The 60,254-nt window shown below is 39.6% G+C and overlaps 1 protein-coding gene and 1 long non-coding RNA gene across 2 annotated transcripts; both read left to right on the top strand.

Moving 5' to 3' along the window:
- The first annotated feature begins 8,533 nt into the window (after positions 1–8,533).
- On the top strand, positions 8,534–10,330 carry LOC143126222 (uncharacterized). Its single transcript, XR_012987420.1, has 3 exons — positions 8,534–8,583; positions 10,022–10,131; positions 10,233–10,330. It is a non-coding gene; the product is annotated as an uncharacterized LOC143126222 (long non-coding RNA).
- Positions 10,331–29,529: 19,199 nt separating this feature from the next.
- On the top strand, positions 29,530–52,375 carry LOC143118463 (polyunsaturated fatty acid lipoxygenase ALOX15B-like). The gene is made up of 12 exons (XM_076279520.1): positions 29,530–29,656; positions 30,035–30,104; positions 30,499–30,602; positions 30,725–30,894; positions 35,462–35,605; positions 37,242–37,445; positions 39,879–39,965; positions 40,107–40,279; positions 40,521–40,642; positions 43,606–43,706; positions 51,304–51,474; positions 51,919–52,375. The coding sequence occupies exons 1-12, from the start codon at positions 29,530–29,532 to the stop codon at positions 52,096–52,098; spliced, it is 1,653 nt and encodes a 550-aa protein (XP_076135635.1). The 3' UTR covers positions 52,099–52,375.
- The last annotated feature ends 7,879 nt before the right edge of the window (positions 52,376–60,254 follow it).

The following is a 60,254-nucleotide window of genomic DNA, read 5'->3' as shown; positions in this document are numbered from 1 at the left end:
TGTTTCTTGATGTCTGCAGCTAATAACATAGGCCTATCAATGGGAGCTACTGGGATTTTCAAGTGAAATCTGGATTACATTTAGTTTTTTTTTGTTTGGCAAAACTGACGTGTTGACTATGCTACTGGTCATCTATAATGAACTGACTTTTTAACTAGGTTACATTTGTAACTTAGCCCACTATGTTTTTCTAAATGACAGAGGCTAACTAACTAATCTTACAATACACTTGGATTAAACTCTGAAAGACAATATGCATGAACTTTACTGGATATTTGAGGGAGTTTCTCCATGGACAACTAGAAAGCATGGAGAAAAGGACAGAACAGCTGTTAGAACTGACTTGTGAATGTCGGGAGTGTACCTATATTCCCCGGGTCCTACTGTATGTTCCCCGCTTTGTATGGGACCGGGGAACATAGGACCCTAACCCTAACCGCAAGTAGGGAACATAGGACCCGGGGAACATAGGGATGACCCTGTTACAAAAGTGAACATCCCCCACCCAGAGTGTCATGGTATTTTCTATCAAACATCAGAAAAGTCTTGGGGGCATTCTTATGTTTCCCGGGTCCTATGCTCCCCTCTTGGGGTTAGGGTTAGTATCAGAATTAGGGTCCTATGTTCCCCGGTCCCATACAAAGCGGGAACATAGGACCTGGGGAACATAGGTACGGCAAAGATAATTAATGCGTAGCAAGATGGGTCGTCCTAGTTCATGTCTATGAGGGCAAACTGGAGTTCAGTCAGAGACGGGCTCTGGTTCAGTCCCCACCTGCACAGGGGCGTGTCACTGACGTGACTGACGTTTGAACGCCTCGGTTCCACGCCAGACAGAAGCCGGAGTACAAAACAAACTTGGTGTACACCTGCATTAATGTTGATTTTCTCCCGACTGGAGGGTCATACTGTCACAACATTCTCCTGAAATGGGGAGGAGGGTTTGGAGATCATGATACCGTGTCCAAAATGTGCATCCATTGCTCAGAAAAATAAGGCTTTGACAAATTCTGGGAAATTCTTGGATTCTGCCATAGACCTCAATGTTAAAAAGGTGCGGGGCGTGTAGGCTACTACTGCTACCCTATTTGCATACATTTCCTGGGACAGAAAATGGCCTCTCAGGAAGTATCTTCGTAATCAACCATCTTTGGGTAGGCTCAGAGCCCGTTTACGGAGAGCCGGATCACTCCCTATTAACTCCATTGTACCTGCAATCTGTTGTACTTCCGCTAGGGGCGATCACAAATAAGTGCAAAAACAATGGGGGTCTATGGAGCTAGACGGCTAAATGTGTCTCTTTTCACCTGGTTGTCGTTGAAAAATCGAGATTTGATTGTGGTTTCTGCAAGCTCAATATGGATTATAGGTCAAAAGTTGAATGAACGAGCACTTACGTCCTTTCGATTTCTTACAGGTTGGGTCGTTGTTGCCCACAACACACTAGCTTTCTGCTAATGAAGGACGTCATTGACGCATTTGAAAGGCTTTTACATCAAATAAGTATTTTCTCTGCCCCCTCTTTCGCATGCAACATTCAAATTTCTGGGCAAAAAATTATATCCAGAGAAAAGTGGATTTGAGGGGTACAGCTCCATAGACCTCCATTCATTCTGCACTTATTCGTGAGCGCCCTCATGTGGAACCAGAAAAGGAACTGCAACCAGTTCAGAAACCGGAAGTTTCCCGAGAGTGGCGGTTCTCCCCTTATTAGACATTCTCTGGTAGGCTCCCGTATACAAGGGAGCTGCCATAATGGCGTTACTACGGTGGCGCATTGCATTCACATCACAAAAAAAAAAAAATCAGGTTATCTCAGAATTATGAGATAATTATCTCATAATTACGAATGACATATTATCTCATAATTACGAGATAATTATCTCATAATTACGAGATAATTATCTCGTAATTATGAGATAAGGATAGGATCCGTGCTGAGGATGTAAACAGCCTTTCAATAAAAGCAAGCACATATTTCCTACTTATTTCCTTCTTTGAATGACTTTAAGATTAACATGTATTTAAGTGGCATGAAACATAAGCCTGTCAAATCGCCAACAACCCCAAAGCAAAGAGTATAGAAGCTTCTAAAGGCTACTCTTTGCCCAAAGGCAATACAATGTTGCACGTTGACAGTCCTACCAGTAGGTGGAGGTACTACTACGCATAGGGCTACCTCCATCCACGTTGTCACACGCACGCCTATTGTTTATTTTGTGCAGCTAGGCTACTTGTTCAAGTGGCATTGATGAGTTAAACAGTCACATTTTTCCTACACGTATTATATTGAGAGAAAATAGTCAGTTATAAACAAAGAACTCTTCTTATGTAACCCTTTCGTAAATGGACTGAAGTTGGCTCTAAATATCTACTTTTATTGATTATGCTAACCGTTAGCATCTCTATGGGATTTCTCATATACATTAGCCATAAGCTAACACATTAGTTTCTATTCTGTAACTTGAAATGCTAGTCTACGTGATTGCTCTTAAACAAAACATCAAAGGAAATAACTGAGATGTACTCTGTTGGTCTGCTTAGTTTTACAGTGAATCCTAAGTAAAGGTTTGAAGGGAACTTCAGCTTCAGACTTTCTCTTGGGAAGCTGATAGGTCTATCTTCTCTAATGTTGCTAGCTAGACCATGTCATTGCCACACACAAGTGGGGGCAGTAATTGGAAATGTGTCATAAATCATAATTATCTTGTAATTACGAGATAATTATCTCGTAATTATGAGATATGTCATAATTATGAGATACTATCTCGTAATTATGAGATAATTATCTCATAATTATGAGATAATATCTTGTAATTATGAGAGAACCTGATTTTTTATTTTTTTTTTGTGATGTGAATGCAATGGGCCACCGTACGTTACAAACTATCCCCATGCATTTCTATAGAGGATTTTTTGAGTGCTGTGTCTCTTCATTAGAAAGACTCTGCCGTAAAGGGATATTCCACCATTTGGGGAATTACACTCATTTTCCACCTCCCCTTGAATTAAACAATTGATTTTTACCTTTCTAAAGTTCATCCAGCCGTTCTCTGAGTCTGGCGATACCACTTTTAGCTCCAGCCTAGCATACCGGTAGATCATTGAATCAGATCATAGATATATACACTAGATGTCGCCTTGACTACTGCTGTTCATTGGAACGAATGCGTCAATCGAGACGCCCTCTTGCCGCAGTGATCCACTCCTCTATAATGCATTAGCGTCAATCTGGGCAAAGATCTAGCGAAAATAAAATCACCATAAATCGTCAAAATCTCAAGCAATTATCTAGTTTTTTGGGTTGTTCCAACTGACAGGCATGTATTTATGGTTGAGTCTAGAGAAAACTAAGCTTAAGACGATAATAAAGATACATTTTACCCGTCTAGTCCCATAGACTCCCATTCATTCTGCACTAGCTAGCGGCGGCCCCTAGAGGAACAATGAGTAAACTGCAACCAGGTTCGATACAATGAATGTAAACAGGCTCTTCGTAGACAGGCTCTGGTTGAGGCCACATACCCCTCGTCTCGTTTACTCATGTATTTTGTAATCTCACCAGAAGTTGCTGTAGATCTGTAGAACATACCTCTGCTACTACATAGGCTACGCCAGTCATTACTTTTATAATCATGGGTCAGTGCCATGGGCAAACGAGATTTAGCTAAATTCACAAATGACAAAGCCATGAGAAAGGTGATTTTCTTACGTTTCAACAACAAAGTAGCCGATCTGCCATCATTGTGAGAAGTTCCCAAATTTGTCGCTAATCACTAAAAAGGTTTTCTATCGCTGGGCCAAACGTCGCTAAATAGGTAACACTGACAATATAGGAGAACTAGCTGTGCTTTCGAGATGTCTCGTAAATGTCTCGTAAATCCGCCGCCCGAGTTGGAAAGTGTAAATTACCCAGCTTTCTTGCGGCATTTTGGGCAGGCACGCCCACTTTACCTCGGAGTACTTGAGGGTACCCCGAGGTGGACATACGACCTTACAACAAACATGGCTGCGCCCATAGTTGAGATGAGATGACTTTTTTTGCATATGTACTGTGTTGGTCATGTTAAAGTTGATGTAATGCTCTTACACACTAGATTACATTGCTGCTTCAATCCGGTCACCAATTCATGCATTGCACGGTCTTGCTGTGCCTGCAATACAATGTAACAATTTGTTTTCCAGCCGTTTAGCTAGAGGCTACATGTAGCACAAAACAATAACAATGACTAGCTTCCTGCTAATGCCCCTCGTGGCTCGAGAGAAAGGCGTTCCAATAGCCACTCATTGGTACATGTTGTACGGGTGAGTGTACGATGATTTACGAGACATCTCGAAAGCAGCATAGTTTAGCGCTTCAGATCCCTGTTCCAAGATGGCGGCGGTGTTGACGCATGCTGAGAAGTAGAAGGCGACATCTAGTGTATATCTATGGAATCAGATTAGACCACTAGCATCTCGCCTGCTAGTAGTATCACTCTTAACACTCACTCCGGTAATTTACTATATTTTAATACTTGTCTCTACTCAAGTTACAAAGTGTGATAAGACTAATAGAAAAGGAATTGTGGTATAGTAATACTTCTATAGCTTAGCCTACCATAAATTAGGCTAATACAGCGTAAATCTATTCGGGTGATTTTGTAGTTCTTCAGAGCCCTATTTTTTTACCACCCCTGCTGTCTGTAGACCTACCACGTCGATTACGGACACTGTGATCACGTTTACCACTGCCATCTCCAGCTATGGACAAAGGGTCGAAATATGCTTAGTGGACTGTCGCGCAAAGAGCTACAGTACCTTCACGAGTGCTCATTTGTTTTCCGGTGGAGCGTTAACTGTGTTGTAACGGCATCTTCTGTTATATTCTGCTCCTTAGGCTACATCTTCACTCCGAGTCTCTTGACACTCAATATCTTGTTTGCTCAATAATAAAAATGTTAACACACACATAAATCCTTCTTTATAGTAACGTGCTGATTCACTAGATGCAACACCCAACTGGGTCCGTGTAGACACTTATTACATTAACAAAAGCGGCAGGCTCAAACACACCACCGGAAAACAAACAGGCGTAGCCTAAGCTTACAGTTTTTTGTGCAAGTAGCCCAATGCAAAGACGCACCTCCATTTACATTCACAAACATTTTATTCACCATTTGGTGTATTTCTGCTGCAATTTGTGCAAAACTATTTCAAAAATACTATCACTTCAACGTCAATACAAACATGCACATTTTCTCATTGGCTGTTTGGACTTGAATCGAAGCTCTGGATGTCTGCCATCTAATGGTAGAGAGTAGGCTACAAATGATATTTGACACCATAGGCTACGTGGATCTATCTTCAGTTTTAATCAGTGTTGTTGTTTGTTGCAATTTTGCGATTTTGGTGCCTGTCAAGATTTATTAAATTAGGTGTATCAACATCCATTAACTATCTACCTATCAACATGCATTAAACTATGTCCATCAACATCCATTAAACTTTCTGCTTCTATTTTGTTGCCAATGTTTGTCTCCTGTTGAATGTATAGTCTATTTTACTAAGTGTCCAGTCACATGTATTGTCCCTGTATATTGCTTTTATGTTGCCTTTATGTCCATGTTCTCTTGTCTACTTAATGTCCCTGTTTGATGCTTTTATGGTGCTTTTATGTCTATGTTCTCTTGTCTTGTTGTGCAGTGTCCTTTGGTGACATGAAAGGCGCTTTAAATAAAATGTATTATTATTATTATTAGTAGTAGTAGTAGTAGTAGTAGTACTAGTCTACCTATCAACATCCATTAAACATTATGTCCATCAACATCCATTAAACTATTTGCCTATCAACATGCATTAAACTATCAGTCTATCAACAACTTTTAAACAATCAACATTCATTATACTATGTGTATCAACATCCATTTAACTATTGGTCTATCAACAACTTTTTAACTATTTATATTCAACTTTTAAACAGCCTACTTTTATCAACTTTCATTAAACTATGCAACCAACATGTCTATCCTAGGAACATCTTAGTAACCATCTCTGCATTATCTGTTTTAACTATACATGATATTTTACATAACACTTTCTGCATTTTCATGCACTGGTAATTCCTTGGAATTGAATTTCTATATAGTTATTATTATATTATTATTATAATTTAAGAAAATAAACAACAGAGGAAATGCCAGCCACTAACGCTTACCAAAATATTCTGAATAGGACAGTCGGCAGGACGAGCTTTCTTACAAAACAGCTCTGGCTTAAGACCAAGACTCCAAGACAAGCAGAGAGGATGAGTGGCCTTGCTTTTAAAAGCACAGGTACACCTACGCACAAGAGCACACCTGCAGGGAAATACACAAATTAAAAACACCTGCAGGGAAACACACAAGGAAATGGCCTGAGGGGAGGAGGAAAAACCCAGTCAACTGAATCAGGGGATTTTAACTTCCTTATGGTTATCATGCCAATGGTCATAAGTCATTCTGATATATTTTTTTTAAATATATGCAATGTGCTATTTGTTCATTTTTGGCTATGTGCCTACATAACCTTTACTTTTTCCTCCTTCTGTAAAAATATTATTATTATTATTATGACCGCCGCGCAGCGAAGCGGCGGTCATATAGGTTTAGTCAGATTTTTTTCTTTTTTTTTTTTTCTTTTTCGAATGCCCAAATTTCCGTCAATGAGTCCCGGGACACTGAAAGACCGGGGTACACGAAACTTGGTGGGCATGTAACCCCACATGGATAGCATGGAACCATCGTTTTTCGTTTTGATCTGTAGCCCCCCCGCTGGACTGGACCCCCGAAAGGAGGGTAGGGCAGACACAGTTTTCTGTGAATATCTCGAAAACCGTAGGGTTTAGGAGGACCATTTTTTTTATGTTTGTTGATCTCAAGGGGCCATGTCAACCCATTCCATAACCACTTATTTCATGTATAGCGCCACCTAGTTAAACACAAAAAAGTAAAAATGAGGTGTTGTAATTGAAGGTATCTGTGACCTAACATAGTCAAAACTGCACGAAATTGGAAGTGTAGGATCCTTATGACACTCTCTGTATGCACGCCAAATTTTGTGGAATTCCGTTCATGGGGGGCCACACAATAAATTAATTTATGTTACTATACACCAACTGGCCTGTAGGTAGCCCCCCCGCTGGACTGGACCCCCCGAAAGGAGGGTAGGGCAGACACAGTTCTCTGTGAATATCTTGAGAACTGTAGGGCCTAGGATGACCATTTTTTTCCGTATGTTTGCCTCCAGGGGTCATGTTAACCCATTTCATGTGCACACATGTGCACAAACAGATACACACACACACATACACTCTCAAAAATGATGTGTTAAATAATTACACATTTTTTGTGTTATCACAATTTGAACACAATTTGTGTTATTTTGTGTTGTTACTGTGTTATATTACTGGAATATTAGGGGTTTGCACGGCGTGTCATCAGATCTGGACGTTGCCATAGTGGAGGTACTCGCCTCATTAGAAAGCATTAGGCACTGAAGTAAATCCCTAACATCGTCAAGGAAAATGGTTAATTATTGCCGTGTTTTAGGTTGTACCAATAGGTCAGACTGAGAAAAACATCTGGTGTAGGTATCGACTTCCAAAAGTTATTAAAAAACCAGGGAGAAAGGAGAATAATGCCAGAAGTTATCAGAAGAAGGGGGGCGCTTGTGGTTGAACTTGGTACTTCGTCTCCCTCACCCAACTCATATGGATCTGCGCTGCCAATAAACTGTAATTTCTCGAAACATCGCGCCTTTTCTTGTGGTCCAAGTCCTGCCCTATATGCCTTTGCATCTTAGACGCATTTTGATGAGCTTTTCTGTTGTTTAGACACGGCTACAATCACGTAAGATATCCAAAGTGCATAATACTCCATTGTACTTCATTCACCGAGTACCGCCAATATGGCCGCGCGTGCTGGGTTACCATGGTTACCGGCCAGAACGTGACGTCCGTGCAAACCCCTAATTGACCTCTCCAGAATAAGTCCCGCCTCTGTAACTTCCGTATCCATCCAACTTCCGGGCGTGGATTGTCTATGAGAAATAACATGGCGTTTCGAAATATCATACCGGTAAAACATCTGTAGGTAGCGAAGTTGAAAAAGCTGGTGGGCAGATTGGCCTACACACTTCTGCCATATAGTTTCCACTGGATTTTTTGATTGTCGGTGCCGTTTAAGTAGTATACTATAGACTATACTACTTAAACGGCACCGAAAATCAAAAAATCCAGTGGAAACTAGATGGCAGAAGTGTGTAGGCCAATCTGCCCAGCAGCTTTTTCTACTTTGTCACCTACAGAGTTTGACAGGTACAATCTTTCAAAACGCCATGTTATTTCCCATAGACAATCCACGCCCGGAAGTTGGATGGATACGGAAGCTAGGAGGCGGGATATATTCTGGAGAGGTCTATACTGCCAAACACAAAATGTGTTAAATTATTGGCCAATCCCTGGTGTCCTGGATGAGCCGTTACCCTGAGAGGAGAGGTTCTTTTCTCAGCACTGGAAGAAGTTGCAAGTGGCACATAGAGTGGAATTAAATGTCTGAATAAAAGGTAAGGTAGACCCATGTCTTCAGACGTATTTGTTATGTTTATTTTAAAGACTGTTGCAACTTGCAATATTGTAAAGGTTAAATGATAATAAAGTCCAGCATCGATTGTTAGCCAAGTAGCTCTAGCAGCTAACGTTAGGTTATTGATTAGCAATCGTTATGCTAGTCCATGTTAAGTCAATCCTGACCTTACATTAACACACTCTGAAAAACACTGGCATACATGTAGAAACTAAAATATTCTAACGTTACGTCATCTCGTATTACTATGTGGGTAAATCCGCATTTTGGGTAGCTGCTAAAGTTTTAGCTATGGACAGCTAACGTTAGCAAGGTTTGTGGGAACTGGTATGACCTTGTAGTGCTAACAAGGTATGAAATGCTAACGTTATGGCTCAGGATGTCAAAACTACAAACTACTATCTACGTTACAAATTACGATAAGTTACAACACTATCTAACTTACTATAACTACTATAAATCATGATAACCACCGTTATTTATTTAGCAGCTGATTCACTTTTACTTGCATAGATAACGGTGACCGTTTTATTCTGAACAATCGGTGGTTACGTTACAAGCCATAATAGACATAAGGTCAGGTAACGTGAATGTAGTCGTTTTTGTTATAGGCCTATGCAGTTATATCTCTTTTGCTCCAAATAGTCTAGCAAGTTAACGATGATGAATGAACTTAATGCATTTAGAAGCTACCACGCTGCCAAGGGAAAACACATTTGCATTCCGAACGCGACACTAACGTTAGTGAATAGAGTTTGATGAAACGATATTGCATGCAGTTAGTAGACCCAGTGTTGAACTAGCTTCTACATCTATGCACAACGTTATGATGATCTTTTATAGTTTATAGAGTGTGTAGTTTTTTTTTTGGGGGGGTGCAGGTTAAGCAATAATGTGACGCATTAATGAAACAGTAATCAATGCTGCCATTTTGATAATAACCTAAAGTAACATTTCGTTTCTGACCAGTTCGCTAACGTTAGTCACCCAGATTGTGTGTTCTTATTTTGGAAATGCTGAATGATTTAAAAAATAAACAGTATGGAAGTTGAAATAAGTTATGTGTTCACAATATGGTGTGAAATCAAATTTATAATAATCTATTTTGTTGCAGCTACAAGGTTGTGGATTGCTGCTAGACATCCAACGTTGGAGGTTTTTGCAGAGTTTACACGCTTTGTGGACATGCCATATTTGGTGAGTGCATATTGTTTTGGGACAATGAAAATAATGAAAGTTGGATGAATTGTCTTTAATCCCTCTGATATCATTCTAATTTTTCAAATGACCTATTTGTAATAAAAATAGTAAAATAAAGATGAAAATAATGATAGTTGGATGAACTGTCTTTAACCCCTCTGATATCATTCTAATTATTCAAATGACTGTATTTTGTCCATTTATGTACTTTGACACAGAATTTGGAAAGATGTTTCCTGGAAAAGCTGCTGTTCATCCGAAAATGGGAGGGAATGTCCACAAGTGAACCTGCAGCTGCCTTGCCACCAGTTCCTGAGCATGATTGATGGTAGGAGGAATTATCTCTATTAAGCTTTTGTGCTACAGTGAATGAATGCAATTTATTTTAACAAGAAAGTAAGAGTTTACTAAATTTGTTTGTTTTTATAGTTTCATGTTACAGAGCTCTTCATAAGCTTGTCCATCTGCTGCCCCCCACTGCATCAGGCAGGGGCAAAGGGAACACCAAATGCAGTGTGAAGTCAGCTTCGGGCTACATTTTGGATATAAAACCGGTAGGCCCCTCATATAGTAAATGTTTCTTTTGTGTGCTTACAGGACGGAACGCCTATATTGTATGTTTTATGGTGCAATGTTATATCTGGTATAATGTTAAATGAGTATTGTCAATTTGTAAATTGCTTGAAACCCTGCATATGTCTAATGACTTGTTTATGTTCTTGTTCTTTCTTTAAAATAACAGACTGGAACCAGCATTTCCAGTGTGCTGAACAATCCTCCTGCTAGACCAGTAGAACATCCCCAGCCCCACTTGGTGTGCATTGGAGATCCCTCCGCCTCCGCCCAATACATCATTGTTGCAGAAAACGACAAACTTGCCATTCCTCTTAAGGAAAACGGTTTGAGAAGTTATGCACATTTCACCAGAAAGTGAAAATCAAAATGTTTTTCTTAAGGATACTTGTTTTTCCATAACCATTTCCATGCAATTGCTGTCCAGAGAACAGAGGACTTTAAACTAATTAGTATAAGAGATTTAATTGATTTTAGACCAATACATTTGATATTTTTTAACAATGATATTTTTGTAAACCCTCGTTATGAACTTGTGTAATGTTTATGTGTACAATATTTGTAATAAATAATACATAATTTCACATTAGGCTGTCAGGAATTCATCTTTTATTGCACACACTATTTGGTTTAAATAATTTCATAATTGTCTTATCTGCTAAGATCCATAAATATACTAAAAATATAAATAAAACGACAACATGCACTTCATTATGCTGTGATTGAATTGACATTGTTGTTTATTATTGCTATTATCCTTCTAATAGTCTGACCAACATCTTAATTTGCTCCCTGTTAAATGTAAGTATTATATTGTCTTGTATTTGTATGTGGCTTTGGACAAAAGCATAACCATAACCAAATGAAAGTAACAATAACCAAATTGACAAATTGTGTCAACTATTTACACACAGGTGTGTTAAAATATAAACACAGTAACTGTGTTAACCATAACCAAATTGTGTCAACTATAACACACAGGTGTGTTAAAATATCAACACAGTACATGGGTTTAACACAAAAAATAACACAAAATGTGTTGTCCTTACCTAAACACATTGATGTGTTAAAAATGTGTTGTTTCCAACACATCCTTTTTGAGAGTGTACATTCACAGTAATCATACGTATGACACATACTAACACAGTAGACATATGTACGCTTGCATGCACAGGCACATACGCAGGCACACACACAAGCACGCACACACACACACACACTCACACACACACACACCCACACACATAACATAAACATAACACAAACAATCAAGAATTTCTCAGAATTATGAACAGGCAAGATGGAGGTGGGGTTGTATAAAATTAATTTTACATGTGAAATCTATGAACTAATCATGTTTTGGTACTTGTTGTCTAGCAGATACCAGTGAGAATTGAGTGTGGATAATGCAATTTAGTGAGACAGTTAGAATCATATAGGTCTTTCAGCGTGATTTCTTTTTGTGGAAAAAATGTGCTGGACTGGGCGGCGGTCATATTTTGTACCGCTCTGCGGTACATCTAGTTATTATTATTTTAACAGGGTCATGTGTATGCTTGTATATTTCATAATGTAACCATAATAATAAAATGCCAACTTGGCGTGTAACTTGCAATGAGTCGTTAGCTTTGGTTAGCTAATGTACCTAAGAAAATAAAATCCAATTGAAATCAGATGACAAAACTGTGTAAGGAAAAATGTATGCATTTCAGACTTCGTCGTCATAGATTTTTTTCAATATTTCCATGCTATTTTCCCATAGGAAAAAATCACATTTACCCAGATCTCATTATATGACCAAAGATAGCAGCATTTTTGTAGGTGAATACAATATCTAATAACCTCAAGACATAAATATCAATGGAATGTCAATATCTAATAACCTCATGAATGTCATATTCCTTTACAGACAAAACTAACACAATTCAGTTATGCAATCAGTAGTCAGACTGTTTTGGATTATACAAATATCATTCATTTGAACAATTCCAGGACAGATAACACACGTTTCTGCTAGTATGTTCCATGTGATACACAAGCATGCAACCAACCGCATGCATGCCTATACAATCTTCAACCTGATTTCATTGCAGCCACGTTTCCTTGGGATGACAATCAAATTTACGGAGTGCTATCTATCAACTCATAACCAATTATTTGTTGGTTTATATGAAAATGAGAAAACTTCATCTTAATCTACTTCTCTATACATGATGGTGATCATGTGAGTGGGAACAAATTAAAAAGAATCTGCCTAAAGTGTTCACACAAGGAAATGTAACATGATATTTTTCCTTGGTTCTTCCTTGAGTCAGATATCTTGTGAATGCAATGCGTCTTGAAGATCTGCATGCCTACTGTATACCTGAAGACAGTTAACACGTTTCTGGTAGAATGTTCCATGTGATACTGATAGTATATTTTTTACTACCATATTTCTCTTAAGACTCAATCAGAACGATGAAGATCAGGATCCAGGCTTTATTCTTTTCAATGAGGGCCAGTGGCCCTCAAGGGAGAGAGGTACATGTTTGGGTCACCCCATCATTGGTTTCCACCAGATGTTCTCAGTATTTCTCTAACTTCTCTGACTAACAGAGACCATATTTAAAGTAACATACAAAGAGAGGGAGTGACCTACTGGTATGAATATGCAAGGTAAAGGTGTGGTGTATGGGGGATGTGGCCTTTTGGGTGACATCTGGCCAGCTTCTATTGTCTTTTAATTAAAACTACCCCCTTTCCTGGGAAGTCCTTCAGAGGCTTGGACACATGCGGTTCTACAAACATCAACATTTCACACCTGGTGATAGGCAAGGGGCTATAGACAGGCTTTCACTGAATTCAAGGATAAACAAAGGATGCTTGCATACAGACCAAAGACACACACACAGGGTACACATGGGTACAAAATCACAAATGACCATAAGAACTACACAGTATTCAAGTCATAAAGACTTGAATCATTAAACTATTCACATAAAATATTAATACAGAATTATTTCCTTCAATACACAAGCATAAAGCCAACCGTATGCATTCCTATAAAATCTTCAACCTGGGCTCCTTGCAGCCATGTTTCCCTGGGATGATCCTTCAACGACACAGTTAATACAGCACATCTTTTTTTTATTATTATTATTCATTCTTGGAATTTATTCAGAATTGACTCCTCGTTGAAACTGATCAGAGTAGATGCATTCCTGTCTGTGAAGTTGAACTACTATCTCTGGTTTGGTAACTTCAGATTGTAAGAAATCTCACAGTATTTCAGTGAAGGCTATTGCGGAGGCATCATCCCTCATGTGATGTGAAGCCTTCCTTGTGTGTGAAGATGTACACAGGTAAAGACGAGCAAGTTTATCGGTCCAAGCAGTTCTATTGTCTCTATGCCAGTCCTTAACCAAAAAATTACAACATATCTCAATGAACCACAATGACATTAAGGTTCTAGGTGTGTTTGAATTCAGTTCCTTATAGCATTCTTTCTACAATCCACAGTGGATTTAATTTTCTGTTTAAAGTTCAAAGACATCCACTGGGGTGTATAATGAATGTAGAATATGTACAAATATTGGGGACAATGTGCACTATGGCTCCAGGCATCCCAAACTGGTTTACATGACATGCACACAGAATCATTACTGAGAATATGTGGAAAGGTACAGCACATGGCAAATGTGGTAGGAAATATATGTGTAAAAATATTTTTTGTTTTAACCTCCAAGCAGATTCCATTCATGTCCAGAGTTAGGGTGATTTAGAGAAAACGTGAATAGAACACTATTCAGATGCATTACACCTCAATTGCCCTTTTAGAAATGAACAAAATCATGAATGTTACCCTAGGTTGTTGGGAGGCATTTTCTTTCCAAATGGTGTTTGTGGGGTAAGATATGCCACTAGAGCTGGGGTAAGTTGAGCCAGCTAACTTCATCTGTCAAAATTCATCTGACTTAATTAAAGGTACACTATGCAGGATTTTTAGCTTAATGTGCACATGTTTTAGCTTAATTTACCTTCATTTAACAGCTTCAGAGCGATTGGAATGGTTATATGACTTTTTTCGGGTTGAATGGTGGCCGTCTCGCTTCCACCTAGCGCCTGTGAGCGGAAAAACCACCCTTGCAACTGTGGGCCCGCGGGCCGACGGCCTCAGTGTCAGGAAGTATAACGAGTGTAACGAATTGCTTTACTGCATTCAAATACATACACGCCAGGCACCGGCTAGAAAAAGGTAGCGATGGAGTTTCTCAGACATTTGTCATGACAGAGCCAGCGAAAAAGAAGCAAAAACTGAGAAAACAGTAAGGAAATTGCCAATACTGCATAGTTTACCTTTAAATAGGTTATTTTAAAGGTAAACAGAATTAGTGAAACACACTCAGCACACAGTGAGGTGAAGACACACTAATCCCGACGCAGTGAGCTGCCTGAGGGGTTAGGGGTTAGGGGCCTTGCTCAAGGGCACTTCAGCCGTGCCTACTGGTCGGGGTTCGAACCGGCAACCCTCCGGTAACAAGTCCGAATCCCTAACCAGTAGGCCACGGCTGCCCCTATATTTGGCAAATTCCCAGTTAAATGTTATGTTTTTTTTCTACTGTTTGTAGAAATTAAATTATTGTTTGAAGAAAATAAAAATGTTTTACCTGAAATCTTTGTTTTGGCCCAACTTACCTTAAATGTACTGGAGGCTCATCTTACCCCACATATGGGGTGAGCTGTGCCACAAGACCAACCTTTTTGCAGACAGCATATCTCTACCCTTATAAGTTATCAAAGAGTTGTTGGTTACAGAAGTAGTAAAACACTTTATTTTTTGTTTGGTGTGAAGATTACAAAACAAAACCTCTTTGACACATTAGAATGATGAAGAATGTAAAAATGGCTAATCTTACCCCGTTCTCCTGAAATTCAGGAGTGCGTAAATGGCGTTCACTTGTGTTTAGCTTCCACTACAGCCCTGTCAGGAACAGCTTATTGCAGCCTACAGAGGCATTTTATTTTGGTATATGGTTTGTCATGTGTTGAGTGAAGAGTTCATGAAATAGGCCTACTCTACCATGACTAGATGTACCGCAGAGCGGTACAAAATATGACCGCCGCCCAGTCCAGCACATTTTTTCCACAAAAAGAAATCACGCTGAAAAGGCCTATATGATTCTAACTGTCTCACTAAATTGCATTATCCACACTCAATTCTCACTGGTATCTGCTAGACAACAAGTACCAAAACATGATTAGTTCATAGATTTTACATGTAAAATTAATTTTATACAACCATCTTGCCTGTTCATAATTCTGAGAAATTCTTGATTGTTTGTGTTATGTTATGTGTGTGGGTGTGTGTGTGTGTGAGTGTGTGTGTGTGTGTGTGTGTGTGTGTGTGTGTGTGTGTGCGTGCTTGTGTGTGTGCCTGCGTATGTGCCTGTGCATGCAAGTGTACATATGTCTACTGTGTATGTGTCATACGTATGATTACTGTGAATGTGTGTGTGTGTGTGTGTGTGTGTGTGTATCTGTTTGTGCACATGTGTGCACATGAAATGGGTTAACATGACCCCTGGAGGCAAACATACGGAAAAAAATGGTCATCCTAGGCCCTACAGTTTTCAAGATATTCACAGAGAACTGTGTATGCCCTACCCTCCTTTCGGGGGGTCCAGTCCAGCGGGGGGGCTACAGATCAAAACGAAAAATGACGGTTCCATGCTATCCATGTGGGGGTACATGCCCACCAAGTTTTGTGTACCCCGGTCTTTCAGTGTCCCGGGAATCCTTGTTGGTGTATGTCACTAAATGTACACATAAATTATTTTATTGTAAGGCCCCCCATGAACGAAAGTACACAAAACTTGGCATGCATTCGGAGGGTGTCATAATGATCCTACACTTTTAATTTCGTGCAGTTTTGACCTTGTCAGCCAGAGATATTGTGGTGAAAACACCTAATTTTTTGCTTTTTAATTTTTAACTAGGTGGCGCTATACATGAAATAAGTGGTAATGGGATGGGTTGACGTGCCCCCTTAAGACCTACATACATAAAACAGGTGGACCTCCTAGGCCCTACGGTTCTCGAGATATTCACAGAAAACTGTCTCCGGCCACCTACAGGCCAGTTGGTGTATAGTAACATAAATTAATTTATTGTGTGGCCCCCCATGAACGGAATTCCACAAAACTTGGTGTGCATACAGAGGGTGTCATAATGATCCTACACTTCCAATTTCGTGCAGTTTTGACTATGTTAGGTCACAGATACCTTCAATTACAACACTTCATTTTTACTTTTTTGTGTTTAACTAGGTGGCGCTATACATGAAATGAGTGGTTATGGAATGGGTTGACATGGCTCCTTGAGATCAACATACAAAAAAAAAATGGTCCTCCTAAACCCTATGGTTCTCGAGATATTCACAGAAAACTGTGTCTGCCCTACCCTCCTTTCGGGGGGTCCAGTCCAGCGGGGGGGCCACAGATCAAAACGAAAAACGATGGTTCCATGCTATCCAAGTGGGGTTACATGCCCACCAAGTTTCGTGTACCCCGGTCTTTCAGTGTCCTGGGAATCATTGACGGAAATTTGGGCATGCGAAAAAAAAAAAAAATCTGACTAAACCTATATGACGGCCGCTTCGCTGCGCGGCGGTCATAATAATGGGTGTGATTGAAGATTGATGCAGAGTTGTAGACAAATGTAAAAATGATTCAGTATCTTTTTAAAAAAATATCAGAATGACTTATGACCATTGGCATGATAACCATCCTGTATGTAAATGACACTATAAGGAAGTTAAAATCCTCCGATTCATTTGTCATGGTTGACGGAACTTTCCCCCGTCCTAGCCTCAGGCCATTTCCTTGTGTGTTTCCCTGCAGGTGTTCTCTTGTGCGCATGTGTACCTGTGCCTTTAAAAGCAATGCCACTCATCCTCTCTTTGCAGATGCTTGTCTTGGAGTCTTAAGCCTTGTTTTGTGAGAAAGCTCGTCCTGCCGACTCTCCTGTTCAGAATATTTTGGTAAGCATTACTGGCTGGCATTTCCACTGGAGTTTATTTGGCATAATAATAATAATAATAATAATAATAATAATAATAATAATAATAACAACTTATTAGATAGATAGATAGATAGATAGATAGATAGATACTTTATTGATCCCCAAGGGATCAAGTGTAGTATTGTGGTTCCGTTGCTTTCCTCCCATCACCTCCGTCAAAAAGTTGAGAAATGTTCAACTTCTGCTACACCAATGGGCAGCAACGCAAGGAACCAGCCAACCAAATTATGGTGGTTAGCTTCAAGGCATAGTACACACACCCGACTGTCAGGAAAACCCACTGGCATGCATTAACGCAACGCAAGTGTATGAGAGTAGGATAAGAAGGGTCTTCATTGGAAAGATCTGCGATTTACAAATCATTCCTTAATTATTAATTTCCATTTCTTTTCAGAATAACCATGAAGATGTACAAAGTGACAACATGCACAGGAAACAGGGCCTTCGCTGGCACAACAAGCTACATCTCCATCCAATTTCATGGTCCCGAGAAAAAGAGTGAAAAAAAGTTGTTGGAAAAGAAAAATGAGAGCTTTTTCTCTCTTTTTCGCTTTCTGGGCTTTTATAAAGGATCCGTAAGTGCACTCATTTTTAAAGCAATGACATGGTAAACTAAGTACAGATGTTCACTGTGTAGATGCCAGTACACGTTAGTTATGTGAAGATAATAATGCCAAGGAATCCCTTGGGTGGCTGATAAATTATATGACTATCCATTTCTTACACTGAAAAGTGCTAATTACATTGGGAAATTATAGAAAACGTTTTTAGTTGCATCTTTCCCATTCATTTGGCAGTATAAAATGTCATCTTTCAATTGTGCAATCATTAGTCTGTATTTGGGACCCCATTGTGTTTCTGTTTTCCTTCTTCTTCTTCTTCTTCTTATTGGGGGCTGCAGGACCACATTGTGCTTGTATGTTTTCTTATGATTGGGGGCATAACAGCGAAGCTGTCGGATTATTATTATTTGCATACCTCTGGCACTCTGGTGCGCTGACCCGAGGACCTGTGCCGAGATAGATGGACGGTCAGCAGCAACGCCGAGGCTGATGGAGAACCGGGGCAAATGAAACACTTTTTAATGAAACGTAATTTACAAAGACATTGTAAAACACTGAAAGTTAATATTTTGTCACTAGCAACCTACATCTGCCCTCTGTCAAATACAGTTGCATTTACAGCTCTGAACAAAACCGTTCAAGAGTTATTTAAGGAGAAGTCGAACGTGCGTTATGTTTCATTCGTCCCTCCTGGCTGGGACAAACTAGCCTCGTGAGACCATCCTGATCTCGCGAGCTTCAGGGTTTCACTCGCAGATCAGTCTGGATACTTTCCGTTAAAGAAAATTTGGAGCAGTTCACCAAACGAACGTCCAATCAGCGTTGGCTTTGAGGCGGGTTGAGGTGTGATGCAACGAACAACATGACGGCATCCACAGAGATGAGCATAGCTATCGCGCAAGTTTTATTCAAATTAGAAAGTATTCCTGGGTAAACTGTGAAGCTATGAGTCTCAGCCATGCAGCTGGGAGGAATGAACGACACAGACATCCTCCACGGCTCCAAGGGCCTACCGTGAAAACTTGATGGGAATTGTCGTTGATTAGGTTCATAAATGGTAAGTTAAAACATCTTGCGGAGCAAATCCATCTGGCGGAGTCAGGTTAGGGACATGAATGGTACTTGAATGAATGGTACTTCAAGTATGTGTTATTTTAGATAGATTGCTGCTGGGTGATATGTCTTGGTTCATGTCTGTTAACAACTCATTGCCGTCATGGTGATTAGCGTATTTCACGGTTATGGAAATATCATGCACTATGCCATTAATAGCTAGAATAATGCATGTTTCGAATTATATAATGTTTCTATAGTACAAAATGTTATTTCACTCTGTTTTTATGTGGTTAAAGCCACCACACATCCAAATAAAGTGCCCTTCATGACCCACAGGCCGTCAGTCTCCATAGGTTAACATGGCAAAACTCGACCCCCTACCTGATAGCCCCAAATATATTTGCATCTTTCTAAAACTGCTTTTCCATGTCTCACCTGCATAAAATATAGTATAAACACAGATACGTGTGCATTGACTTAGAATAAATGGGGTTTACTGCCTGGTCGGGACAAATGAAATAGGTGTTTCAATCGTCCCCCCATAGACATTTAGCATTATAGGATGTTTTGCATCCATTACAAACAAACATGCAATGTGAACGTCTGGGATTGGGGAGAGCACTAAATGCTCTACTGAATAAGCATGAAGTCAAACCTTTAAATGAAAAACACTCTTTAATAATCAAAAAAATAAACCGCTAATGAAGTAAACTTGTGACCATCAGAAATCGTTTATCACCTGTAACTCTGTGATAACAGGACGTAACAGGATGGCATTTGGCTGAGCAACGGAGGTTAATATGCTCTATGTTTTGTCCAAATGATGTCTGTCTATCATCGTTGCACTCGTAGAAAACCGGAATGTTTCATTCGTCCCCCGTTTCAATCGTCCCGGTTGTACCCTACTGCAAACCAGAGAATTGAGAGCTGGTGGGGAGTGATGAGAAAAGACACGACAGGCTTCTACTGGCGCTCGATTTGCTCACCCAGCTGTCCAGTGCACGTTAGACTATACATATTTCGTGGCCACAAATGACTATTTCATGGGAACGAATTAATATTTCGTGGCCACAAATGACCTATTTCGTGGGAACGAATTAATATTTCGTGGCCACAAATGACCTATTTCGTGGGAACGAATTAATATTTCGTGGCCACAAATTAGTACTTTGTGGGAACGAATTGCTATTTTGTGGCCACAACTTATTATTTTGTAGGAACGAATTGCTATTTTGTGGCCACAACTTATTATTTTTTTTCCCCATGACATATCCGGGGCTCCGTAAAAAGGTAACGATAAAGCACATGGATTTGTTTACAAGTTAGCAAAACGGTTAGCATAAGTTCGGCAGACAATGTGGATGTTACAAGGTAAGAAACACAATTTAAAACGAGTTTCTTGTTTCTCACTTCTCTTTCCGGGACGGTAGTCTCAATGTTGCAAGGTTGGGTTTCCGCCTGGGGACGCTAGGGGCAGCGGGAAAAGTCACCATTTTCACCGGAACAGGTCATTTAACCATCCAAATGATTTCTAAACGGGTTTATTACGTTGAAATAGTTGCCAAGTTCCCCTTTAATTAGATTCCCAAGGCCTTTGGGAATAAAAACAGCCCCATAATAGCACAGCCTCTCCACCATAGTTCTCATTAAGTATGGGGTTCTTTTCAGTATAGTCATTCTTCTATGTACGCCAAACACACCTAAAGTGTTCCTAGCCAAAGAGTGCAATTTTCATGTCATCTGACAATAGACTACACTTCCAGACAAAGTCAAAGTACCATTCGGTAACTCCTGCCGTTTACATTGGTAATTATGACCGCCGCGCAGCGATTTTTTTTTTTCTTTTTTTCTTTTTCGCATGGCCAAATTTTCGTCAAGGATTCCCGGGACACTGAAAGACTGAGGTGCACGAAACTTGGTGGGCATGTAGCCCCACAAGGATAGCATGGAACCATTGTTTATGGTTTTGATCTGTAGCCCCCCCGCTGGACTGGACCCCCCGAAAGGAGGGTAGGCCGGACACAGTTTTCTGTGAATATCTCGAGAACCGTAGGGTTTAGGAGGACCACCTTTTTTTTGTATGTTGATCTTAAGGGGCCATGTCAACTCATCCCATTACCACTCAATTCATGTATAGCGCCACCTAGTTAAAAACTAAAAAGCAAAAAATTAGGTGTTGTAATCACAATATGGTCAACATGGTCAAAACTGCACAAAATTGAAAGTTTATGATCATTATGACACCCTCTGAATGCATGCCAAGTTTCGTGGACTTTAGTTCATGGGGGGGCATACAATAAATTAATTTATGTGTACATTTACACCAACAGAGTTTTCTGTGAATATCTTGAGAACCGTAGGGCCTAGGATGACCAATTTCTTTGCGCATGTTTGCCTCCAGGGGTCATGTTAAACCATTCCATATGCACATATGTGCATAAACAGATATTCACACACACACATACATTCACAATAATCATACGTATGACACATACACACACAGTAGACATATGTACGCATGCATGCACATGCACACACACAGGCACACCCACAAGCACATGCACGCACACACACACACACACACACACACACACACATAAACATGTACACGCACACATGCACACAATTCAAGAATTTCTCAGAATTATGAACAGGCAAGATGGGGGTGGGGTTGTATAAAATGTATTTTACATGTCAAATCTATGAACTAATCATGTTTTGGTTAGTACTTGGCTAAGAAACCTCCTTGGAAGAGTAGGTTCCTGCTGGAAGTGATGTTGGTGGCTGGCCGGTAGGTGGCACTCCCTGTGGCCAAAAGCCACCAAACAAATATCAATCCCAATGTCCTATTGCAGTGACAGGGACACTGTACTGCAGATGTTTTCCTTTGCATGAATGTTAAATTGAGTTCCTGACTCACCATGGTTGTTAAAGATCCCATGGCAATTACTTAAAGAGTACGTGGTTCCCTGATTTGCTGTATTTATGTACACATACACATAAAAACACACACACACACACAAAGACATGTAAACACACACACACATACATGCACACACACGACACGCACAAACACGCACACAAACACATAAACACACACACATGCACCCATACAAACACACCTACATACACAAACACAAGCACGCACCCACACACACAAAAACACACACAAAACACATATACACAAAAACAACCACACACTCTGTGCACACTCAATTACAAACACACAAAAAAGGAACAAAGTAGGAAATGAACACAATTTGAAAAGCGTGACTTATTGTTGTGGAAAAAATGTGCTGGACTGGGCGGCGGTCATATTTTGTACCACTCTGCGGTACATCTAGTTAAATGACTGGACAGGCGTTTACCTAGCATGCCCTCTAAATAAGCTATTAGCAGTGAGGTCACTTTTGATTGTTTGGGGGCCTTGGAGACCCCAAGATGACACCTTTGTCTGTAACTCTCCAATAGTGGTCCTTAATAGTGAATCTTACCATCCTCCATACTGTACATGGGGGTGAAATAACCATGGGTCTTTGTCCAAGCATGTTTTTTACATTTCCAGTTGATTAGAACCTTTTAATCATTGTTTTAACTGTAAATATAGGCAGCCAACGTCACAGTAGGCCTATGCTACAGAACTTGCACCTGCGCCAAAAGTGCAACCTATGTTTAGCCTACATTTTCATTTAGCTATTGTGATCATGGATACATTCAGAGTAGCAGTCGCATTTATGTTGGTGCAAACTCTTTTCGTCTGTTTGCAATTGTGAATACAGTTTAAAAGAGAAAGAGGAAGGGATTTGTTGCTGTTGTTGCTATTTTCGGGATTCTGATTGGCTAACTTGAGCTTCTCGTTACACTGCCACCTACAGGTTTGGCATGCTCTTGAAGGCATATACACGAGTATTGTAAACAAATATTTTTCTGAAAACTGACAGGTGTGCACAATGTTATTTTTGAAAACGGAGAGGGTGAAATGTTGTGTAAACGTGGCCTGAGAAAACATTGGAGAACCCATTTGCAAACTGTTTTTGAAAATTGATGCCCTGATTAAAAAAACAATGCAACTGATCTCAGCTGGTATTCTGTCTATAATGGAGTGGAATGGAAATGGAAAGTGACCTCAAATATTTTAACCGGTAGTGTAGCCTATATACTGTATGTATATTACATTTACATCTATTCATTTGGTAGATGCGTTTATCCAAAGCGACCTAAAGCAATGTATTAATATTTAAGCAACAGATCTACAGGGGTGTACTTTTGGGGCAGCCGTGGCCTACTGGTTAGCACTCTGGACTTGTAACCGGAGGGTTGCCGGTTCGAGCCCCGACCAGTGGGCCACGGCTGAAGTGCCCTTGAGCAAGGCATCTAACCTCTCACTGCTCCCCGAGCGCCGCTGTTGTAGCAGGCAGCTCACTGCGCCGGGATTAGTGTGTGCTTCACCTCACTGTGGGCTGTATTTTGGGTCACCAGCGCATGGCGTAAAGTTCGCTATTCACCCGCGCAAAGTTGAATTCGGTATTTTGCACGTTTATTTTTTAAGCATTGCGCCCAGGGGTGTGGCAATTAACAACCTAGGGAGGGGACTAGCGCATTGTCTAAAAATCGCTATCATACACCACCTAAACCTGGTCAGAAGTCAATGGCGAGTTGTTCATATGCTATTTTAAGAACGCATGTCAACAGTGATATTGGTAGGTGCACGCACCATCCTTCTATCATTCATGAACGCACACCAGCGCACGTGCATGCAAAGCATTACAAATTGCACGATTACAATGGGAAACATAATTAGAACAAAGATATTACGAAATACTGTACATCTCATGATGAGTAGTTATTCGCCATCATTTGCAAATTGGTAATGACGGTTAAAAGTGATTAGGGGAGAGGCGAGAGACACGTATGGAGCACAGCTGAAGACGCACTGTCACGAGATATAAGCAACTCCTCTGCAGGATAAATGTTTAGTAGAGGTCCTGGGAAAGATTTGTATGCACTTCATTTAGCGGAGAATATCTCAACTGTTATAGACTAATATGACCCCATTGAACAACGTGGGATGTGTGCCAAAATCGCTACCCGGGACGAAAGTCCTGAAAATGACCACAATAGGTGACACTATTATCACATTATAGGTGAATGGGACTTTTTTTTTTCCTTAATAGATATTCTCATAAACTTCTACCAGTTTAATCTTCATATTAAGATAAATACTTTTTGTATTACACTTTGTCTTAAAAATAAAATAAAATATGCAAATTAGCCAATATCTCATTAAATATGCGTATATAAACCCTTGAAGCTATAGATTTTCTGAGGTGATCACAATGTTCACAATGACAATGATTGTAAGGTCATAGAAGAGTGTAAGCATTCTGATTTGATATAAAGAAAATGGCTAAAAAACAGTCAACCACATAGCCTACAACTAGCAACAAACAAGAATTGCCAGTTATTTATTAACCTAAACTTTAAAAGCTTACATTTCCTATCTGTTCTAAATATTGCTGTCATCACCACAACTTTTTTTTTCAACAAAAGTTTACTTGGCAGCCATAGTGACCTGAGATCATAGCAGAGCACATGGCTGTCAAGCAAGATGACTTGTGAGATCAAGAAAAGTAAGGCAATCTACTCTTTATTCTTTGTGTTGCTGTGTACACTTACTATGTGTCATAATCATATGAGTTGTAATTTTGTGTATTTAAATAATTATAATGAATTTGTATCAGTTTTATATTTAATTTGGTGTGTATTGTAGCTAGCTAACTACAGTTTGTTAGCTAACTAGCTGCTAGTGTTTTCTTTTATTTTGCAAAATGGGGAAAATGTCATCACAACTTGTGATCACATAGTCTCAGACAAATTGATGAAGTTACAGTTTCTTCATGTCATGAAGTTATTCCTCCCAAATAATAGATAAGTTGGTACATACCAATTACTCATATTTGAAACCTTATTTTACAAAATATCAAATGACCTGGAGAGAGTGAGAGAACGACTTATCCATCCAGTGTCACATAGCTAATACTTCATTGACTGGGCTACAGCAGGAAACATGGTGAGATAGGCTTTAATTAATTCATTTCAATTTACAGTATCTGTGGATTATGGGGGTTAAAAATAGAAAGTGACATGTCATGTTTAAGGCAACTTTTGTTTGAAGTAGGAAATGTTTTATGGTAAAAAAAAATTAAATCTAGCTTTTTTGAGCAACCTAACCGTAGTATATCAATCTTGACGAGTGCATCCTATGCCAGAAGAAGAAGCAATCTGAGTACCTCTCTAGTGGTGAAATTGGCAGGGGTGTTATTGTTTCGCTTGCCAAACAAACAAAGATTAATGACACTCAAACTGCTAGGGTTCTTCAACTGACAGTGTAAGAGCAAGATATCATAAAATACCACACCAAATCCTGCTACAGAACATTACAAAGGGATATGGCTAAGGCTGATTGCACAACCCAACCATTAGAACAATCTGAGCCATCTCAGCAGAGACCTATTAATGATCCAACTGAGCGACGAAGCAAGAGATTTAAGACCAGTGCAACCTGACCCTAGCCAGATGAATTTCGCTCCGCCTAGCTCCACTCATCCATCTGGAACCGATCCATTGAAGTGTTGCTTCAGAAGGCTGGGCCTAATCAAAAAATGTTTGCATATGATTGAATAAGCCACTTGTCCGTCATCTATTGACGTGCTACTTCAACCACTCACATCGAAGTCAACCCGTGACGCTGATAACAGTCTCACAGTCGCTTCTATGTCACATCTATGAAACTCCCACCCTGCGTCCTGATTGGCTGTACCATAAAATCGGTTGCAGAAATCACTCTCAATGGAAGAGGTCCCAGATGGATGTGAGTGAAGCTAGGCGGAGCTAAGCTGAACGAAATTCATCTGGCTAGGGTCAGGTTAACTGACACTGTCATCAGGTGATACAGATGTCTTTGTGTGCCTATTATACCACACAACAGTCAATTGGAGAAATCTTGGCCTCCAAGAGCTCTGGCTCATCCGCAACTCAGGAGTGAACAGATCAATATTACCACTTCATGATATATGCATAGCGCTGGGAGACAAGCTCATACAGTGTCTCCCAGCACTACATGCGCTGACTGGGTGCGATACAACCAGAAAAATATCAACCAAACTTGCAGCTCTGAACACTGTCCGCAAACCAGACAACTCGTCTCTGATCCTCAACTTCAACTGTCCACATCTAACAGAGAGTGCAATACAAATGGCGGAAACATTCTTGGTTAAATGTCTCAAACCATCAACAGACAAGGAGACATTTGATGACCTGCGCATTGCTGCGTTTGATAGTCATGCCCTTAAAGGAATTATCCGGAGTAAAATGCACTTTAGATCGATTTCCGGATGATTGGGGGTACATACGTTGAGTTGACATCAAAATTATGTCATTCGGATGTGTTTTGAGAAAGTTCGATTGTACCGTTTTCAGTCACAACTCGTAGCCTGGAAGTGAGCGGGGCATTTCAATTGCGCCGCTACAAAACGCTATTTTTATACCTCTTCTACAGTTCCAAACAACATAACACTTACGTGGTAGTGAGTAGAGGGTCCCTAAAGCCAAACCGAAGTATCCCGAGGTCTTTATGTGGTCGAATATTTTCCGGAAATGTTGCCATCTTTGCCGCCACCTTCAGGGGAAAGTCCGTAGGAGTCTTATTGCTGTGTAATACGCTCTGGAAATTCACAATTTCGTCGCCGTTTAAAAAAAAAAAACATAGTCCAGTCCATACAACTTCATTTCAATTTCGAAAGAAATACTGGACTGTTTTTTTTTTTTTTTTAAAACGGCGACGAAATTGTGAATTTCCAGAACGTGTTACAACACACTCAGCAATAAGACTCCTACGGACTTTCCCCTGAAGGTGGCGGCAAAGATGGCAACATTTCCGGAAAGGTACTGGCTTGGTGAACCACGTAAGTGTTATGTTGTTTGGAACTGTAGAAGAGGTATAAAAATAGCGTTTTGTAGCGGCGCAATTGAAATGCCCCGCTCACTTCCAGGCTACGAGTTGTGACTGAAAACGGTACAATCGAACTTTATCAAAACACATCCGAATGACATAATTTTGATGTCAACTCAACGTATACCCCCAATCATCCGGAAATCGATCTAAAGTGCATTTTACTCCGGATAATTCCTTTAACTCATTGAATGCCAGGCTGTTTTCGGGAGCTTTGTCCTAGAGTGCCAGCAATCTAGACCATTGTTGATGATTTTTGTACAGCCACATCATATTCTGTGTTATAGCTATGAACACATACAATAGCTCGATTAAAAGGTGAGACTTTAAGCTCTCGGTGGGTGCAAACCGTGTATTTCTACACGCCTCTGTTCCTGAGAAATCCCAAGCTAAACAGTGACTAGTTTTCATCAAAATCGCTGTTTTTTTCTAGAAATGGAGATATAACGTCTTTCATGAAATAAGTGTTGCCTGTTACTTACTTGTGTAAACTTTCCGGGAAATGATCAGCGAGACCTGGCGAGACTGCCACCTTGTGATAGACTCAAGAAAATGGCCTGGTTTTGACCTGACGTGCATGCGTCACTGATTCGACCCAAAGCGGCAACCGAGTTATGATAAAATGTCCAGATAAAATGTCCAGATTGTGCGTTTTCATGAGTTTCACGATCGTCATATATTTAATTTCCATTCATCACAGAGTTCCAAAATCACATATAAGGTGTGTTAGAGTGTCTAGTTTCGTAATTTAAAAAAGAAAACTAAAAACGTAATATTACGTTTTTGGTACTCAACGCATGGGAAGGAAAAACGTAATATTACGTTTTTGGCACTCAATGAGTTAAGATGGACTTTGAGAGGACCGCTTGCACCTCAACTAATGCAAGAAAACATACTGTATACAAAGAGCCTAACAGCAGCTTTGGGTCCAAGCACCATTTACAGATGCCACCTCGATCTTAAATGCAGATGCTTATGGTTTTGTAAGTAAGGGAAGTTTATTAGTCCCTGAGATTGTAATCTCAAAACCTGAAGGTTTGCCAGATCCCTGCTCGTGTGGCAAGTGTACACACAAGAATGGCTGTCCCTGTCGGGTAGCTGGTATACATTGCTGCAAGTACTGCAAATGTAAGGGAGGCAATAGTTGTAAAAATCCTATCACTGAATAAGTTCTCATTATAATCACCATACCTGGAATCTGTTGAGAAAAAGTTGAAAGTTTTACCTTGCAACACAGGGAATAAACTTGAAGAGTTTATGTACGCATATTTAATGAGATATTGGCTAATTTGCATATTTTATTTTATTTTTAAGACAAAGTGTAATACAAAAAGTATTTCTCTTATTATGAAGATTAAACTGGTAGAAGTTTATGAGAATATCTATAAAGGGAAAAAAAGTCCCATTCACCTATAATGTGATAATAGTGTCACCTATTGTGGTCATTTTCAGGACTTTCGTCTCGGGTAGCGATTTTGGCACACATCCCACGTTGTTCAATGGGGTCATATTAGTCTATAACAGTTGAGATATTCTCCGCTAAATGAAGTGCATACAAATCTTTCCCAGGACCTAGACTAGTTGTTTTATTCAGTCATTTGAGCAACGTTAGGGTAAGTGTTGCTTTTTCCAGCCTATGTTTTCCGTGGTAACCCATTGTCAGTCAATAGTGAAAGTAACTGCATATAACTGTCTTGTCGTTGACTGACTCCTTGGTGAAGTTAGTTTCACTTTGCCAATGAGTTCAAATAGACGAGTGCAAATGCGTGAAGGCTATGCTAGGTTTTAGTAAAGCATGTTTTAAGAATGACTACGGTCTCGCAAGCAGCCTCCTTCAAATGCGCCTTTGAATGCCAAAATACCGATACATTTATTTGACATATCGCGCGTTGCGCCGTTGAAGGGAATGACAGATGTCATTCTCATTGGTTTAAAATGATGTTACGCCCCAAACACACCCATATGACTGATTAAAAGACCTAGGAACACCTTGTTACGCCATGCGCTCCACTTTTGATAGCGAAACCCCTCCCAATGTGAACTGGATATCCTACTAAATTTGAATAGACTTTTGACGAGTGACGATGCACTTTAGAATGTCATGATAGGGCCCTGCGTGTTCACTGTGTGCTGTTTGTGTTTCACTAATTCATGGATTGGGTTAAATGCAAAGACCAAATTTCCCTCACGGGATCAAAAGAGTATACTTATACTTACAGTATACATACTTATACTTATACTTATACAGCTACAGCAATAGAATAACATTGACGCTATTAAGCTTTTAACATTTAAGCATTTAGTGCCCTTTCTGGTTGATTTAAAACAAACAAACTTTATATAGTGTCTTAAAATCGCATATGCATATTTTCATATGTCTTTACAGAGGTTGGAATTTAAGGTACAATGTAAAGAGGCCGTGGGGGAGCTCGTACTTGTCCAACTCCATTCCGAGACATCTATGGAGCTTTTCAACCACTGGTTTTGTGATAAGATCTTGGTTACAACACCTGAAGGCGATACAATTCTGTTTCCATGCTACCGCTGGCTGGCCCCTAATGAGAAGCTTGTATTAAGACCTGCCAAAGGTAGGCACTAGGGATAGACTTAACAATTACTGTTGTACTTGAGAATTCATTACTGAATCCATTGCTAATGTCTTGCAAATGTACTACACACACACACACACACACACACACACACACACACACACACACACACAGTTTTGTATACTGCAGTTCAGACAAATTCCTGTTACGCATATTCCTGGCATGCATATTCAAATTACTCAATTTGATTGTTAATACAGTATTCATTTGAGGATGATGCCAAAAGTAGCTTTTCTCAAAACATGGCTAAACATTTGTAAAATGCTGCATAGTTTTGCTTTGGGTTATATTACCATAAACATGTAAGACGTATTCAGGTTGTCAATTAACAGTGTTCTTAATACATTTCCATTTCAGCTTTGCTTGTTTCCCCGGACAACAAAACCGAAAGGCAGGAGCTGCTAAAAAAACAACAGGACACATATAGGTTTGTGGACAGCACACAGGGTTAGATTCAGCTAAATTAAATATTTTTTCAACTGACTGTATACTGTTCTCACAGGTGGCGTGCGTACAATGATTTGCCGCATGAGGCCCCCCACTTTATTGATTTTGATTCTTCCTATGCACTGCCTGCTGAACTCCAGTTCTCTTTCACAAAGAATTCAGAGTTTAGCTTCACAGCAGTAATACAGTAAGTACCTAAGTAATTAAACAAAACAAAAAAGCAATGGTTGCTATTCAAAATATAATTAACTTCTATGCTAATATGGAGAAGGTCCCAGCAAACACACCAGCATGTATTTTGCCTTTTTAAACTTTTTTTTTTTTTTTACCATTTATTGTTATTAATGAAATGTCTACCAATGATTTGTCTTTAGGATATTTCGTTTGAAGCTAATAGGACTAACTAATTCCAGAGGTTTGTGGGATAGCATGGAAAAACTGAAAGCAATCCTTTGTGGAAGGAGAAACAAAACCTTGGGTACTCATCTTAAACAAGATCTCATTGTCAATGAGCTGTTCATAATTTCTGTAGTTAAAAACAAAGTACCGGCTGACCTGTACATCAGAGCATATGTTTTTCTGACTTGCCATCCTTTGCAGAATATGTTAGGGAGCACTGGAAAGAAGACTGGTTCTTTGGCTACCAGTTCCTGAATGGCATCAACCCCATGGTGATCAAGTGCTGCGAAAAGCTGCCCAGAAACTTCCCCGTCACAGAGGAGATGGTCAGAGGCCTTCTTGGAAAAAGCACCTTAGAGGCAGAAATAAAAGTAGGCATTACAGTCATTCAATAGTCTAGCAGTAGAAGTCATCAATGGATTCACTTTTATTCACTTTTTTTACTCATTCAATTAACTGATGCTTACGGAGCCCAGGAGGTGTCATTGCAAGATATTTTTTGGTATATATCCAGAAAATGTGCGCTCATTTTACTAAATTGTGTGCACATTTTACTAAATCGTGCGCACGTTTTACTAAATCGTGCTCACATTTTACTAAATTGTGCTAGCCTGGGTGCCATTCCGAACTTAGTCCCGCCCACAACATTTGAGGTCGGGAAGTTCGGTCTGGCATTGCTCCATTGTGGAGCAAGTATGTCCGCCCTAGATCGGGCGGACCAATCAAATCGACCTTTACGATGATGGACAGGTGAGCAACAGCGCCTGGTCTATCACGTCATCTGAGCACGCTTAGATAAGGCTTATGTTTGAAACAAAAACGCTGTGGCTAGAAGGATACATGGCTTTTAAGACCCCATATGGAAAATGCATATTATTTAATGAGATTTGTATCACTGAAAACGATTATTTCTGAAAACTTTGGCCAAAGTTGAGATGTGGGAAAACTCGTGGTTTCACTTTCATCAAGGGAAAACAGCGCTGTTGCATTGCAACATGTTCCCTCGTTCGTTTGAAATCTCTAATTGACCACCTGTTTGAGGGATTTGCGACAGCCTTTCCAAGCTGTTTAACATGTTTGTAGCATATCAGTGTTCAACAGAATTATTTTTAAAAACGGAGGGGATATAGGCCATCAGTTTTTTCCTAATAGCCTACCCTACTAGGTATATCTTAGATTTCGCTAATGAGTGTTGTAGGCTAGGAGTTATTGACGGCACTAACTTTTACAAAAGACCAACAAACAATGTTAAGGTATTTGTGGAGAAGAAGGATGGTTCGTGTGTTTTCTTCCTACACCTCAGGTAAGCTATTTCGTTGCTCTGATTGGTTAGGGCTATCCAATTGAGTGCAGAGGCATTCCCCCCCTGTATCGGTTGAAACACGCCCCATAATTATGTCCCAATGGAGCAGTATCAGACTTATATTCTGACTAGAATTGAGTATGACAATGTCAGGCTAAAATTGTGCACTCATGTTACTAAATTGTGCTCTCAAATTAGTCTATCGTGCTCACGATTTAGTAAAACGTGTGCACGATTTAGTAAAACTTTTTACTAAATAGTGTTCTCATTTGACTAAATTGTGCTCTCATTTTAATTGTTGTAAATTGAGAGCACAATTTAGTAAAATGAGTGCACAATTTAGTAAAACGTGTGCACAATTTAGTAAAACTAGATGTACCGCAGAGCGGTACAAAATATGACCGCCGCCCATTCCAGCACATTTTTTCCACAAAAATAAATCACGCTGAAAGGCCTATATGATTCTAACTAGGGGTGTGAATCTCTCATGTAAAAGACGATACGATTCACATCTAGATACATGGGCACGATTTGATACAAGAAAAGATACATGTTCATAAAAAACGATTCAGTACGATTCGATGCAATGCGATTCGATGCAGTTCGATGCAGTTGAAGAATGGAAAGCATTCTGAAAGATTTGTATCATTTGCTTAAGGTGCACATTAATTTTATATTATCAATTATCATGGTCATGTCAATTAGGCAAAAACAAATGTGTGAATATGATTATCCAAACTGAGGTTTGTATCATATATTGTATTGAAATGAAAAAAGAATAGTCTACATTTCAGCCTAACAAAGCAGCCAAATACAACATAAAAATAATTTTTTATAGATTTTATAGAGTTATATCTGATTGTTTTCAAGGAGCTGTAGCCTATTGTTGAGGTAAGACAATATCGAAATAAAATATAAAATAAAACGGTGCTTAAGACAATCTTGGCCTTTTCTCATAGCCTACAAGAACAAAGTAGGCCTACATATCAATGAACTGGGCCTATTTTGTTCCAAGTCTGTGTGAATATGAACAAAATAATAATAATTTGTAGGCCTACATCGTTTAAGCAGCAAGGGCCAAATTATTCTTTAACATTAAGGAAATCCCTTCATCAAACGTAAGGCTACTCTACAGACTATCGTTGCCGTTTAGGAATGCTATAGTGTTTAATTTCAAGCTGGATTTTGACAAACAAAAAAGTAAAATCTGTCAAACACCGACAGAGTGCGAGTTGTCACGTGCTTAAGTTGCAGTAGATGTATGGGTAATGAAGTCCTTTGTCTACTTTGGGCAATGAGTGTAGCCCAAAATGAACTTCATTACCCACAAATCCGTGCCACGTGTAGTTTCAAAACAGGAAGTGGGACGAACGCGCTACTTGCAACGTAAATCAGAGTCTGAGCGAGCAGAAAAGGTTATGAACCGATTTGTAACAAGTAAATCGATATAACGACCGGTTCATTTCAGTTTTATTCCGATACGGGGCTTCACATATCGATGTAGCCGTATCTTACACGTTAAAAACGGATACCGATACGTATCGGTTAATCTTTACACCCCTAATTCTAACTGTCTCACTAAATTGCATTATCCACACTCAATTCTCACTGATATCTGCTAGACAACAAGTACCAAAACATGATTAGTTCATAGATTTACATGTAAAATTCATTTTATACAACCCCACCTCCATCTTGCCTTTTCATAATTCTGAGAAATTCTTGAATTGTGTGCATGTACATGTTTATGTTATGTGTGTGGGTGTGTGTGTGTGTGTGTGTGTGTGCGTGCTTGTGTGTGTGCCTGTGTATGTGCCTGTGCATGCAAGCGTACATATGTCTACTGTGTGAGTATGTGTCAAAAAAGAAAAAAAAAAATCTGACTAAACCTATATGACCGCCGCTTTGCTGCGCGGCGGTCATAATAAGCGCACATTCTCTCGATACACAAAAATATCTTGCAATGACACCTAACAATAATGCTAATAATAATAACTAGATGTACCGCAGAGCGGTACAAAATATGACCGCCACCCAGTCCAGCACATTTTTTCCACAAAAATAAATCACGCTGAAAGGCCTATATGATTCTAACTGTCTCACTAAATTGCATTATCCACACTCAATTCTCACTGATATCTGCTAGACAACAAGTACCAAAACATGATTAGTTCATAGATTTCACATGTAAAATTCATTTTATACAACCCCACCTCCATCTTGCCTGTTCATAATTCTGAGAAATTCTTGAATTGTGTGCATGTGTGCATGTTCATGTTTATGTTATGTGTGTGTGTGTGTGTGTGTGTGCGTGCGTGCCTGTGTATGTGCCTGTGCAAGCGTACATATGTCTACTGTGTGAGTATGTGTCATACGTATGATTACTGTGAATGTATGTGTGTGTGTGTGTATCTGTTTGTGCACATGTGTGTACATGAAATGGGTTAACATGACCCCTGGAGGCAAACATATGGAAAAAAATGGTCATTCTAGTCCCTACAGTTCTCAAGATATTCACAGAGAACTGTGTCTGCCCTACCCTCCTTTCGGGGGGTCCAGTCCAGCGGGGGGGCTACAGATCAAAACGAAAAACGACGGTTCCATGCTATCCATGTAGGGTTACATGCCCACCAAGTTTTGTGTACCCCGGTCTTTCAGTGTACCGGGAATCCTTGTTGGTGTACGTCACTAAATGTACACATACATTATTTTATTGTAAGGCCCCCCATGAATGAAAGTACACAAAACTTGGCATGCATTCGGAGGGTGTCATAATGATCCTACACTTTTAATTCCGTGCAGTTTTGACCTTATCAGCCAGAGATATTGTGATGAAAACACCTAATTTTTTGCTTTTTAATTTTTAACTAGGTGGCGCTATACATGAAATAAGTGGTAATGGGATGGGTTGACATGCCCCCTTAAGATCAACATACATAAAAAAGGTGGACCTCCTAGGCCCTACGGTTCTCGAGATATTCACAGAAAACTGTCTCCGGCCACCTACAGGCCAGTTGGTGTATAGTAACATAAATTAATTTATTGTGTGGCCCCCCATGAACGGAATTCCACGAAACTTGGCGTGCATACAAAGGGGGTCATAATGATCCTACACTTCCAATTTCGTGCAGTTTTGACTATGTTAGGTCACAGATACCTGCGATTACAACACCTCATTTTTACTTTTTTGTGTTTAACTAGGTGGCGCTATACATGAAATGAGTGGTTATGGAATGGGTTGACATGGCCCCTTGAGATCAACATACAAAAAAACAATGGTCCTCCTAAACCCTACGGTTCTCGAGATATTCACAGAAAACTGTGTCTGCCCTACCCTCCTTTCGGGGGGTCCAGTCCAGCGGGGGGGCTACAGATCAAAACGAAAAACGATGGTTCCATGCTATCCATGTGGGGTTACATGCCCACCAAGTTTCGTGTACCCCGGTCTTTCAGTGTCCCGGGACTCATTGACGGAAATTTGGGCATGCGAAAAAGAAAAAAAAAAAACAAATCTGACTAAACCTATATGACCGCCGCTTCGCTGCGCGGCGGTCATAATAATACATTTTATTTTTGAAGAGCCTTTCAAGACACTCAGTTTGTTGTTTGCCTTCAACTACATCTAATCCATCCAGAAAAGGAACATCTTCCTGTGTGACTACAAGATGCTGGATGGACTTGATGGAAATAAACTGAAAAACAAACAGTTTTTTCTCACCGCTCCACTGGTGCTGCTCCACCTCAACCATGAGAACAAGATGCTGCCCATCGCCATACAGGTAAACACACCTGAACAAAAGGAAGTATAGTATGTGCACCACAATGGCAAATGGCAATCAAGTTTTGAATTTGAGGGAAAATAGTGAGGTCTTAACACAGCAATAAGAACTAATCGAGTGACAGTTGTAGAAGGGGGATAGTCGAGTGGTAAGTGCTAGATCTTAGTTTCCTTCCTCTCTACCTGGCCAGACTCGAGGAAGTGGGTCCCACTTCTGAGCTGGGTGCTCTGGTCTGGGGTTTCTGGCTTCTGGTTGGCTTTTTTCTACTGGGGAAATTAGGGGCGGGTTTGGGGAGGGATGTGGACCAATCACAGTTTATTTTCCAATACAGAGTACATAAAACATGAGTTCATGAAATTCATTCCACAATGACATTGCAAGGCCAACATAAACACAATACAGGAATACTCCTCCCCTCCCTTCCCTTCAATCCCACCCTCCACCCCAATCACAGTTTGTACACATATCTGTATAAGCATATGGGGCGTGCCACTGCCACAACGAAATGTGTCCAGTGTCACGGAAATCCATTTCGAGATTCGCGATTTGAATGCAGAGAGGGTTGAAAAATGACTAAAATATGTACAAATAATCAAATGGCTAATAATGCGTCGGGCATTATTTCATATCAGCTAGAATTCTGGTTGTGATTTACTGAAAATGTTTGCAGTTTAGTGTAAACCTATTTGGCTGCAGCATTGGCTACAAACCTCATAGCCTGCAATATGGATGAATGATAGTGATCACAAAGGTAGTAACGTAATGAAGCTTTATTTGAGTTTTATTTTGTGATTTCCCCATTAGATGTCGCTTTGCGTAAGCTTTACGTTGGCGGTGAAAGATGCGTACGCACATTTCAGCCCCGTTCACGCAACTATTTTGTGTGTAGCAGCTTTTATAGATAGGTCCGACTCAATTTGTTTTGAGTTGGCGACCTATTTAAAAACAATTAGCATTAGGCTATTTTCTCCTTGTTGTCTTTAGAAGTTGATAGAACATTATAGGCTACCTCACAAGTTATACGAATGCCTCACTAGTTTTACCGCCTGTGTGAAGCTGCGCTCATTTACACTTCACAAACTTTAAAGCTGATTTTCTCAGAACTTTTTGCTGAGATTTCAAACTGGACTCATATCGTGGTGGCACGCCCCATATGCAACAGACGTGCTTGATGGAACCCAACAAATTGTGGGGCATTCAATACTAGTTGTGGATATAAATGCAGAGACAGCATGGGTAAAAGGACTGCATTTGTATAGTGCTTGTTTTTCCAAGGAACTTTTCAATTTCTTGCCTTACATTCACCCATTCACACACACACTCATACACCGATGGCGGAGGCTGCCATGCAAGGCGCCAACCTGCTCATCGGAGCTCTGGGGTTGAGTGTCTTGCTCAAGGACATTTCGACAGGGTCAAGAGGAGTCTCAAATCTGCAGGTTGCTGGACAACTTCTCTACCTCCAGAGCCCCACATTCACAATATTTATAGTCTAATATCATATAATTATTATGCTAATATAGCACCTCAATGGGAATATAATGTGGACTTTTGGCCAGCCATCCTTTCTAACACAGGGTAAATGAAATGGTCGGCACTTACCATATTATGCAGATTTATGGATTCATTTCCATAGTTAAGGCAAGAGGCTGGACCTGAGAACCCCATCTTCCTGCCCACCGACCCCAAGCATGACTGGCTGCTGGCTAAGATCTTTGTGAGAGCTGCAGAGTTCAGCGTGCATGAGCTCGACTTTCACCTGCTAAGAACTCACCTGCTGTCTGAGGTGTTCACCGTGGCAACGTTGCGGAACCTCCCATCTCAGCACCCGCTTTACAAGGTATTTTTTTAGTTTTGAGTGGTCTGTGACATCAACTTGTGTGAAAGAATGGAATCTGACATGGACCTGGCCTATAATTAAAACAAACATATTCTGCAGTGCATTGGTGTCCATGTACTTCACAGCTGTCTTCTCGTTTTGAAAATGGAAAACAAAAAACAAGAAATGACCGTTTCTACTTGACAATAAAATTGAAAGGTGGAATACAACCCGTTATCTGATTTTATATGCAATGCATATAAATGGAAATTGGGAAATTAAAATACCTGTGCTGTCTTCGACACCTAGGGCCCTACTTGGCGATCAGAAACGTGACGCAAAGCACTGACACAGAGTTTACTCTTATGTTACACCCAGGTAGTGACGGATTTTTCGCCATGTGCTGCACTTTTATTAAACAATGTGCACAGGGGTGTGGCAATTAACGACATAAGGTGTGGTCTGGCGCCTTATCTAAAAATTGCTATCTTACAACATCTAAAAACCATTACGCCACTGAACAAGAAAAACCTGGTCTATAGCAAAAGGCGCACATGTAGCAAAGCTGAAGACGAACTGTCATGAGATGTAGCCTAAGTAGCAATTTCTCTGCAGGATAAATGTCCTTAGGTTTTTTATTCAGCCATTTGAACATTATTGGGGTAAGAGTTGCTTTTTTCAGGCTATGTTTTCGATGGTAACCCCTTGTCAGTCAATAGTGAAAGTAGTTGTGTAAGTGTATAACTGTTTTGTCATTGACTATGACACCATGGTGAAGTTAGTTTCACTTTGCCTATGAGTTCAAATAATGGACCAGTACAGATATGTATAGCCTATACTCTGCTAGTCACAAACAGGTTTTAGTTAGTGGAATAACTGTTCCTTACGGTGTCGTGTGCAAGCAGATTCCTTCAAATGTACCAGTGACCATCAAAATACCAATGCGCTGTTTGAAATCGCGTTGCTTGCTGTTTCCATGTTTATTTTTCCATTTCAAAATGGAAACTGAATGGTCGTGAAGTACACAGACCACTAGCCTTCATATGGGCTGATCAGACTGTACATGCTATGATATGTAATTGAGCCAGAAAGAGATTCAGAACGTTGTGAGGAGAGTTCACAAAAGAATCCAAGCTAAAACTAAAGAAAAATAATCCAGATTGAGACCTGAATACACCCCAATGATACATGAAGTGGAAATAAAACAGGATTTGGAAAGTCTGCCCTGGATTCTGATAGTATCTGGCACGCATGGGCTGGTTTCAACTGTATGAAACTATTGGTCACTAATGACCATCTGGCAGCTCTTCACTTAAGACAGTGGTCCCCAAACTATGGCCCGCGGGCCGAATACGGCCCGCCACCTCATTTTGGGTGGCCCCCCAAAACATGTCCGTGGTATATAGCATCTGTCCCGCACGGGAGTACGACATCGTCAAACTATAAACTCCGTAATTTCCCCCATTCATTATCTATGGTGAGTGTTAACAGTACACATGTAATACTCTTTTTGTCCACTGGTGGTTGTTTTGGAGCTGTTTCGCGTTTGCCATTGAAAACAGAATGAAATGTAGGCCTACCTGCAATCAATATAAGAAGCCTATGCTGACTGCATCAGTGCTGAAAGGATCCTAGAAGTTTATCAATTAATTGTTAATAACTAACTAACTTCTATTCAAGTCATATTTCTGGGACTTTCTGGGATAATTATTTCTATTTTTATTCACTCGTTCACAGAGTTCTCATCAGGTGAGTGAAAGTTAGAATGGTGGTCATTTCAGATGTTTTTGCCAGCACTTCATAAAACTTGTTTGAGAACTTTAAATTAATTGCTTGTTCACAACTTGAGCTGTGTATGCATAGACACAGAGTTCACACATTTTTGAATAAAATACTTTTGGGACTCCCTGCTAATACTTTTGGGAATGCTTTTGGGAAAAGTCTTTTTATTAATATTATTTCATTTGAGCTACATTTTACACTGATATGACATGATGGCAACATAAACACAGCTAACAATGGTATTAAATTGCAGTAGCCTATGCTTAAATGTAATGGAATATTCAACTAAGGTACACTGTTCACAGCACTAAGCTATTTATGGTTACTGATATACTTCGAGTCTCTGGCCCTCTCTTAGAGCCAGGCATAGTGAGCTGGCTTTACTTTTGGGGACCACTGACTTAAGACATTTAAGTCCTTTCAATAACCATCTGAACTGAATGAATACATGTGGAAATAGTAAATACATGTAGAATAGACATTAATTACTATTTTTGCATGACCAAATCCTAGTTATCTATCTATCATTATAGCTGTGGCCTGTCCAGATGTTTTAGTATATGTTAAACTGCTTTCCAGCCTAAATAAATTGTAAATTATTTTAATAGGACGTTATGGAGCAATGTTTCATGTAATGACCAGCTGTTCACTTTGTTATTTATTTAATTGTAGCTCCTCTTTCCCCACACTCGATACACACTCCACATCAATATCATGGCACGAAATCAGCTGATTTCGGAGGATGGAGTCTTTGCAAGGGTAAACATACAACATAGTACAAATATACTGTTAGTTAGATTTGTACCATGTGTTTTCACTTTCATTGTGGATAGTTTTGTCCTTTGTGTACTCACACATTTAGTTGTTTAATTTGTTACTGATTATAGTGTACAATCCTAGCATACAGGCATTGGTGGTGAGATGACGATGGGTAAGTTTCTGAAGCGTGCAACAGCCTCCCTGACCTACAGCTCCCTCTGTCTGCCTGACAACATCTCTGAGAGAGGCCTGGAGGACGTCCCCAACTACTACTACAGAGATGATGGCATGGAACTGTGGAACATCATCTACAAGTATGTGTAATGGTTGCCAGCTGGTATGTGGCTGTGCGTTATGTACATTGTGTAAACCACCTGACACCTTCAAAGACGTGGTAGAAAGCGATGCTAGCATCATGGGGTTTAGCTCACTTGTTAGCGCTCTCAACTCCCAATCTGCACAAGAGGTGCTGCAAATGCCGAGTAGTTTTGCACACAGATCACACATTCTACTCTCTCTGTGTGTGTGTGTGTGTGTGCGTGTGGCCATTTGTAGGTATGTTAAAGGAGTCTTGCAACATTACTACACATCTGATGGGGTTGTGCAGAAAGACACAGAACTGCAGAGCTGGATCAGAGAAATTTTCTCCAAGGGATTCTTGGGAATAGAAGAAACAGGTGTGTGCAGAAATAATATCCTTGGTTGGACGCATATGAAATGATTGCAGTCAGATGGCACGGCACTGTTGCACAAATTTGGAGGAGCCTCTCGCTGCAGCCTGCGGGAAGGCGGGGCTTGACATCAAGCCCAGCCCACATCCAAGTCAGCCATGTTTTTTTGTATTACGTCACGCAGTTTAAAATTGCTGGCGGCGAGAGGGAGGGAGGCAGTCGGCACCATTTGGCAGAGAGAGCAAGGACTCGCAACGAGACTGGGCGAGCTGCTAGTGCTACATTCTACAAACCAGCAACTTACTGCAAAACACGTTTTATTGTGTAATTCAACACGTAAACTGTGGATTCAAACCAGTGCAGCAACTCGCAACAGCACCAACGTTTCCATAAGAACGATGTTGTCACACTACTCGTTCGTCAGATAGGAACTAGCTAGCTGGCTAGCTAGCCAGCAAAGTTAACCACCCAGATGGCAAGAGGCTGGCGGCGGCCCACCGGTTTCGCTGTCGCCGGCGGACCGCTGAGTTTTTGCACATCGGTTCTACCGCGGTCCGCTGGGCTAACGAGCCTCAGATTTGACAACCTTTTCTTTATTCATTTATACGGCGGACTGCCGGTGGCCTTACGTTACCATCGCGGGTTGCTGACAAGTAGCCTATCTACCGGTGGTCCGATAGCTGCTTGCTATCTGGGCAGTAGCCTATATTTGAGATGAGGATGTCGAGCTTGATCTAACCGGTTAACGTTACACAATACATGTTTCTGGTAGCCTAGAAATCTAGACGCACCCTAGCGGCGGCAAATTAATTTGCTCAGCCTGTACGTCTAGTATCAAACCATAGGGATTTCTATTGGCTGACGCTGTGGACGTCATCCAATCACAGCGCTCTATTTTGTTAGAGAGTCTTAAGGCGGGCTTAACAGGATAACGACAGTCCTGCAACGGTGAACAACAAGGAAGGTGGCTATGGCGAACGAAGAGCGGTTGTTTGAATCGGCGTTGGCGTCAACTTTGGAGGAGTTGGATTTGTGCCTTTCTTTGAAAGTTGAGCAACACAATGCACTTAAGTCATTCCTTTTGAAGAAGGATGTATTTGCCGTTTTGCCGACCGGATACGGATATGGTCGTAGCGCTGGCCTATTGCATGCCTAGGCAGTTTGAAAGACAATTCTCTGCCCGCCCCTTGGATTAAGCGAGGTGAATGGTTCGATTCCAGACTATACATTTCAATGATATAGGATGGCCCGCCAGGCTATGTTTCTGGTTCACCTGTTGTTAATAAAGCAAAATCGCCCCTTTGTAGGCTATTTGGTTGTAATGGAGAATTCTTGCTGTTAAACTGATAGTCCATGATAATGAAACATCACACCGTTCTACTTTTGAGGGCTAAATTATATGAAATATGGCTCGTTTTCCGTTTGAACACATTGTCATCAATATTTAAAATGACCAATTTTTGTGAATGTGCATGGTTATTGTTTCAAAACCGGAAATCAAATGAACGAAAAAGTAGGCCTACACGAACCCAATTACAGTCTAGCCTAGGCCTACATGAAAAATTCACTGTTGTTGCATGAAATGTAATTTGTGTTTAGCCTAAATCATCAGTTTCTATCATCTAATATGAAACAATATACTATATAATTCGCTACCGGGCTGTCGGCAGTAGGCCTAAAGCCAAAGCGTATGGGGAGTGACGTAGGCAAAGAAAACATGGCTGAGTTGGATGTGGGCGGGGCTTGATGTCAAGCCTTGCCTTCCCGCAGGCTGCAGCGAGCTGTACTTGGAAATTTGCTTTATATTTACAAGAGCACCACATGTGGTAAAAAAAGGTATTACAAGACAGCCAGGCTGATGCTTGCTGATTTGAATGCAAACTTTACAGGATATCTGGGGAAAACAAAGCATGGCATTATAAAACGATTCTTTCCTCACAATCTGTAGATATTTGTAGCTTGTTCTAAAATAAATTAATACATATAAAAAATGAAAAACACAGCTTCTTTTAATGTGTAGTCAGAAAGCCACGTTTGTTTATGCAGGAATTTGTTTATGTTTATACATTTATTAGCACACACTTTTGTGCAAAATAACGTACATTATATTCTCACCAAGGACCCAATGACCCCAGAGAAGTAGTTCATCCCTCCCTCCAGTATTCCTAGAGAAACTCCACGCAGAGTTTCGTTTTGTCCCCTTAGAATTATAGGGTTCTATCTACGTTCTGAGTAGTTCTGAGATATTGAGCTTCAAAGTCTTAGAATTCCATAGACTTATACTGATAAGTGGAAAAAACCTCTTCAGATATAATATCCAAAAATGTATACAACTACAAGAAACACCTCACCTCATCTTCTTAAGGTGTCACAGAATAAGATTATGTAAATAACTCAATTTTGACAAAAATTGTCAGATAGAACCTTATAATTCTAAGGGGACGGTTTTTGTTTAGGGGACATGCTGGCACCGACTTTGCTTGTTTCCAGTTTTTGGAGTCTGGGCTGTCTACAGGTTTTTTACAGTGTACTCACAGAATGGGCAGCTAGCGGTTGTGAAGAGATGATTGCCGAATGTGACAAAAATGTTATTGAATTGAAATTGTGTATGATCGCTGACTGCACCTTTAATGAAACAAAAATGGAATTGAATTTAATAAGCAGAACAAAAATAAAAAGGGATATACAAAAAGGGAAAAGCTTCTACTGTCTCTATTGTGTAGTGGAGTTTTTTATATTTATATACTTACATGTATATTACTTTTTCTGCTGTAAGTGCATGTTGCGTGTGATGTCTGTATGCTACTGAGACCTTGAATTTCCCCTTGGGGATCAATAAAGTATCTATCTATCTATCGCTAGCTTCACAAGTTAAAATAATTGATCTGCTATTATTTTTAGAAGGATCCTGCCTGGATAAAGATAGTATCACTATACTGTGTTTTGATGTTCCACTTTCTTTCCCTTAGGAATACCTGGGTCTTTTCAGACAGTGTCTGATCTCATCAAGTTTGTTACCATGGTGATCTTCACTGCATCAGCTCAACATGCTGCTGTCAACAATGGACAGGTAATTTCTTATCAAGGTCTGTGCATCTATTTGATCCATCAACAACATTACTGCACTCACAAAGCATCTCTCCAAAGAAGTAATGTCAGGCCATTATTAGTTGTTGTTTCTATAAGCAGACATTATACTTAACGTGATGCTTTGTAAAACATCCACAATATGTAGGGCAAGGACAGTGGGCAAACTGTTCTTTAAGATAAAGATGTACTGTAATTATTTATGAATCTGACTCATATGCCAGACTTTGTCACTGTAACAACTCGTCTGCTTGGATGAATATCCTTAGGATGTTTATTCAGTCATTTGAATATTATTGGGGTAAGTGTTGTTTTTTTCAGGTTAAAAAAAATAACTTTTTTTAAGTTTCTCTGCATCGTGCCCTTAACAAGCAAGCTTGCATCTTATCATTGATTTCAAAGGCAGCTTGCAGTCACATGTTTCATCTAGTTATTAATTCACAGGACATTCAGTCCTTTTACTAACTCAACGGTTATGAAAAAATATGTGTATAATATAGCCACAAGCGGCAATGGCGGGTCCGAGCACCTGGGTCTGCAACCCGTGACATTTCGGAATCCAACAAAGCACTGACCTGCTGCGTTTGTGAAATGTACATATTTGATGCATGTGCTATTTTTTTGTGCGTTATTTTCTGGCACATTTACTTGTTTGGCCAGGTGGGGACGCAATGCAAGGCAGGCCCATTGGGTGTCATCATAATCATAATATATATTAACCAGAGAAATTTCAGACCATTTAATTTAAGCAAAGAACATTTCTGATACACTTTCTGGTTGGCCAGATGGTGGCGTTATGTTAGGCATGGAAATTACACAAGTGAATATCATCACAATAATGATATCCAATATTATGTAAAGTTCAGATCAATCAGATAAGGTATTGGCCATTTCTGGCACATTTCCTGCTTGGTCAGGTGGTGGCGCCAGCAAAGCATGCCGATTGTGTGTCATAATCATAATATCTATTAACATAAGAAGTTTCAGGGTGTTCATTCAGATTATTTTCTGCTATGTTACATTTTAGTGTGACAGCATTCAGTATGTGGCGCTACACTACAATTACATAGGCTATGAGGATGCATCTGAAAGTTTACCACAAACATTTTGTGATCTATCGTGGAACGGTTGAGAAGTGATCCTAAAAATACATGAATATCATTGGTATTATGTTTCTACTAATGTCTGTATGTGTGTGTGTGTGTGTGTGTTCTGTGTCGACTCCACACAATCTATCTCTGTCTATCTCTCTCTCTGTGTGTGTGTGTGTGTGTGTGTGTGTGTGTGTGTGTGTCTGTGTCTGTGACTGTGTGTGTCACAGATTTGGTCAGGATTTGCCTCTGCTTCGTATCTCTGACAGAGAAGAGATACTCACTTTCTCTCCCTGTGTGTGTGTGTGTGTGTGTCTATCTGTGTGTGTGTGTGTGTGTGTGTGTGTGTGTGTGTGTGTGTGTGAGTATGTGTCTCTCTCTTTCTCTGTGTGTGTGTGTTTGTCTGTCTGTGTGTGTATGCATGTCTGTCTCTGTGTATGTCTGTGTGTGTTTGTCTGTCTGTGTGTGTATGCATGTCTGTCTCTGTGTATGTCTGTGTGTGTGTGTCTGTGTGTGTGTGTCTGTTTCTGTGTCTCTGTGTGTGTGTATGTCTATATCTGTGTGTGTTTCTCTCTCTCTCTCTCTCTCTCTCTCTCTCTCTCTCTCTCTCTGTCTCTTTCTCTCTGTGTGAGGCAACACATTTAAATTCATTTTAACGTAATTTCAGCATGTGTGTGTGTGTGTCTGTTTGTGTATGTGTGTGTGTGTGCTTGAGTGTGTGTCTCTGTGTGTGTGTGTGTGTGTGTATGTCTATCTATCTGTGTCTCTCTCTCTCTCTCTGTGTCTCTGTGTGAGGCAACAAATTTAAATTCATTTTAGCGTGATTTCAGCATATTACAACATATCAACAATTCCATCACAGTTTAACATCTGAGCAATCTTGGCATCAAGTTTGCCAATTTTTACATGAATCTGAAAAAACATCTAGGAGGAGTACATGAAAATGTATCATGTGACATCAATGTAATTGCCATTCTTTCTGTTGCCAGTTGGTGGTGCTAAGCCAAATATGCATTTTGGGCATGTGAATATCATACTAATAATTACCATGGTATTCAATGACCTGTGAAATTTAAAAACATTTCAAGCCAGGCATAGTGTATTATGACACATTAATTATACTGATTGATTCAGTTTCCCATTGTGAAGGTTCTTTAGAACGTGTAAAAATCGGTTATTTGCACGGCTAGAAGTAGAACCTTCTTAAATATTTTGTATCAATTTGCCCGAGTTCTTTAGAACGTTCAGTTAAAACTACCGTTAATTTGAAACATTGTATCAAGGAAAAACAGCAAAGAAACACCACTGCGCTGAATATGTCTAATTACGGCCTACCAGAAATTACTTTCAATGAACACCTGCTGCCGCGCATCAGTGAGGCTGTTGGACTTGCTCTTCACCAACCACTCTGCGCACTACCGCCATTCAGCCGCTGTCCGAGGCTGGACTGGAGAGCCGGCAGATCAAACTTCACCATCAAGGGGAACGTGCAGTTCAATTTACAAAAATAAAAATGCCTTATTTTGATTCCATCAATGTTTTGACTGTTTTATATGTAGTCTAGGTGGTAGATCCCCGGGTTAGTGTTCCAGCGTAGCAACCATTCATGCGGGACTATAGTAACAGTTTGAAATAAACAGCTTTAACTATCCAAATGAGATAACAAAAAATAAAATTAACTTAATATTTAACATGTTGTCCATTATCCCTTACTTATAAGGGAGTGTCGTCCATTATCCCTTACTTATATTATGACACGGGTTGCCACACTCTAATGGGAACACAATGAAATGGAGACACCAAGGCATCCCATGTGTTTATTTGCCTTACTGGTTCAGTACTTAGGTGCTTCACATTGATCTTAAATGATTCTGTTGGATACATTCTTTGCTGTGGCAAAATATGTCAAAAGCTCATTTATCTGAAAGTAATTGTGAAAGATAATGCCAACCTTTTTCTTATTCTATTCTTGTTTTATGTTGCCACAATTCCCTTGATATGGTTTTGACATAAAAAAAATAAGAAAATATATCTAAAGGGGTTTTAGAAGACAAGATAGATAAAATATAAAAAAAAATATTAAAGTTCTCTAACTCTGTTACCATAAAATGCTGTTTTTATCCCCCTCCCTCAATGGCATTAAGCCCAAAAAATTCCAAAAGAAAGTGCCATGGTAGGACACTTGATTTAGTATACTGTATTTTCCGGACTATAAGTCGCATCAGTCAAAAAAATGCATCATGAAGAGAAAAAAAACATATATAAGTCGCACCGCACTATAAGTCGCAATTGCAAATGTATTTCACAAAATCCAAGACCAGAACAGAACAGACTATGTAACGGGACACAGAGGCCAAAAATATTGAGAATTCTACTGGAAGACAGAGAAGTGAATGGTGGCAAGCTGAGGCAATAAGGCCGACAGTAACTAGCAATTTACAAAAGATTCACTGAACAAAAATGCCGATGTGGTACATGAAAATTTAGCTAAAAATGTGGAAAATGCAATGCAATCAAGCATTTTGGGCGATATATAGGCACAAGCTGGCAGCAGAGCAAATCCTCGGCAGGCTACCTCCAAGAGAACGAGAGAGAAAAAAAGATGCACATTTAAAAGAAAGTGCAAAAATTCAACAATGCTTTCGACTAACGACTATTGTAAAATCCTCAAATTATGGCTGGGGTTTTTTAGGCTGTGCAAAGCACATCACCTTTAATTGGGGCAAGCTTGTATTCGAGGCAAGCCTTTATTTCTTATGTGGTGTGTTTTATTGTGAGACATAGGTTTCGTTTGGAGTGGCATAACGGTAGGCAAAAGCAGAAGATGTTCGGTTTGGTTTGGGATTTAATTTACGCTTTCATTCATGGAACATGTGGTGTGCTGTAATGGAAACCTTATTGTGTATAGCCAAATAGGTCTACGATAGCCTAAATGAGTTTTTTATTATGCATGATGTACCTTTTTATAAAATTCATAGGCTGGAATGCCTCACAGCAACAATTGTATTTAAATGTAGGCTACTGCTTCATAATAATAATAATAATAATAATAATAATAATAACAATATTAATCTTAATAATAATCTATTTGTATAGCACCTTTCATACACAGAATGCAGCTCAAAGTGCTTAACAGTTGGAGTATGTACTGTAACACAATAATAGCTTCAGCCTCTGGCAAGCTCAGAAGGGGGCGGCAAGTGACTGGTACCTTGAGAGCGACGTGTTGGAGAACTTTTTTGTTGGAGAACTTTTCATTGGCAACATATTAAACCAACCAACAATATAAAATATTAAGAAGAGCTCTTTTATGAGTTAAATCGAAACAAATGTAGGCAATTATTACTGGCCTTTATTTGTCCAAATCTGAGACCTGGCTATAAATAGAATCCCGGCCATGACTTGAGGATTTAGGTATGCACGTGTGTTTCAGGCATAGTGCAAGCACTAATCTCTGACTGAAAGTGTGCAGAACTTGTGCATTTGAGAGCACGGTAATGTTTCATGTAGGATTCATGTCAGTTAATATGAATTAGTGGTTTTAGAAGAGATCCCGCACATTGTCCATTCCGCATGCAAAAACGTATTTATTTATTTAAAACACGTTTCGGTCTCAGACCTTCATCAGGTAAATTCCGGTCAGGTAAATTTACCTGATGAAGGTCTGAGACCAAAACGTTTTCTTATAACCTGCCAAACTGAAGAAAAAAAAGCAACTTATAGTCAGGAAAATACGGTATTCCATTTGAATTTGTTCATGCAAGTTCATTATCTTATATTTGGAACTAAGTGTCAATCACACACGCACACACACACACACACACACACACACACAAACACACACTCCCCTACACATTTTAACATGTACATTATCTGTAACAGGGGTGCTTTATAGAACTCGTTTCAATTTATTCTGTTTATTATTGACATTTTTTCTACCTTAAGGCAATGAATCACGGGACAACTTATTGGGCAATGTTGCTCTCCCATTGAAATTTGGCAACACTGTTTCTATCCAGGCTTGGAATTTCACCATTCTGGGGGCAAGGCCACTTGGCCTTCAGTTGGGCATATTTGGTGGGGGGCACAAAGGCCACATGTCAGGGCACCAAGGCCAAAGTTAACTATACAGTAGTAGGCTATAAAAATGATCAAAGTTGTATTTAGCCTATTCACTGCAGTAGACCTGCATCACTGTATGAAACATTACAAAAACATGAAACATGACATATTACATGTAACTGTAAATCATCTGATCATCTAATAAAAACAGATATCTAGGCTATATATAAAATGTATTTTATATTTGGCCTGCTATGAAATCATGTATTGAACAATTTAAATGTAGCACAGCTCAGCTTTAAGAAACTCAAATAGCCTAGATGCATACTTAGCATTTTGTGATCATTAAGGCTACTTTCACAAACTCTTAGTCAGCTGTCCTCTGATTTACCAATATCTAGGCGATATTTGTAACATTTATTTTGTATTTGGCACGTTATGAAATCATGTGGAACAATTTAAACACATTGTAAAACTTACAGCCCAAATTTGGAGACATCCATGCATGTCGAAATTTACTGCAAATTCAAAACTGGATTACTCTGGAACGGCTAACTGTACAGGGGACTGCTTTACACCTTTGTGTTCGGTAAGGTCTGCTGTTTATTCTGATATGTGGTTTGTCATGTGTTAAAAGAAGGGTTCGTGAAGTATTCCACCGAGATAGATAGATAGAGATAGATAGATACTTTATTGATCCCCAGGGGAAATTCAAGGTCTCAGCAGCATACATACAACACAACACATTCTTTATCAGCAGAAAGAGTAGTTAAAGTATATAATATAAAAACACAACTAAGCAGTAAGGACAGTAGAAGATAAGAATATGCTAAATATACTAAAATACAAATTATACTAACACTTAATACAATATATAAAAATATACTAAAATACAAATTACAAAAATACAAATTATACTAACACTTAATCTAATCAATTCTAAAAACAGTATCCACATAGATGAATGGGTAGGGAGATCGATCATGGGTAGGGAGATCATGGACGCAAAACCTTCAGTAGAATGTATGATTATATTGAATTATATTATTTACTTTTCTCGCGAACCGTTTAACACAGCAATTATCGGCTAACATCGTTTAAAAGCTGAGAAAAAGCTCTTTCATGTGATACTTGTGATGTCTGTGTGATGAATAGCTACTTCGCGAGTAGTTCAACTGAGAAGAATGGGTGAATTTGGACGCACTTTCTTGCGCTGTCACTTTCTCCACTGCGTAAAAGACTAAATTAATTTGCGCTGTGAATGCTAAGATTATTTTGACAGGCCACAGGCTAAATAAAAATCGCTATTAGTAGGACAAAGCAGAATATTGAAAGAAGGGGGCACCAAGGCCACCGTGGCCTGTAAACCTATGATTTTCAAAGGGGCTTCAAGGCCAACGCAAGGGGCTACGACGGCCATGGCCGTCGTGGCCGCTGTGAAATTCCTACCCTGTTTCTATCTGAAAGATTTGGATACTTATGGGCAACATTTTGAGATCATCCAATCAGAGTGCTAGCAATGAATCACATGACCATCTGTGAGCCTCTGAAATTTTCAACAAAGATGGCAGTGTCACGATAGAGTAGCGAGGGACAAGAGAGGCTTCTTATATCTTTTTACTCCGCTAAGTGTTTATGTTGAAACTCAAAATGGACATTTTACTTCATCAAATGCTTAAAAACCAATTAACATCTATGTTTATGTGCTGAGGTTATTAAGAAGACATCATTTCTTTCCAAGTAAATTTTTAGCTACCATTGCTCCATTGAGATTGAATGGGATTTAGCTAACTAGCCGTGGTTGCTAGTTGTCTATTGCCCTCATTAGTTGCCCTGTGTTGCCAGCAATATACATTGCCCAAATAAATGCCCTGTGTATCATCAGCTTTACAGTTAGCCATCACATTTTAATTAAGGAGGGATAAAAAATTAAGCTTGAGGATGGATGCAGTATTTCATAGCCTACCATATGTTTTGAAAGCAAAATGCTGCTCATGATTCCCACGGTGATCACATGACTGCATGAAGAGTCATAGGTCACCTATATGTTATTTTATCAACAAATAGAAAGCATCTTTTCTACGTTCTATTAATGTTTAATGTAGCCTATAGGACTTTTTTAATTTTTGGAAGAGGAAAAAAAATGCTTCAGATTAAATAATTTGGCGGACGCCCTATGGGTCACAAACCCCCGGTTGAATATCAATGGCTTAAACCATACGCTTTAGACCATGCATTTCAGTCCATCAAGATAGTGTCCCACCATCGGGCGACCACAGATGAAAATAGTCTGGATTGCTGTGGATGTCGTGGTGGCAGTGCCAGACGGCACTCCTTGGAGGAGCACAGCGGCTGAGGGGTGCTATAACAACATGGTCAAATGTATGACACAGTTCTTATACCTTGTATTTAAATTCACCCATGCAGTTTGAATACGGTGGCTGGATGCCCAACTACCCCACTGCCCTCAGAAAGGCCCCTCCCAAGGAGAAAGGCCAGACCACGATGGACACTATCCTGGAGACCCTACCTGATGTGGGTACGACGGTGAATGGAATGGCTGTCCTGGAACTGCTAAGCACAAAGTCAACAGACCATGTGAGTTTGTGCATCACAAAGGCACATTTTAAGATTGTCATTAGATATAAAACATGTAAAAAACAGTAATATAACACAAAATCTAAATTGATTTTATTATTATTATTATTGTTATTATTATTATTGTTATTATTATTATTATTATTATTATTATTATTATTATTGATATACTACTGCCCCCAGAGGTGCCAAGTTGAAAGGCGCTTAAGTCAAGGGGTAGGAATATACTGTATGTAAATTGTATAAATGCATAACGTTTACATAAGAATAACCCAGGTTTTGGGGTTGCTTCACCCATACATGTAACTTTAAATAACATGTACTCGGCATGTTCAAACAAGGGCAAATAAAATATCCAAAATAAACATTATTTAATTATCCACTTTGGCTATTTGAGTCTGCCATGTTCAATGTCAATACACAGAGTTATCTCACTCTCTGCAGTACCCTCTTGGATATTTCCCAGAAGATTTGTTTGATGAGAAAGTTCCTTGCGATCTCATTGAGGATTTTCAGAAGAATCTGAAGAAGTTGTCTGTTTGTATTGAGCAGCGGAATAAGAACCTGGAGCTTCCCTACACCTATTTGAACCCTGAAAATGTGGACAACAGTGTGGCCATTTGAGAGGATACAGTAGTCCCTACTTTTGTCTTACTATAAATAATAAAGATTTTTTTTTCTATCATAGGGCCCACATTTTCTAGTAGTGCCCATGAGTGTGAGTGTGAGAATGAAGGTTTGCTTAGGCTATTTTGATCAGTAAATCTTGAAGTTTCCAATAATTGTAATAACCTATGTTTTTATTTTAGACAAGGCATTAACTACATTGGATTGCCTCTCAATTGTAGGCCTATTTGTTAGCCTTCATGAATGTGTTGTAAAATAAGGAAACATTGTAATCATTTCATGATATGGTCACAATCATATATTAAAATTTGGAATTTGTGTGTTGGGTTTGGATTGATGTTTAACACATTTTGTTGGGTCAGGCAAGAATGAACCTCCAAAATGGTTGGGTGTGTGTGTTTAAAAACCCTGACCAGCACATCAGTAGTGGCTACAATGCAGGCTACAGTGTGCTATAATAATGTGACGTCAAATATTTTACAGTCCAATGTGTTACATGTATCAAGAGGCCTATTAACAACCACATAGCTCTGTGCAGCCATGTTATAATGAAAAACATATAGGAAATCTGTGAATACATTTTAAGGACTGTTAGATCATATTTACAAGTAATTTACACTTAAAAGAGATGGGGAAGAGTAAAAATGAGATTATATTAGATTAGATTCAACTTTATTGCCATTGTGCAGAGTACAAATACAAAGACAACGAAATGCTGTTTGCGTCTAATCATAAGTGCAAAAAAGCAGAAAAGTACAATGTGATATGCAAAGTATAGGCAGGTGGTGCTTACACTGGACAAGAAATATACTGTAGTGCAGTGTAGACAATAGTATACAGTTGGTTTACAGAAGATGGTTTACAGTAATACAGTAATTCTGTACAGATACAGAAATATGTGCAGTGTATTAGCTGTTACTTTATTAGAGCACAATAAGTATGGCTATGTAGTATGAGCAATGAATGAACAACATGTACAGATATGTGTAATGCAGTAGCAGTAACATTATAAGACTAGTAAGAATAATAGATATATGCAGTGTATTAACAGAATTAGAAAAACTGAATAAATATGGATAAGATTCAGATTCAAGATTCAATACTTTAATTGCCATACAACAGAAGTTGTTAGGAATTTGCTGCAGTGTGCTCTACAATACAACAGACAAGACCACACCACACTGTAAAAAATGTGACCAATGGTTACTTAAAAAAATTGTGGCAACAAAGTGACAAGTGAAATAATTGAATAGATTTTAAGTACTACAACTTTGATTAAAATTCATTGAATAAGTCAACTAGATTTACACCAAAGAAATAAATACTTTGTAATAACAGCAACAGTTAAAATGTGTAAGATTTTGTAATTTCATGCCAAATGATGAGTTATATAGCCTAAAACTATTGAGTAAATCCAAATTAATTTCACAAGCAAAACTGACTTGCATTTACTAACTTTCTATGCAAAATTAATTTAGATTTACTACATATCTGGTCCAACCTAATTTATATTTACTAATTATTTGGGCAAAAGTTATTTATATTTACTAATTATCTGGTGGAATTTGGTATAAGATTACTAAATGTCTGGATGAAGGTTATTTGCATTCATTAAAAAAAAAAAATTATATATAAATCATATTTCAGTGCCTTCTAAATCACTAAATATCATACCTTCTTATAATACCAAAATTTACTTAAGTTATGTCAACAGATCACAATGCATAAAAACAATAAGAGGTAAACATGTATCATTTCATTTATTTGTGCAACTTTGCCTCACAGGTCTACCCAACATTTTTCAAATGCAAAATGCATTTGGACTTGTAAGAGACAGAGCAGATAGAATTCTACTGGAACGATCACATTACTCATTTGTGTAACTGAAATTCTTTGAATAAATCATGTCCAATTTGCATACTATATCCTAATTGCCAATATTAAGTAAAAAAGTCACTTCTCTTAAAATGAGTGTGGTTGAGCAACTCAAGCATGTGAAGGTAACCATGTGACATTTGACAGAGACTTAACAATTCCTTTTCATTTTGCAAGGGTCCATTTTCCTAAGCTAGCAGTTTGTTCTTGAAAATGTTCACGTTTTGGCTTTGAACAGTCCAGCTCGAAGAGGAGTTCTGGAGGATTTCAAACGTATATCTGGGCTCCTTGGTATAGGCTGGATTCACTGCATATGTCCACCCAAGGAGCATGGAGCAAGCCCTTGGAAAGTTATCCAGAGCAGTCAGAACTTTCATTCCCTCTACCACGATACCAACGTCATCGGGACCCTCTGATGTATTGGTCTTGATGCTGTTGATTTCCATTCTTTGTACAGCAAGGTCCTGTGGCACACCATCTTCATCAGCATCCTGGAATAGTAAGAACATGTATATATATGACTGTTCAGCCCTGCACTGTATTGATGAGTATTTTACTCTACATTCACAAAGTCACCTATCAACGTATCTCTAAAGTCATTCGTGAAGCCAAGGGTCAGCAACTGGATTAACTCTGCTGCTCTGCTAATTAATAAGGTCTGTAAAAGTGGCTATCGGCTGCTGTTTGGAAAGAAAACCTTAGCAAGGAACTTTTAGAGGCATTAGAAAGAGACATAGTAGTGCAAATCTGCAAACATCAGTAGCTTGGCAAGGATTATTGGGAGAAATACACTTTATATACTGTAGGGATGACCTTCATATTTTAATATGTACTTACATCATACTTTTTAAGAAGATGATCTAAAGATCCCCCAAACACCAAATGACAACATCTCTGGTCAAGTTAGCGTTAGGATTGGTTGGAGCCTGAAATTACAAAAATAAACATTATTCAAGGGCTGGAAAACATCCACTGACCTAAAACTTTTTAAAACTGAAATTTTATTATATGAAACCCCATCAAGGCTCCTGTATTTATAGTTGGTTACCTGACGTTTTCAGGTAAAAAACTATGGCTCCAGGAAGTCATTGGTCCCAGCAAAGCAATAGTGCATAGCATCTGAGCCTGAATTGCAGGCTAGCATTATTTCTTGTACATTTAAGTAATGCAAAGGTTATTCCAACCCATTCCTAACCCTTCCTTAAATAAAATATTAGCTAACATAACTCATTGAAGGATACCTTGAGTAGGATGGCCTGCAACCTCAACCCTATTACCCTTGGCTTGGAAGAGATTCAGAAGCTTTGGTGTAGCAGCTACTCATCTAGCTTGGCCATGAACTTGATTCTCCATTGTGATTCTGTAAAATGCATCAGCTGGATCTGAAAGATAGAAACTAGTGTACATGATAGGTCTTACAACATTTTTAAAACCGGGGGGGGGGGGGGGGGGGGTACAATAACAAACTGTCCATGAAAAGTTAAGTAAAAAAAAAGGTAATATGAAACAGCGCACGTTAATTGTTTCAAACTGTAGCAACACAAAACTGACCTCCCGAAGTTAAGCAGGCTAGGTAGCCTTATTTCAGCAACATGGCTACCTTCAAACAGCCTAAACGTTACACGAGAGCAATTTACTTTCGGAAAATGAAATGCTGTAAATGTAACTTGCAATTACTCACCTCTGAGAGTAAAAATCTACTCCTATTTGTGCAGAAAAGCTGTCTCTAAAGTCAACTAGGCTAGGCTACTTGCTAGCTAGCTTAAAGTTGGCTTTAGAAGCTCTGGTTGAGGCGAGGGAAATTGGTAAAAGCATAGACTGTATATAGTTCTATATATACAGTCTATGGGCAGCATATGGCTATAGCCTGCTAGTAGTAGCCTATAACATTACAGCGTACTTTTCACATGAAATTGTCTTATTTTAGCCAGACACTGTTTAGCCCTTGCTTTAGGCTAAGTAGAAACAAAGACAAGACTGAATATAACCAGCTTCAGTTTGAGTTAAGCTACAGTGCAGCAAAATTGATTTGCGAACTTACAGTAGATAAAAATAATGTTCGTCTGCATAGGGCTATATGTGAAACAATAAATGAAACGGGTCTTACCTTTGGGAAAGTTTCCACGAAATGTGTGTGTTCCATCCATGTGGCGCGAAATGCCTTGAGCGGAAATGTAACTAAGGTGATTAAAAACAACAATCTCCCAATGAGTAAAATGTACTAATTTTCTGTATCTTTGACTTTCCTGATGAAATACAATTAAATACTACTCAGTGATTCACAGCAAATTTTATTCACACAAAACTGAGTAAAATGCAATTAACAAATACTTAAAAATTGTTGAATTCCACTCAATTTGATTCCAAACTACACATAGCCTTTTTTTATTATGTACAGCTCACTATAATTTATTTATTAAATATTAATTAACCCCAGTCTCAGTTTTTACAGTGCAGACGATATTCAGTATGAAATCAAAACCAACCCCCACTTAGCCTATGACGGCGTATGACCCTATAGCTTTCACTCCTGGTTCAGGCATTGTCTGATTTGTGGCAGGGGAGTAGTGGTAAAATAATAATAATAATAATAATAATAGCTTAAATGTATATAGCGCCTTTCAGGATACCCAAGGTTGCTTGACAAACAAAAAAGAAGTGGGTAAGCTACATGTATAAATTCTGTGATTAAGCGGATACCGGTAAGGTGGACCATGGCATACCGGTGTGTATTATGACCACATCGCTATAGGCTACCATTTGATGGTACCAAGGATATCACTGGGTGTTCTCTCAAAGGCCACACATATTCAATTCCTAAATTAATCGTAGTTCATTGTTAAAAAGACTCCAGAATAGAAGGAATAAATATGGTTGAACAGGATCAGCTCTGGGCATTTTTGTATTTTACCCATCCAAACAAAAAAGTAAAGAAGTACCAAGAGGGGAAACTCTGCAGTTCTGCCAACAATCGCTAGATAGCGTTGCTGTCGAGCTTTCGCCATTTTGGACTCACCATACCACTGGCGGTTGACTTCAATCAGAACATGCCAACGTACAGTAAACCAGCAAGATTGGTACTATATTGTGCTCAATTTTGAACCACTTCACAGCTCAAATTATATTGTTTATCATGGGCTACAGATCATGTCAATTCACTGGTCAGATACTTGTCAGCATGTCAGACACAATGAGGACAGAGGCAGTGGTTTCTTCAGGCTTCTTTCTCCATCATATTTCTGCTCTGTTTCCTGTTTCTGTGTACAGAGACATCCAGACACACATAATTTTAATATTTGATAAGCCTATTTGAGCTCAACCACCAATCAAATGTCTATGCTCATGAAGCACCGTCTTCATTGGCTGGGATTGTTTGTGAGTTGTTGATTGGCTGGGATTGTTTAAGAGTTAGTGCTGATTGGCTGGGGTTTGTTTGAGTTAGTGTTGATTGGCAAAGACTGTTTATGGGTTGTCTAGTGGTGTTGGCTTCCTATTTCCCAGTGCCAGACTTCCAAAGGCCACTTCCAAACACCAGAGCAAAACAGAACTGCCGACAGTACCTCTACTAACACCTGAATGAGGTGCATAATAGCAAAACAAGGATAGCACTACAGTAAGGAAAAAAACACTTTAGTAATATTAATGCATTAACTGTTAACATCAGTAAAATACTACCAAGTAGTAATACTATAAGAGTAATAACATATCGATACATTTGCTGTGGTTGTCTTCAAACATGCAATCTATTGACATGACTTTGCATGTTTACTAAAGGCTGCTAGCGAGGGTGTGAAAATGACCCTCAGTGTCAGTGGAAAGAGGAACTGAAAACACTGATGCAGAGTTTATTTTATGCTTTTCATCCTGGTGTGTGAGAAATGAATAACGTTTCAGATGGTTTCACTAAAGTAACAATAAAACAATCATTAACGCCATTCTACCTAGCGATGTGCCACTGGCACAACTTTCTTTATTTGTCCATCAGCCACCATGGGAAAACAACAAGGAAAGAAGAAATACTGCACCCCCCCCCTTCTTTCTTTCTCTCTCTCACTCTCTCTTTTTATCTCTGTCTTTCTTTCTCTCTATTGCTCGCTGTCTCTCTCTCTATCCCTCTCTTTATCTCTGTCCCCTAAAAGTATAATGTTTCTTAATGCAGCTATATATTCACATTTGTAATAGTAGCATAATGGAAGTTCCCGTACACACAGAGCAACACTCTGGATGCTACATGGATGGTATACTGGACTAGCCTGGATACCAGACTCTCTGACTTCACGAGAGAGTCTGGCCTAGATCCATAGGCAAACGTGAATGGTATAGTGGTCCTGGGTTACACGGCCATGCCACCCCTAGAGGACTCGTTTTTGTGCCCATTCGCAGCACCGCTGATGGAAGTCTGAACCCCTTCTTCCTTCAAAGCCCTGCAGAACCACATCGGCTATCGTGGAGAAAGTCCACATCACCGCAGGACAAGTGGGAGCAGATCTGAATACTATGGCTGTGCTGCAGGCATATCAGACGCAGATGCTTAAACGCATAGCAGACGGGGAGCTGGATGGCAAGGACAATATCCTCGACGAGCTGTGTCGCGCGACGGACCTAGCCCTCCGTGCGACGAAATGTGCGGTTCAAGCCACAGGCAGGACTATGTATACCTGGTGGTATTAGAGCGCCATTTATGGCTAAACCTGACACAGATCCCGGATAGAGACAAATCTTTTCTCCTGGACGCTTCTTTGTTTTCTAACAGACTATTCAGAGAAGCCATCTCAGTCCTGTCAGAGAAGTATGAAGCTTCACAAAATCAGTCTATGGCATAACAGCACATGCTCCCCTGTCACCAACAGGCAAATTTTCAACCAGCAAAGGGGAAACATGGAGGGCCAGCACGACGCTTTCTCTCATCCAACTCAAGAAGCACCCACTCATGCACTGTCACTAACGTGCGATCGGCGATCAACTACGGAAATACACATTTTGCATGCTCACAACAAAAAAGATTCTGGAGGAGGTACACAACGGGGAATTGGTTTGTGAAGCTGGATTTGACCGACGCATATTTTCATCTGTTAATCGCAGCAAAACACAGACTCTTCATGCAGTTTGCGTTCAAGAAAAAGTCTCTCTTTTTCACTTTTTCAGTCACTCTTCTTTGAGTTTCTCATTCTCCCATTTGGAATGTCTCTTGCTCCGCGTTAGTGTTAATTTCGTCAGACGAGACGAGAGGAAATATGTTCGTCAACGACCTTTTTTTTCATGACTAAGACGAGACGATGACGAGACGGCAGTAATGTCCTGAAACACTGACTAAGACTATCTTAAGATGCATTATTGTTGACGAAAAAAGACGAGACTAAAATGTTTTGCATGAAATAAAAACTAAGATAAAATCTCTCTTCATTTTCGTCTACAAAATGAGAAGACAGAATATCTAGCTGTTACGTTTTCAAAATATTCCGAATGAGTTCATACGCAACAGCTTTCCTGTAGGCTAGTCTACGTGCTGTTGCTGCAACCCTGTGGCTGCAACACGAAACTACATGGAACAAGAACACTGGAGATTTCTGCCAGAGTTAGCAAGCTAACTACCTAAGCTTTATGCCACAATGATACATACCCAGAAGTTGAAGCTTCTCTCATACAAATTAACATCCCCCAGAATGTCCATACGAAAATTTTCATCATGTAATGTCAACTATTTAACTAGTTAGACTGATGATGCGAAGTTTGCTAGCAAGTAAGCTAATATGGAAAGTTCACTAGCAAGTTAGCTATGGCTAAGATGGAGTGTCTGTTTGGGGAATGGGTTGTGTTTGGGCGCATATCGCCATCTAGCAAGGCGGAGTAAAACATTAATACTTTGGCCTACGATAGTGTTTCTCAAACTTTTTCAGTTTCAGGACCACTTAACTAACCCTAGCTAAAAAAAAAAAAAAAAAGATTAGGCCTACTTCAACAGTAGCCTATAATTAGTCTACACAATAGGCCTACTCACTGAACCACCTTGCTTATTGTCTTTGCACTTTGCTTATTGTGTCGGAGGATTCATACTGTGTGATTTAAACTGGCATATCTTACATAGACAGTGTTGCAGAACTGTTTGGATGTACATACAAGTTGGATCAATATTGCAAACAACTCATCTATATTATATTTTACCACGTCTGCTCGCGGACCACTTGGGATAGCTTGCGGACCACCAGTGATCCCCGGACCACACTTTGAGAAACACTGGTCTACGAATATGACAGTGGTCCAGTCAAATCTTTTACTGT

Source organism: Alosa pseudoharengus, unplaced genomic scaffold (genome assembly GCF_046254945.1).
Source record: "Alosa pseudoharengus isolate Yale_2024_CS ecotype anadromous, Long Island Sound unplaced genomic scaffold, YU_APseudo_1.1 YU_APseudo_1.1_scf_1, whole genome shotgun sequence".
Lineage (NCBI taxonomy): Eukaryota > Metazoa > Chordata > Actinopteri > Clupeiformes > Clupeidae > Alosa > Alosa pseudoharengus.
This window is presented reverse-complemented; position numbering and strand designations above follow the sequence as displayed.

Coding starts and splice junctions, on each gene's coding strand:
- LOC143118463 (XM_076279520.1), top strand. CDS start 29,530: ATGGAGCTTTTCAACCACTGGTTTTGTGATAAGATCTTGGTTACAACA. Junction 37,446..39,878: donor CTCAGCACCCGCTTTACAAG/GTATTTTTTTAG, acceptor ATTTAATTGTAG/CTCCTCTTTCCCCACACTCG. Junction 40,643..43,605: donor CTTGGGAATAGAAGAAACAG/GTGTGTGCAGAA, acceptor TCTTTCCCTTAG/GAATACCTGGGTCTTTTCAG.